Consider the following 72,089-nt stretch of genomic DNA (forward strand, 5'->3'; position numbering starts at 1 on the left):
TCAGCAAGTCCTCTATGAACATTCTAGTCTCTAGTGATGCTTCCCATCTCTGGTATACCCTTTTGCACCTTCTCTCTATGTGAGTCTTACTCTGTTTTAAGGCCTCAGAAAAGCCTTTCCCAATGGCCCCCATCTCTTGGTCATCACCCCTACCTCTAAACATTCATTTCACATTAACTATTTAACATTAACACATTTAACACATTTAACATTAACTATTTAGTGCTGGTTGTTTATTGAAACTTTTATATATAAAGGAAAGTTCATTTTTCCAACCTGCTTCTTAGACCCTTGCAAACAGGATTAATCTTATACCCTACAACTTATTACCATGCTCTGTGTCTAACAAAATCTTAATTAGAATTTCCCATTTAGCTTTTTAATCCCTTCCGTTCTTTGAACTAGGAATGGATGTATTTATCACTACCTATAAACATGCAATTACACCCATACATTTATCTTAGATTCTTAATTGGCAGAATTACTTGAAATCCTTGAAATAAACTTAGATAGGAGAACTTAATATGGGGTGATTAGCTTGCATATACATGTAGATTAAATTCAGGGCTGTTTATTTTTTAAACTGGAATTATAAGTTTTCAACATCAGATGAGTCATAGGAAAGTTAATAGCCACTATAGAACAGATACACATTACCATTTGGGCTCTTTTGTAACTCTGTCATCTCATTTTTCATAATGACTAAAACCCCACAATACTTATTAAAAAATCCTTTCATAAAGTATCATACCAATGTGGGGTATGTGACTAGCTGTTTCCTAACTGCCAAAAACTATCAAAGGGTCTTGGTCCAGAGAGACCTGACGATATTGGAACCACCGTAGCTGATGTCAGAATGCATTAGACAACTTTCAAATTTGAGATTCTATGGTACTGGTTAAGAGAAAGATTAAAATATAGATGGAACAGAAGAGCATATCTACCTACCTACCTATATACACACATGCACACATTAATATATGGTTTATAAAAGCTTCTTTATATATGATAAGACTCACAGGAAAAGAATTTTCAAAGAAAGAATCAAAGTGAATATGGTGTTAGCAAAAAAAAAAAAAAGAAAAAAAAAAGCTTGATTTTTTTTTTTGAGTGTTTTTTTTTTTCCCCAAGGTAGTGACAGCCCAGCATAAACCACAAACTTAAAAGAGATCATTTACAGGATGATAATAATCTCTTCAAAGATATACTTATCCTTAGTTTCTTGATTAAAATCAGACATCCCTTCACTTGACACTTGACTGGGACCCCTACTTCCTGTTTTTTTTAGCACTCCCTGGTTTACTCTGAGGGCCTTGGGAAAATGGCCTTCACTTAACTGTTTCCTTGTGCTGAACTGAGCTACCTGGCTAAACTAGGAAGCCTGCATTTCTAAATCCGCAGTTCAGATAATGAGGCGTTTTGTTTTTCCCTTCTTTTGAATCCTAAGGTTGTTAGAGCAAACACATAAAGATGACGCATCTCTCCTTTACCACCCATGTGCTTTGGATTCTCAAAGTTCTGTAGTATAATTATTCCATAACAACCAGCTGAGGAAGTGACTTCACAGCACCAGGATTCAAAAGGAAAACCTGCTGTGACAGGTTTAGAGCTCAGCCATAGAGCTGTATCCCCTCTGGTTTCCAGTGTTAAAACACTGCAGCCCCGGAAGGAAGCACTCGCTGTGGTCTTTCCCTCTCCCGGGCTCCCATTACTGAAGCATGACTGGCAATTTCCCCGAACATGCTGTTTCTTCATTTCAGTGTTTTTCTTTAATTTGACAGAGAGAGAGATTACAAGTAGGCAGAGAGGGAGGGGGAAGCAGTCTCCCTGCTGAGGAGAGAGCCTGATGTGGGGCTCGATCCCAGGAGTCTGGGATCATGACCTGAGCTGAAGGCAGAGGCTTTAACCTACTGAACCACCCAGGCGCCCATCAGTGTTTTTCATAGAGTCACTTATGGTATTCCCTCCTTTTCTGTTTTGTTGTTGTTGTTGTTTGTTTGTTTTTAAATGACAAAGAGTCTTCTGATAATATAAACATTTTGCTTGTTCTGAATGGCAACCTATCATCACAACTGGGAGAACAACTAACAACAGTTCACTTATTTTCTTTCCAGTTCTTAAGATCCCTTCTACTCTCTTTTCCTGAAGGGCCAAACTCCTGTGTCTTTAACAGCAGAGAAGTTCCGAGAACATCGAAGATGTACATAAAGTGAATCTACTCCCCAACATAACTTCATTTTCACTATGAAAAAAAAATGCAAATATGGTAAAATAACCATTTCTGAATGAAAATGTTTACTTGTCCCATTTCAAAGCTATATAAATCATTTTCCTTAATATGGTCTAATTAGGAAACAGTTTTGTTCTTATTTTTACAATGTAGTCTTTAGTCCATTTGATGTGAGGAAACAAAAATGAATCTTCACTGAAAAATGTGTATGTATCAGAAACTACGTTAAACTTTCTACACAGATTTCTACACAGATTTTCTCCTATCGTCCACGAACTATATGGAATACTAACTGCTATGTATAGTTTATAGACAGCAAGCTAAGGCACAGAGAGATAACAGAACTTGTCGAAAGTTAGCTAGTAAGTAACACATTAGATTGTTGTCCAACAACTGGATTCCAGAATCTCTGCTGTTAGCTCTTAGCTCCTATTTAGCCTCATCAGCTCATCATTCTTAAAACATAAATCATCATTTCCTTTTCTTCTTCTTCTTTTTTTATCAGCATACGATGTATTATTAGCCCCAGGGATACAGGTCTGTGAATCGCTAAATCATCATTTTCTACATCATTTACGCAGACACAAAAAAGTAAGTGACACCATCTCTGTTTCATAGATGAGGGAACTTGGTTGTAAAGTCACTTGTCTAAGGACCTCTATAATAAATGGCTAAAAAAACAAAAACAAAAACAAAAACAAACCCACTGTGTGTGCGTGTGTTTGAAACATATAGTTTTACTGCCCCGGTTTAATATATTTTCTCAAAAATTTTAAAAGCTCTTTCTCCCTCTCCCACTCCCCCTATGTCTGTTCCCTTTCTCACTGTGTCTCTCTGTGTCAAATAAATAAATAAAATCTTAAAAAAAATAAATTGCATTCACACTCAAATTCTATAAGAAAGAAGCTTGCTCTTGGATAGTTTATGCCATAGTTTTTCAAAGCCTGGTCTTTAGGAAATAATCGCCCAGTTAAGTTCTAATTCTTCCATTTAGGGACCATGGAACTTTCAGCAAATTATTTAACCAACCAATGTGAGGCCTCCTGCCGGTAAGGATAATAGTGGAATCCAGTTTGCAGATTGTGAGGAGGATTACCTCCAGGAATGCATGTTACAAACTTTCTGCATAATGCTGGGCAGTGGGTATGTAAGCAGTCAATGTTATCTTTTGTCCTTATTACTTAAGGTAGGCCTGAAGCAAAATTGGAAGACAGAAAATATGGAAGCTGATTTTGAATGAATGACAGGATTTCTCGTTCTACATCAGGTTCTACATCAGAAAGGGTGGGCACTGGGGGGCCTCAGTCAGTTAAGCTTCTGACTCTTGGTTTTGGTTCAGGTCACAATCTCAGGGTCCTGAGATCTGGCTCTGTGCTCAGCAGGGAGAATGCTTGAGATTCTCCCTCTCCCCCTCTCTCTGCCCCTCCCCCCTTGATCACTCTCTCTCAGATAAACACATAAATCTTAAAAAAAAAAAAAAAAAGTGTGCCTAGTTTCCAAAATCTATAAAGAACTTATCAAACTCAACACCCCAAGATCAAATAATCCAATCAAGAAATGGGCAGAGGACATGAACAGACATTTGTGCAAAGAAGACATCCGGACGGCCAACAGACACATGAAAAAGTGTTCAAAATCACTCGGCATCAGGGAAATACAAATCAAAACCACAGTGAGATACCACCTCACACCAGTCAGAATGGCTAATAACAAGTCTGGAAATGATAGATGCTGGCGAGGATGTGGAGAAAGGGGAACCCTCCTACACTGTTGGTGGGAACGCAAGCTGGTACAATCACTCTGGAAAGCAGCATAGAGGTTCCTCCAAAAGTCGAAAATAGAACTACCCTACAACCCAACAACTGCACTACTGGATATTTACCCTAAAGATACAAATGTAGTGATCTGAAGGGGCATGTGAACCCGAATGTTTGTTTATTGCAGCAATGTCCGCAGTAGCCAAACTATGAAAAGAACCTACATGTCCATCAACAGATGAATGGATAAAGAAGAGGTGATATATATATATATATATATATATATATATATATATATATATTGGAATACTATGCAGCCATCAAAAGAAATGAAATCTTGCCATTTGCAATGATGTGGATGGAACTAGAGGGTATTATGCTGAGTGAAATAAGTCAATCAGAGAAAGACAATTATCATATGATCTCCCTGATATGAGGAAGGGGAGATGCAACATGGGGGCTTAAGTGGGTAGGAAAAGAATAAATGAAACAAGATGGGATCGGGAGGGAGACAAACCATAAAAGACTTGTAACCTCACAAAACAAACTGAGAGTTGCCGGGGGGAGGTGGGTAGGAAGAGGGTGGTGGGATTATGGACCTTGGGGAGGGTATGTGCTATAGTGATTGCTGTGAAGTGTGTAAACCTGGTAATTCACAGACCTGTAACCCTGCTGCTAATAATACATTATATGTTAATAAAAAATTAAAAAATTGAGAAAAAATATGGGAAATATGAGAAATAAGTATATTTTGGAAGCAGTTTGATTCATTTTAGCTTTAAACCTTCACCTAATGCCATTGCTTTATTCTGTAACTTATCGATTCACTTTGATTGAGTCTGTAAAACTGGATTATGAATTCTATTTTCGTTCAGTTCTTTTCATTTTTCTTGCTAGTTCTAGTTTTCATCTAACATTTTATATTGTAGCTTCAATAAAAATAATTAAATAAAAATACTTCATAATTAAGGGTTTCATTAAACATTGGTAAAGTTCAGGTAAATTCACTCCTAACTATGAGTTTTTCTTTGTGTCCAGTCCCATAATCAAAATATTAAAGGAGCATAACCACCTTTACAACCATAACTCTGTTGGTAATATTTAAGAGCCTGTAATGTCGGGGCGCCTGGGTGGCTCAGTGGGTTAAGCCGCTGCCTTCGGCTCAGGTCATGGTCTCGGGGTCCTGGGATCGAGTCCCGCATCGGGCTCTCTGCTCGGCAGGGAGCCTGCTTCCTTCTCTCTCTCTCTGCCTGCCTCTCCATCTGCTTGTGATTTCTCTCTGTCAAATAAATAAATAAAATCTTTAAAAAAAAAAAAAGAGCCTGTAATGTCCGGAAGGATCAATCACCCTGATGAACATTTGTGATTCACACTGTATGCTCTATAGTGAATGAAGAGGTTGATTTCTTAATAACATTATTAAGGACTCTATTCTGGACTCTGGCCAAAAACTGGCATGGTAACTGCATCTGGTGTGTGATGTGGCTCCTGACTGGGGTGACTACTACGGCCCCACCCTGACCAGTCAGTTGCAACAGCCCAGCATTTGTACTCACTCATCAGAGCAGCTTTCTGTGTTGGTGACACCTGAGGAAACCGTCTACAACCCAGATACTTTCAAGAACTCCTGGTAGACTGATACTCCCTGCCTTTCCGCATATGTCCTGCCATACGCTCAGAGAGGAGTTATGCCATCCTCACACCAGCTGTGTATCACGTGAAAGAGGACAGCCTATTTCCTGGAATGTTTCTCAGTTACATGGTTTCTCTATCAGAAGTTGTGCTACGTGAGCGATCACACTCTTAGGCAAAGAAATCTACCAGTGACCCACCAGAAGTTTCGAAATCTCTTCTCTTCTCAAAGTGATAAACTCATGGTAGATCGGGTTGCTTCTTTTTCTTTCCTAAGTTTTTCTCCTTAAGAAGAAATCCATGGTTTCCTAAAGTTTATTTCTTAAAAGTCATTACTACATTTTAATCTGAGAATCTATAGAATTTTCAGGTTTTTTCTTTTGGTATCATCATCTTGATAATTCTTTTTTAAACTTAAGATCAGTAGCTTGAAAAAGATGAAAATCAAATGATTTGCTTTTTGCTCTTTAACAATTATTAAGACTTTCAGATGGAATTTTTAGTATTTCTGCCAAATTATGTCATTCATGTCATCAATGCAAGCAAAGTATTTTATATCATAAAATTTTCTAAATTTCAGGAAATATGAATAGACATGAATTCTAGTCAGTAGTATCATCAGTAATTTAAATACATCTCAGATACAGAGCAGTTGAGTATCCAGAAATTCATTTAATCAGAGATCAAAGTAAACCATCTATCTCTTTGACTCAGTTTATGCTTTGGTATTCTTCTGGTTGGTTTGTTTTGAAGTGGGAATACTGGCATTTTTTATTACATTTGCTGCAATTGATAAAACTTATTCTTGGCAATTTTGTAGGGGTTATAACTTACTTGAAACCAAAAATAAAAAAAAGCTGTCTGGAGAGTCAGCTTATTTATTTATGTTTCTGAAACACTCTAAGATAATCGGAAATTAAGCATCTATTTATAGTCAATGATTTTAGGGAATGGTAGCAAAGAAATAATGAAAGAACATTTCAACATAAGAACTGAAGAATAAAAGGTAATTCAACGAGGAAGAATTTCAGAGAAAAAGTCGAAAAAAAATCATGAAAAACAATAGCGCTCTGGAACAATCAACCCAGAGAAAAGAACTCAGATGGACAAAAACTAAGCACGCACAATGCTTTTACATTGCATTCCCTTCATTATAATGACAATGAATAAGTCAAACTGTCTCATTATTTCATCATCTTGCTTTGTTTCAACTGTCAGTTATGAAAAATTACTGAGAACAAAATTTCAAAAAGAAAGAAAACTTTGAACAGTATGAACACACTCTGAGTGCTAACTCCAGGAGAGCTGGTTTTTCAAGAATCATGCCAGAAATTAAATAATGATGTAGCACTTAGAAACATACGTGTCCTTTTGAGGTTCCCACACCCTCCTACAGAGGGGAAACAAAGTGGATGCCTGTAGTTCTACCTACTCTGAGCATGGGACTTTAGAGAGGAGAGTTTACCGGCTTTTTAGCGTTCAATGGTAGCATATATGGGTTCATTGTCACTAAAGTCCTCAAATTACTGGCTCATTTTTGGCTTTTACTGTCAATCTATAATTTTGCATCCTGTAATGTTTTATCAATCTATATTTAGAATTTATGTAATTTTATGCTTCCAAATATCTAAGCTAAGGTAGGCACCATGGTCTGCTCTCAAAGACGGAAGATATAAATTCAAGTCCTGACTCCTCTAGTTACTAATCATTGATTTTAGCTAACTCTCAACTTCACCAGGCTTCAGTTTTGAAATGTGTACAATGGCAGTATCACCCCCCCCTTATTTTTCCCACAGTATAATTGTGAGGATGGAATAAATATATGTAAAAAAGTTTTGTAACTGCTGACGTAGTAAACTAATTAGGAGTTCTTCTGACAGATGTAGCAGATAGGATTTCACTTCTATCTCTTTGGTTTAAAAGACTTGGGGCACCTGGGTGGCTCAGTGGGTTAAAGCCTCTGCCTTCGGCTCAGGTCATGATTCCAGGGTCCTGGGATTGAGCCCCGCATGTCTGTTCCATGGGGAGCCTGCTTCCCTCTCTCTCTCTCTCTGCCTGTCTCTTTGCCTACCTGTGATCTCGGTCTGTCAAATAAATAAATAAAATCTTAAAAAATATAAAATAAAAGGCTTTATAGTTATATATTTGGGACCAAAATGCTAGGTTTGTTTGTTTGTTTGTTTGTTTATTTATTTATTTATGAGACAAGACACATGTGAGAGCATGTGCAGGAGAGGGGCTGAGAGAAAGGGAGAGAGAGAATTCTCAAGCAGACTTCCCACTGATGTGGGGATCAGTCCCAGGACCTTGAGATCATGACCTGAGCTGAAATCAAGAGTCAGCCACTTGAGAGCCACCCAGCTGTCCACAGGCCCTTAGGGTGGTATTATCCCAGTTTAAGAATCAGGTAGTCAGAAGATAAAGTTCTAGAAAACCAATGCTATACTTAATTGGCATAGTGACATAATCCTTGGCATGAAACAACGTTATCATCTACACTCAAAAATAAGTGGAGATATATGTATATATGTGTGTGTGTGTGTGTGTGTGTGTGTGTGTTGCATTTGGAAAAGTTTAAACACATTGGGACAGAAGACTCAGCTACTAGATCTGGATCACAAAGGGACTACAATTATCGCATTATGTTCATTTTACTCTGACTTCTTCATACAATATACAATATTGTATATGTGTGTGTGTATATATATATACACACACACTCATATGTATTTCATTCAAGGAAGTAGTCTGAAGCCTTTTTTGAGATGTCTAATAAATGCAGCAAATTATTAATAAATAACTGTTCCTGGTTTTAGTGAGTATAGTTCTAATGTATTTTCTAAATAAAACAGCCTTAAATCGAATAATGATCATGATTAGACCTACCTTTCTGAATAATCATTTGCCATATTATTCTTGAAAAAATCTATACAGTATTATATGTTGTATGCAGAAGGCAGAGTAAAATGAACATAATGTGATAATTGTAGCCCCTTTTAATCCAGATCTAGTAGCTGAGTCTACTGTCCCAATGTGTTTAAACTTTTCCAAATGCAATGCTGTTGATTACCATTTGGTTAAAAATAGTAAGAAAATGTAAGTTACTGGGGCGCCAGAGTGGCTCAGTAGGTTAAGTGTCTGCCTTTGGCTTAGGTCATGATCTCAGAGTCCTGGAATAGAGCCCCACATTGGGCTCTCCACTCAGTGGGGAGCCTGCTTCTTCCTTGCCCTCTGCCTGCAGTTCTGCCTGTTTGTGTGCACTCTCTCTGCCAAATAAATAAATAAATAAATAAACTCTTAAAAAAATAAAGACTCATTAAAAAAAGAAAATGTAACTTAACTGCTATTTAGGATCCTTGGCATCGAGTAAATGTTTATACACACACACACACACACACACACTGCTATCTGTATAGCAGCAGAACAGAACTAACTCCGTTTAAAAACTTAAATGATCAAACCTTGTTATAGAAGGTAAGACATTTTTACTCCAGCAGCGTGGAGTTCAGTGTAAGAACTTTCAGGGAACAAGAGCTGCTTCTTCTCTGGAAGTTGTCAGAGACAGGCATGAGGCTGCTAACATCCCTTTCTATCTTCCTTGGTTTCCATCTGCCCTTTTGAGGAAAGTTCGAGAAGGCCTCAGAAATCTGTTTGTTCCAAGTGTACCCTAGAGGGTGGAATCTGTTGAGTTTCAGTCTTCAGCCACAAGGAGTCAGCTAGTCAGCCCTATAAATAAAAATAATCATGCCATTACGTTCCACCAGCCCACCTAGGCAGATGCTCAGCAAGATGTATGTTTCAGAGTTTCATAGTCATGGGTAGATTAAAAAACACCGACTGCAGATGTCCTTTATATCATCAGTAACCCAGAGCATTAAAAAAAACAAAGAGGATTAATTCAGGTTTATAATGATAGATTAAATTTCCTCCTTACTCATTCAATTTCAAATATCTTTGTACTGGCCCCATGTGAAGTATTTATTTACTCACCAACCTATTCAAGTCAGACAGGTATTAACAGTGCTTCTTTTATCTTTTATTTTCTTTGTTAGCTTCACCCTCAGTGTGTTCCTCTCCACCCTCCCCTACCTCCTAGTGCTGGGGTTTTTAGTTTGTTTTTATATACCTAAATATCTATTTTCCCTTGCAATGAAATTATTCTTTTTTTTAAAAGATCTTATTTATTTATTCAAGAGAGAGGAAGAGCAGGGGGAGGGACTGAGGGACAGAGGGAGATGTAGCAGCAGATTTCCCCAACAAGCAAGGAAACTAAAGCGATACAGGGCTTGATCCCAGGACCCTGGGATCATGACCTGAGCTGAAGGCAGATGCTTAACCCACTGAGCCACTAGGCGCCCCTCGCGATGAAATCATTCTAACTCCTATTCTGATCACTAGAAACTGTGTTAGCTAACAGCAGGTCTCCAGTGGGTTATTAAACAAGAAAGCCATTCTTCCTTACTGTCATCATATCACTAATACGGAAGGATTTCATTTTAAGATGAGAAAGGGAGACATATGTTAGAATGCAGAAACTGAAACTAGAATTGATTTCAAGGGACCAACTTTCCATATCTGTTGTTCAGTCATAGAACTGCCATTGTATTATGTTGCAGACAGTACTGGCTCACCTTTATCCTGTATAAGCACTCCCAGGAGATCTCCTCTGAGCTACTGCCGAGAACATTATCAGCTTCCCAATCATGGAGAGTAAACCAGATTTTCCTAACTACTTACTACTAAAGAATTCTTTGGACAAATGAATTCATTCTAATATAGAGGCAACTCATGGGTCATTACTCATTTAAGAAGTATTTATTAAGTGCCTACTATGTGCCAAGCATTGTGCTAATAAATGAAGCTAGTAAGAAATAAATCAAGGAACTTAATGTCTGTTGGGGGAGATTGATATCAAACATGTAATTACATAGATAACCACACAAGTAACTATATATTCACATCAAATTCATTAAAAAGAAATTCAGAGATTCCTTAAGAAATTAAAAATAGAGCTTCCTTATGACCCTGCAATTGCACTACTGGGTATTTACCCCAAAGATACTGATGTAGTGAAAAGAAGGGCCATCTGTACCCCAATGTTCGTAGCAGCAATGGCCACAGTCGCCAAACTGTGGAAAGAACCAAGATGCCCTTCAATGGATGAATGGATAAAGAAGATGTGGTCCATATACACTATGGAGTATTATGCCTCCATCAGAAAAAATGAAGACCCAACTTTTGTATCAATATGGACAGGACTACAGGAGATTATGCTGAGTGAAGTAAGTTAAGCAGAGAGAGTCAATTATCATATGGTTTCACTTATTTGTGGAGCATAAGGAATAACATGGAGGACATGGGGAGATGGAGAGGAGAAGTGAGTTGGGGGAAATTGGAGGGGGAGACAAACCATGAGATAATGTGGACTCTGAGAAACAAACTGAGGATTTTGGAGGGGAGGGGTGTGGGGGTATGAGCCTGGTGGTGGGTATTAAGGAGGGCACGTATTGCATAGAGCACTGGGTGTGGTGCATAAACAATGAATTCTGGAACACTAAAAAAAATTTAAAAAAAATAAAAATTAAAACAAAAACAAAAAAACCCCAAAACATTAAAAAAAAAAAAGAAGTTCAGTACGGTATTTTGTTTGTTTGTTTGTTTGTTTGTTTGAGAGGGAGAGGGGGGTGGTGGGCAGTGGCAGAGGGAGAGAGAATTCCAAGCAGGCTCCACACCCAGTGCAGAGCCCGACATGGGAATTGATTTCAGGATCCCGAAATCATGATCTGAGCTGAAATCAAGACTTGGACGCTTAACTGACTGAGCCACCCAGGTGGCCCAGTACAATCTTCTTCCTAGGCCTTAATTATAGTTTTCTAATTTTTTCCTTATTTTTTTAAAATTAAATATATATAAATTTTATTTATTTCATTTTTTCAGTGTTCCAAAATTCAGTGTTTACATACCACACCCAGTGCTCCATGCAATGTTTCCTCCGTAATACCCACCACCAGACTCACCCATCCCCCTACCCCCCGCCCCTCTAAAACCCTCAGTTCATTTCTCAGAGTCCACAGTCTCTGTGTGTATAACAATGAACTCAAACATCTGCTTTATTTTGAGCCTAGTTCTATGTGGTAGGTGGATATGCATTTGTAGTCCTAAACGATTATCACTTAATTCACTTTTCCTTTAGAGAAAATAATGTCTGAAATTCTGTGAGCCTCATCTCATTGTTATAAGCAGAAAAATGGAGATGGTCATGATTTCCAGCAGGATTTTTTTTTAAGGTTTAAATTAAAGGGGTCTTAAAAGGGTAGTGGATGCTCTAAAGAAGTTTCCAAAATTATGGAACTGCTAAGTACTAATATAAACAAAAATGTGATTGATTACTCCAAGGACTGAATTATAAAGTTAAGGAGTATATTGTGCACTTGTATATTAGTATATTATATAGTATAATGTACAGTATATTGCAGCTGGACTTGAAAGAATATAGAAACATATGTGGTGGGGAAGAGGAAGCATCTTTACTAGGAACATGATGAGCAAATATGCACAAGGGGGACTCGAGATTATTTGAAAAATGGTAGGGAATCCGGTCTTGTCAGGATCAGGATGCATGTGGTCCTGAGCACGCAGAATGGGTGACGGAGAGGCAAATCCTCAGGGTCTTAGCTCTTAACTATGGCATGAGAAAAACAAAATAAAATAAAACAAACAAAAATAATATTTAATCATTGCATTTGCTTCCTGTTTTAGGTCTTTTTGTCAGGTCAGGCAACAGATGAAACTCTTATTTTTTTACTTTCTAAAAATGCGTTCTGTGTTTTTCCTCAGAAAGGACAGCGAGGGAAAGAGTTTCTTCCTGAAACTGCAAAATTTGAAGGTTAGGTCAGAATCAGGACAATAGGCTTTGAATGAACAGAGAGGTTGCTTAAGAGGGTCAATTAGAAATAGGAATGATTTCATTATTTCACTTTATGTATACATGTATGTATGTCTGTATGTCTGTATATATATATATATATATATATATATATATATATATATACATATTCTTGACATATTTATTTATATACCTACCTTCACCAGTTTTCTTCTATGGACTTCTACCTGAAACCATCATTTTCCTTTATAAGTGAAATCACCATTTATGAATATGTGTGAAAGAGGGTCATTACTTTAGGCATCAACAGAACAACATGAGAAGATCAACCATTGAGAGAGAAAGAAAGTTTTAAGATAAGGGATGTTGGTTAATAATCTCAGTGCTGATCTCCATATAAAGATTGCTTTCTTTTTTAACAGAAGAATATTTAATATCTTAAAACAAAATAAATATTTTGAGTTAGATTTTGTTTTTCTTTTAAAGGAGGTCTAAACGTAATATTGCACAGGAAGCTTCCAAGGCTTTGGGCAATTGTTTTCTAGTTCCCAGAACCTGGATCAAACCTTCTTCTGGAGCTATCAATGACATATATATTATTTAGAGTTATAACTACAAAATGACTTGAATCGGTACCTTTGGTAAATACACTATTTTTTTTTTTAAAGCATTTCTTTTTAAGTAAACTCTACACCCAATGTGGGGCTCCAACTTAGAGCAAGAGTTGCAGGCTCTACTGACTGAGCCAATTAGGTGCCCCTGGTAAATGCACCATTGACTTAAGTGTGAATTCCAAGAACCCATCTGAACATAAATCCTAGATTCCAAATGAAAAGTGGTGGTTTTCCTAAGTATAAAATGATGGGCATTCTATGTGTCTGTTATTAGGATGGATTGTTCAGATTTGGGATAGATTATAAACCTTACATGAATACTTCTCCCCTCTGACTACAAATGGTCCAGCAAGCTAAGCAGTAAACTGGCAGAGACTAAAGGCATTACAGACCAGCCATGAAACAAAAACATGCTTTTAATAATCTCTAATTATCTCAAATTTGGTAGCTTTGAGGGCTCTCCACCTGAATGTGCAGCTGAATGTACATGAAAACTCAGTTTTAACCTTTTGATCTTTGTCTATGCCTATACGATAAGGCATACCTTATTCCAAGTCAGTCCATCTCTAACCCAAAAGCTGGGTTATGTTAGACCAAGCTGAACTAAAAAAGTACACGGCAGTCAACCTGGTAACATGATGGGACTCTGCGAACAGTGCTCTGCTATAAAATGGAAAGGATTGTGATCAGAGTAACAAATTCTAAGAACAACAAAAGGATCAGGTCAGTGGTTGTGCAGGGATACGAACCGTATTTGCTCCATCTTCACAATATTTCACTAAGCCAAAAAATAAAGGAGTGAGATTCTATGACAATTGTAAAAAGAAAAAAAAAAAAGGCCTTCATTATATAAGTTTTCAAATTTTGTCATATTATAGCTGTTCGTGACAACTGGGTACAGAACCACTTTTGCAAAAATATCAAATGCATACACATTAAACCAATTAACCTGGATGCTCAAATAATAATGAGATGATATTTATACTGTAAGTGGGATTTGATTTTTTTTTTTTTTTTTTCAGATTAAGTCAGTACCAGAGGAAGAATTTGTTCTGTGCTCTGATGGGAGCAATGTAGAAAAAGTTTACTTATTTTAAAATTCCTAATTATCCACAAATCACTATAGAGACTTCAGAAGACTTTTTCTCAGCTATACTAAGGGGAAAATAAAGGCAATTAAGTTTGGACTGAAGCTTACAGATTTTAAGCCTTTCCACACAATAAAAGAAGTACTGAGGACGAGACGGTGGGTTCCAATGCTGAAAGAACGTTGTGGACATTTGTTATTTTGTCTAAGAAGCGTTCCTCCTCATGTTAAGAACAGCTGTATCTTCTTTTTTTTTTTTTTTTTTTTAAGATTTTATTTATTTATTTGACAGAGAGAGATCACAAGTAGGCAGAGAGGCAGGCAGAGAGAGAGAGAGAGGAGGAAGCAGGCTCCCTGCTGAGCAGAGAGCCCAATGAGGGACTCGATCCCAGGATCTTGAGATCATGACCTGAGCCGAAGGCAGCGGCTTAACCCACTGAGCCACCCAGGCGCCCCAGCTGTATCTTCTTTTGGATAAAACCAACCAACAAGCTCTAGCAGGGCTTTCCAGTCACAGTACATCAGCTCTCTGTCCACAGCGGGCAATTTACATATAGGCTACTCATCCAAGTTACGCCAATCAGAACACTTTTCCAGGATTTTCCTTCCTAAACAGAAGAAACAATGCTTCTCTGGCATTCAGAAGTGTGAACAACAAAAGCGTTGGCTGTCAAGTTTCCTTCTGTTAGGGGAAGAGCTACTCTGATTAATACAGATATAAGAGAAAGAAAGAAACTTCTAATTGCATCCTAATTCCTACTTCTAAGAGTCTGAGGGCCAGATCTATGAATGAGTTGCCAAGACCCCCTAGTATCTTTCTCGTACACATTCCTCTTTCTGACTAACCTTGCCAGGGGTTCAGCTTCTAAGCTAGCAATCCTAACTAATCCCAAAACACAAATTGACAATATTAGTTATATTAAGGTGAGGTTATTATATATTAAGAATTGTTATTCATATTTAAGGAGAGGTTCATTAAATAGTAACATGATACAAGCTAGCTGAAAAGTGTCCCTTGCTCCTAATGCTATTTTCCCTTGTGGGTTGCTAAGGATCCCACAGTGCTTACCTTGCTAAGATCTTCCCTCTGTGTCTTGAACTCTCCTCCCTACTAAAGCCTACGTGCCATTACTGCAAGAGCTCAATACGTATTAGTAATTCCTTATTCCTATCTCTCTGGCCCTTTACACGGGATTGGAACAGTCTGGCCTCTTGCCCCTCTGCTATGAAGAACTGCTACAGCTGGCTTTCATTGATTTGTCTTCCGATCCCTTCTCTTGTAATTGCTCCTCCTTAAAGATTTTTGATTGAGAGCAAGTGAGCGGGGGAAGGGACAGACGGAGAGGGAGAAGCAGACTCCCTACCGAGAAGGGAGCCCGATGTGGTTCTTGAACCAAGGGCTCTGGGATCACGACTTGAGCTGAAGGGACACGATGCTTAACTGACTGAGCCAAAGGGGCAGAGAATTGAATTTTGATGCCTTCATAGGTTAACTATTATTGCCTTAGGTTATCAAACTTCTCGTTTTTTTTTTTGTTGTTTGTTTGTTTTTTGTTTTTTTTTTGCTTGTTCGTCTATGGAAGATATTGGCTATGCTTAAAAGAGTATAATCTGCTGACTGAAATCACCTTATGAGGTCAAAGTACAATGTCAAAATCTGCACTATTTGTAAGTAGAAATTTGTAATTCAGAAATTCCACACAGCAAAGAACAGTAAGCGCCCTTCCCAGGACAGATTCTCTAACATAGGGCAACTTGTGTGTTTAGCTTTAAGTCCTGTGAGGGTGGTAAATTTTTGTGGTGTTTTTAACCAAATTCCCCATGCCTGAAAGAGCAGCTAATACATGTGATAGCTAACTTTTTTTTTTTTTTTTTGAGACCTAACCTGTGACTGGTTAGATTTGAATCATTTTGCCAAATAACTGAGTATATGTTTTAAATTTTGTGTGTGTACTCCTAAAATGCGCAAAGCCCTCTGGACAATTATGGTATGAGTCAGAATTCATCTTGAAGAAACTTAGTCTAGGAGAGGAGAGAGATGATATTAAAAACAGGCATACTGAAAATTCAAATGAAATGATTCTGTATTCAAGATCCAGCCAACGTACTACTGTTTGCTTTCCAGAGAAGCTACCACTCCTTTCTACAGAGACTTAAAGTTTCGCTGTAGAGGACTGGCTGTTAAGTTGGGTCTGAAAATCTGACTAGGATTCCAACAGAGAGAAGCTCCAAGCCAGAGAATGACTAGCCCCCCACATCAGTCTTAATGTCTTTTCTAAGTCTCTACGAAGCCAGCAGAAATAAAACATAATGTGTTCAGATAGCTGAGATAACTTTACTGTACTTCATGAAGCACTTTGGTTTCTTTAAGACATAAGTGCTTTAAGCTGTTTGGAGTGCCCTCCCAAGGGGAAAAATGTGACTTTTCTACCACTTCTCCTTGAAGAGACATGAGTCATTTGAAAAAAATTTTTTCTTAAAAAAAAAGTTCAGGTTTCCGTTTTAAGCCTCTGCCACATTACCACTGAACTACCTATTAGTGAAAAATACAGTTATTCCAAGCAAAGGAATGATATTAGCTTGATATTACTTACCTTCTGACAGGACTATGTTCTCCCCTGACAAATCTCCCTCCCCTTCTTCAACACTTTGGGGAAAATTTTAAAGTCGTGACTCATCAAACCGCAGTTACACATGCTGAACTTTGGTAACTCCTTCAGCAAAACAGGTTTGTTCACAAAATGGACTCCTCACTCATTTTCTAAGAAAGTCTCTCTTAGGGTAGTGACATTCGCCACACAACAGCTCCCTTCAAAGCAGTACTTGTTTTCACAAAACCCCATCTATAGAGTTAAAAAAAAAAAAAATCTCATGGTGATATGAAACTCAGTACACTCAAGCTACATGTAACTTAGATGTTTTGGTGTAAAGGAAGTTGAGGAGATACTAAATTTTAAGAAGTCCATGAGGCAGTTTTTCTGATCTTCATTTCATTTCCATATTGCAAATATCAAGTGCTGTAAAGAGTATTTGCCTAACCCATCATTTCTAATCCTGGTGAGTTTTTTTGTGCTCTCTCTTCACCCAACTAAGCCCTTATTCTCTTGACACTTAGAGTACTTTAAACAAATTTACCTGTGTTCACAGCAAATATGCCTCAGCCCCAGGCAGCTGACTTCTTGTTCACCCAGATGGAAATTAAACCTCAATGTGCATATTGCAAGCACCTGCCACAGCCTCTTAAAAATGCAAGACCTTAACCAGGCAACAGGGATATAGTTTCAGAGAGGAAGAAGAACTACATTGGTGCCCTTCATCGGAAGGGTAAGGATCTTTAATTCTCTCAGATTGTGCACTGTACACTCATTAGATGCATTTAAATTTCTTGGGGTTCTTCTGAATCTGGCTATCACATGAGGAATTTAGAATTGTTTTTTTTCACATTTTGCTTATTTTTAGTCTTTCCAAAAGACTCCTGGTTATGTAGCAGATTTAGGGAAAATGTTAGAATTTGCATGTTTGGCTTTGAGCTTAAAGATGATCTTGGTTATAAAATGTGTGCAGCGTTCCCCCCCCCCTTTTAGCTTATATTTTGATGCTTATTTTATGACAGTTTCATGATCTTCCATATTTACATGGATGTATAAAAAATATAAAATATCTAAAAAAATTCAAAGATGGTTTTTATATACTAGCTAGCTACACAGAAGTCACTTCCCATAGTTTTTTTATTTTTCTTTTTTACAATTATGGCATTGCAAGACATCTCAAATCATTCCATAATGAAAATTGGTCTTAAATTCCATGCCATCATTATGCATGGAGAAAAAAGGTGGTGTGTTGTTGTAAAACCCAAGCATTATCTGTTACCATTAAACTAAGTTACATCTGTCTTGCAATAAGGAAGTGAAAGAGGTTGTTTAGGACTTTGTCAAAATTAGAGATAGCCATTTACTGTAGACAAAATATTTTTAATTTTTATAATATCAATACTTCAAGACACCAGGAGATAAAGATCAGTCAAAAGTTTATCTTACTGTCCAGTTATTTTTTTTTTATCTAAAAGAGTACAAACAAAATTTATCTTCACTTTTCATCAGTGAGATAAATTTCTTTTCAACTGTAAGAAGTTTCTGGACCTCACATTCTTGGGGATGCACACTAAAGGATTTGTTGATCTTTAGCTATAATTCTATAGGCATGACGAGGCAATGGCGTCATGAGGGAGGCACTCTGACCCATCCGTTGTCTTCCTTAAGACCACAGGACTCTCTAGTCTCAACTCTGCTACATCAAGGAGGGAGGGTCACTGGAAAGGATTAAGTAAGAGGCAAGTAGCAATATTTTCCAAACAAAGAGAAATTTCTCACAGAAATCCATTAAACATTACATTTTATCTCCATTATAATATATGTATAATTTATCTCTGGACACTGGGCTCATAGATTTAGCAGGAATTACAAAAAACAATACCGAACACTCACAATTTGCTAATTCACTGAATTTTCTACAAGGAAAAAAATTATTAATCATATGCTAGTGGGGCTTTAAGTCTATATAATCAAGCAGGTACTTGGTTAAGTGAGTCTGTAATAGAAATTTATAGACTTAACAGAAATTTAATTTCTCACAGTTTTGGAGGCTAGAAGTTCGAAGATCAAGGTATTGGCAGGGTTGGTTTTTTCTGAGGGCCGTGAGGCATGGACTTGTTCCAAAATGCTCTTTCTTTGTAGATGGCTGTCCTCTCCCTGTGTCTTTGTATTGTCTTCCCTTTGAACATAGGTGAGGTTTCTTGCCACTACTTCTCTGTCGCTGCCCCTCAGCAGGACTACATTTGTTCTACCCAAGGACTCAGTGTTCCTCTTTTTTCTCCCATCAAATGATCAAAAAAGGAGACTATGAGGAGTTTCTCTGTGGAAGAGATATCCCTCATCCCAAAGGGCAGTAACTCTTGTTCCGTACCAGATCTCTGTCTCCGCAAAAGCTTCTGGAAGCTTGTTCTTTCAGTATCCTGTTTCCCCTGTTACTTCAATTCTCTTCCTTTAATGATTTTATAGATTTTCAATTAAAAATACATTACGATTTTCTAATTCTACATCACAATCAAGATCTTGTCGCTCCCCATTTTCCCACATGTTATGCAAGTTTATGCAAATATCTAAGAGTTGCCTACACTTTCCCCCACATTCTCAGCTCCTAGGTTCTTCTCAAGCCACTTTCTCTCCAAGATGCTTCCAAAACTCTTATCCATATAATGTCATGTTTAGAGAAATTTGAGATTTACAGAATAATGGAAAGTACAGAGAGTTCTATTCCCTCTACCACTGGCCTTGGTGTCCTCTATTATTTTACTTTTTTAGAAGTTTTAAAAATTTATTTATTAGAGAGAGTGAGCACACACACAAGCTGGGGGAGGGGCGGAGGGAGAGGGAGGAGCAGGCTCCCAGCTGAGAGGGGAGCCCAGTGCAGGGCTCGATCCCAGGGCCTCGGGATCATGACCTGAGCCGAAGGTGGAGACTTAACTGGCTGAGCCACCTAGGTGCCCCTCAGTGTCCTCTACTACGAATATCTTGTGTTTGTCTGGTGCATTTGTTATAACTGGTGAACCAATATTGATACATTATTATTGACTAATGCCCTACTTTTACATTAGGGCTTACTTTCCATGCTGTATAGTTCTGTAGATTTTGCTAATAATGTCATATAATAATAATGTCATGCATGTAACATTACAGTATCACACAAAAGAATTTCCCTGCCCTAAAAATCCACCTACTCATTCCCTCTCCCCTTCTCCTTACCCCTGGCAGTTATGAGACTCTCTGCGGTCTCTACAGTTTGCGTTTCGAGAAACTCATGTAGTCGGAATCGTATAGTATAGAGCCTTCTCAAACCCCTCATGTCATTTAGCAATATGTATTTAAGATTTTTTCATGTCTTCTCCAGGATTAACACCTGGTTTTATCATTGAATAAAATTCCATTGTGTGGACAGACAAGGGTTTGTTCATCTGTTCACCTGCTGAAGGACGTCTCAGTTGCTTCCAGTGTTTGGCATTTGTAAATAAAACTGCTAGAATCATTTTTGTGCAGGTTTCTGTGTGGACATGAATTTCCCAAGTCATTTGAGTACATATCTAGGAGTGCAATTGCTGGGTTATAAAAGATTTTGGTTAATTTTGTAAGAAACTGACAGGCTATCTCCTAAAAAGCTGTGCTGTTTTGTATTTCTAGCAGCAATGAATGAGTGTCTTGTCAGTTGGGCTTTTGAGTTAAGAAGTATCTATTGCTCATACAAATATTATTATGCAATGAGTTCCTACTTTTTTCTTTTGCCACTAAAAGGTTTTGCTCCAAGTGTGTTGACACAGAAGGGAAAATCACTGTGATGGCACAAAATACTAAGAGTTGTAGAAGGATCTGTGTACAAAAATGTGTGGTAGTTAAACTGGCGTTAGGAAACCTGAAATTTCCTAACTTTGGCTTTAAATAACTCCATTGCTTTCCTTGAGCCTAGAAAACAGAGTTTGACCTCCTGATCTTAACACACATCTTAATTTTCCTCCTCCAAAACTTCTTGAAAATTTATTGGAATAAAATTAGTTACAACAGCCAATGTGACAGTGTTATACTCTCTCTCTCTCTCTCTTTTATCTCTTAGGATAAAAAGAGAGGAAGAAGGATTCCATATGCAAAGATAAGACAGATTTCTGCAACATCAAGTCACTAATTCTAGCATGATCCTGTGGACGGAAGTGTCAGAAATGACTCACCAAATCATCTACTGACTTTTCCTCAGTCACACAGGAATAGATACTAAGCCACCACTGAATCTGAGTTTCTGTCTTCTCTAAGATTTCTCAACTACAGAAGAAAATATAGAAAGGCAGAGAGACCCAAGCCTAAGTATGTTAGCTGTTTTTGTTTGGTGGACATTGGAATTAAACAGAAAAAAAATGTAGCATTCATCTAAGTTATAAATAAAATTAGCCTTTACCTCCAAACTCACACCAGGAGCATAGCAGTAAGCCCAACATAAATGAGTTTTCAGTACCTTTTCTTTTATCCTTAGATAGTACCAGAATACGAAGTTTCAGAAAATCTAGTGAAATGGGAAATGGGACCACCTTCGTCTTTTCCCCAGTGATCTCAACTGCTAACGACCAGCTTAGTAGTGGAACCTGAATTAATGCCCCAACGTCAACCGTTGCTGTGGTCATGCTAACACAAATGTATATGAGCAGATTCAAGTCGACTATCTGCTTTAGAGAAGTCGAAACCCATGTTTCTCCCATGACTAAGAATCTTTCAATTACTCCCTTAGATCAGACCAATTATTTTGTGCACATCATGTGTGTGTAAGTAAATTTATTTAAATTTAAAATATTAAAAAATTGAAGTAGAAAGTTTTGCCTGTTTGTGAACATTGTACAGAGAATGAAAAAAAAATAATTTCTACAAGTCAATAAGGAATAGGTGGATGGTCCATTAGAAGAATGGGCCAAAAACTTGAACGGGCAGTCCAAAAAAAGAATATCCAATAACCAACATATAAGTTGGTTATTGGATACATATAAGTTGGTTATTGGATATATATATATATAACATATAACCAATATATATACCATATAACCAACATTAAAAAATGTTCAATTTCATTAGTCACGGAGAATGGTAAATTAAAACTCTAAAGTAATACTACTTCATAACACCAGAGTTGCTGAAATGAATAAAGACAATCTTGAATACTGAGAAGGCTAAAGAACAACTAGATTTCTCCTTTACTGCTGTGTTGGTACGTTGGCACAACTTTGGGAAACTATGTGGCAGTCCTGACTAACGCTAAATGTATGCATATCCTATGAAACTAGCAAAAGGATCGGAAGATACACACAAAATACTTACAGCCACAAGTTTGTAGTAGCCAGAAATTAGAAACATCCAATATTTGACTAGAAAAAAAGATTAAAAAATCGTGATATAGTTATACAACAGGATACTATAGGACAATGAAAATAATGAAAAGCCATATATATATGTGTGTGTGTGTATCTATATACACACACACAAACAATAATGATTATCTGCGATAACATGGTTGGATCTCACAAATAGGACATTGGATGAAACATTCGACACAATGTCCGATTACTTTAAGCATACAATTTTGAAATTTTTAAGCATTATAGAAAGTAACAAAGTAACCGCCTTTGTATCCAACACTTAAGTTTAACAAATGCTACTTATTTCAGAATGCTTTAAAAAAAAAAGAGAGAGAGATGTACGTATGTTGAACAAACCCTTACTCTTTGGCTTTCACCTTCCTTTCTTCTCGGGGTTAACCTGTACCCAGAGTCTGTAATTGTCCTTCTCAATCACGCTATTGTAATGTCTCATATGTGAGCATTTCTAAAATATATACTATTGTTTTGATGTTTAAATCATTTTCTTCAGAAGATACTGCTCTTTTTGATTAACATTATATTTTCAGCATGGATTCAAGTTTATTAATAATCTAGTTTGTTCCTCTTACATCATTTTTTGGGCTAATTTCTCTACTGATAGATAACTGGGTTGTTTTCATTTTTTGGATAATACAAGTGATATTTCAATCTTCATATGTATACATAACTCCTTATGATATAATTGTATTCTCTCGATTATATAACTAGGAAGACACATATTTTCTACTTTTTTTGGGTATGTGTACTTCACTTCTCATCTTCAATCTTTTTCAAGCTTTTTAAAACACAACATAACATTCAGTCGGAATACATTTATATCTTTACATCGGGCACTCATAAATATATATACATATCACCATAAGCTAAGTGTTCATAAAATAGTATTTACTTTATAATATATGGCACACTCTGATAGTTTCCATGATTTTCCTTTTCATCTAGTTTCTCCTATTTTTTTTTTTTTTTTTAAATCTTGGTCAGTCAGTACATAGTAAATCGACTTCGTACTCTACTAATGATTTTGACCTAAACATTGAAACACACTGCTACAGATGTGCCTGGATATCCAAAACCCAAAACATTGTCTTGCTGGGACCTGACCTACTGAGAAACTTCTTTTTCTTTCCAAAGCCCATCGGGATAAGGAAATTCCAATCTCAGGAATTCCAATCATGGTTTACTTTGGGGGGGGGGAGGCAGGGTGATTCCTTTCATTTTTTCTTGCTGAATCCTTAGCAAGATAAACTTATCAAATATTAATCCATCACATTCTCAGCCTCCCACACTGATGTTAAGAAAACAAAGCTCCCTCCACTTGTTCTATACAGCTAACTTTGTCTGTTTTTCCTTAAGTGAGGTCCAATAAAGATGCACTCATATGAACTTCACTATCCATGTGACGACCTCATTACCTTGAGCAGGTAAAATTTAAAAAGTGTATATATTTTTTCTGTTGGGAATAACTGAGTATTAACCATCGTCATCACCCTAGTAACTCAGTCTGTGTGTGCACGTACGATAATTGACTATTGACATATCCAGAGGTAAAGGGAAAACCCATTTAGAACATTTTAAATGCCAACTAAAGCAATGTTTCCATGGACTGTGGACAGCAGGAGTGAAGAAGTCTGGATGTGGATAAAGTTTGGGATGAGTGAAATGCTGTTCTTGGTGATTCTGAATATATGTCTTTCTCCATACGAGAAGTAATGCATCCAACAGAGCCTAACATAAAGGGGTGCGAGGAAATCCCTTAGTAAACCAGATCTTTTGCTGGATGGAGTCTTAGGCATATACTTTTGCTCTGTTAACACATAATGTGTGTGAGAGACACCGTATGTTGTCTCATTGTTTTGCTTCCTCTTCCCTATCAGGCCTACACTAAAGGAGTAAAAATAAATAGGCTTTGAAAATGTAACACATAGTGGTTGCTTTCTGCGATCTTTTTTTCTCTTTTCTTCTCTTCCTTTACTTTTTGGTGTCTCTCTCAGTAAAGTGAGCTGGAGCTGGTGACTCATCTTATAAAAGCAGCAGGAGTAGTGAGTCATGTCTCCAAGGCTGCAGTATGTGGCATTTCAAATGCAGAAAACATTTAACTCCTGATTATCCCTCAGCTGTTAATGAGAGCATATGCTATGCTTTCTTTTATTTCCACAAATCCACTTGATTGTGTGGGTGGAGGAAGTTTCCAACAGATTACTAACAACAATATTCCTATATGATTACTGACTTTCGTTATTTTTTATATTTGGGAATTTCACTATCTTTTAGAGTTACAGCTGAAAGTTAACTTTGAAAAAAAATTTCTTCTTTTTGTTCTCAATTCTTCCACAAGGGCCACATCTATTGTTGCTATAAAGGTCAGCCAGTACCTTACAAATCCAGGGAGATAAAGCAATTCCTCTGGACTTATGCTACTGGTAACCACAAAAACAAAACAAAATGAACCTATATGTTCCTCTTACGTTGTTGTATTTTAAAAAAAGGCACATAGACTTTTTTCTTCCTTTCACAAGAGTGTCTCTGTTCAGAATTGTTCCAACTCTTCCATTACCAGAATTAGGACTACAAATATACATACACAAATTTCATCAGTTATCTTTTCCCCTTTGCACCTGACTAAATAAATGTATTATTAGAAAGCTGGTGTGTCTTCTGTCAAAATGTAACGCAATAATATGAAACAACTAATTAGGTAGTAGCTAATTAATTCATTCAACACATACTTACGCTGGGTGCCGAAGATATAAATTGGCATTTTCTCAAATATTTAGATTAGCTGATCATCCTACGTCAGGATATGTTGACTTCATTGCAATTAGCATTGAGAATTTAAAAACTGATAATATTAAGAAAGTATTTTCATTGATTTTTGTAAAGCTTACACACACACACACACACACACACACACACATATAGTAACATATATATAATGACCTGAAATGTCTCTGAGGAAAAGAGGGAAAAGAACAAACCACTAAAATGTCCCATAAACGGAACCACACACTATGAAAGAGTTTATACCTCTACATAGTGCAATGGAAATACATAAAATTTTGTTAGGTTTTGTGAAGAATAAAATTGAATCACCTTTGAGGCTACCAAAACAAATTTCCCTTCTTTGTGTCAAGTAGGAAATTTCTTAAGGCACCCGTTTTGTAATAGCTTTATTAATCCTTTCACTTTACAGTTCTAATGCTCTGGTTTATGTTCAACTACTCTAGAATGTCAAGGGTGTATGCATGTCTATCTGTAACACTCATTCTATATAAAGAAATTACTATAAATAGGCCTTCTTCAAAGGCCAATACCTTTTTTGAATGTCATAATGATCATATTTCTAGCATTGATTTTATTCACAATTTTGGGATGATCTGGAGCTTTATTTCTTTTACATTTCTAATTTATATCTACAAGCTATATGCAAGCACAATAAGTATTAATTTAATTTAATTTTGTTTTGTTTTGTTTTTAAGTAGGCTCTATGCCCAGTGAGGAGCCCAATGGAGAGCTTAAACTCACAATCCTGAGATCAAGAACTGAGCTGAGGTCAAGAATTAGATGCTCAATCAACTGAGCCACCCAGATGCTCCAAGAAATCTTTTATTTTAAGGCAGGAAAATGCTGGTAAAATATAGATAAAATGGGGTTGTCTATGTGGCTCAGTGGGTTAAAGCCTCTGCCTTCGGCTCAGGTCATGATCCCCAGGTCCTGGGATCGAGTCCCGCATCGGGCTCTCTGCTCAGCCAGGAGGCTGCTTCCTCCTCTCTCTCTCTCTGCCTGCCTCTCCGCCTGCTTGTGATCTCTGTCTGTCAAATAAATAAATAACATCTTTAAAAAATATATGTAAATAAAAGGTAATCAGCACTGCAAGATGTTAAAATTTACAAAAAAAATATATTATTTCTCAATTGTCACAAGAATTCTACTGTTTAGACAGCCTGGATAATATTACCCCTATTTTACAAAAAGTAGAAACAGATTCAGGGAAATTAACTATGTCCCCAAGATCACATAGTAATAAGTGATGGAGCTGGGGATTCAAGCTGAAAGGGTTTTCTTGGGTTTATATTGAAGTTTATACATTTTTCATTTCACAATCTGTTTAAAGAAGGGTGCCAATCATTGGTAACAGGATTGGGGTAGACAGTCCTGTGTTCTTGAAAACATACTGCATTCTATTTTTTCTGGAAAAAGTAGTGCAAACTAAAGAGGAAAAAGAAAAAAAAAATCTGTCCTTCCGTTTTTTTTTTTTTTTTTTCCCCCTTTGTGCTGTCAGCTAGGAGTTGGTTTAGTGAATAGTTTTGCAAGACTTGTTTCACTTTGTTTCAGAGGAGGCTGAGCCACACATTTCAAACAAAGGGCAACCAATTACTAACTTCTGGTTGCTAGGTGTGGTCCCCTTTCAAACTCCATAAAATCAGAAGCACAAGGCTTCACTTCTAGTAGGAAACATTCACAGTTGAATCTCTCTTCAGTGCTTTGGAAGAAGTTGGGGAAAAAGGGTAAGTCTTAGCTTTCTTTTTAGTTAGTTTTGATTGTTTGGAAAACTTTTTCCATCCTGACGTTACATGTTACTGCTTCTCCAGGGTTTATGGCTGCCTGCATTTCGTTATGTTTTGATAAGTCTTTCTGTAAAATCACATTGGGTATTTATATTTTGGAAACCACAAAATCGTAATGTTTCGTTTTACTTAAGAAATACAGCTTTACAAATATGGACCGTTTGCTTAGTACTGGATTATTGTAGTGTTGAGGAGTTAGCATGGAAAAAAAAGGAAAGAATGTGTTTTCCTCCCCCGAGTTATACATTTCCAAGAGCTGTGTGGGTCTTACATGGAAATCATGATGGAGGTTGGATACTTAAGGGCAGTTAGCACAGAAGAGCAGAAATGCCAGAGGTGGGTTTCAGGAAACTGTTTCAAAATAGCAGGATTTCTTAATTTTCTTTTTTGGTAAGAATCAAACAGACTCCGACCTCAGAGTGATAATCATGCCCTTTGTAATTAACATTTGAAATTACGTTATGTTTATTCTTGCAACATAAATAAATAAGAGGATCCGCTTATTAATCATTTCATTTAAAGAGGGTGTGGCCACATTCTTATTCCTGTAGTCTGTGTCACAGACAGGCTTTTCCAGTGCTGCTCTGAAAACCTAAGGGGAAGGGAAATATTTTCTGGGTGGCATCAGATTAAGTTCTTCCTGTGAATGCCAGCTGGGTCCTCCAAAAATTATTCTGTTTAGTAGTATCTAGATTGTGAATGAGAACTTATGGCCATAAAACTCCCCAGAAAAGGACAAAGCAGATCTAAAGCAGAGTTTTTAACTGCTGTTGGATATATTTGCAGAAGTGAGAGAATTTGAATCATAATATAGCCAGCTAGTGTTCATTACAAGATTTCCTCCAAGACTTTTTCTCTTAGCCCATTTCAAATGTTAAATTAAATGTCCTGAAGTCTGACTTTTTAAACCTAGCTTGATTAGGAAAGGTGTGCTTTTTCTTGCCTTGTTTATATCTAAAATTACACATGGACTTTGAAAAAAGAACATTCTCCTCTGCACCCCGGAATGTTATTTTGGTAGCTGGAAGAGAAGGCACATTGTAAGATGATTCAGATGTGGTAAAGTGCTGGTTTCCTGATTCTGAAAGGGCCTCCTCTCCAGAAGTTACGATACCATCCTGGCCTCAGGCCCAACCACAGGAGGTAGCCAGCCAACACCAGACTGATGTGGACAAAACAGTTTATAATAACATTATTCAGAGTTTCATGCTTCTTAAGTACCATCTCAATAAGAAGATCTGCAAAGGTTAATTTCTGTGTATGACCTTAGTTTGCTGAGTTGGTTGTTCTTAATCCTCTCTAGACCCTAGAGTTGTATTTGAAATCAGAGCTAAACAGCTAAACCAATGGAACTATTATTTTTCCGTGATTAAACCCAAAGTGGTTTTTAGAGTAAATGAGTTCATTTCTCTTTAAAATGGGATAAGATTTTATCTGAAAGATCAGAACAGATATAATTTATATAATATCTTCCTTAATTATGCTAATTTTCTTCACCTCCATCCACTTGAGGTGAAATTTAAGTAGACACTTCAGAGATCTCAAGCATTTTAGATACTGTTTGTTCCAACACGCTTACTTTTACAAATGAAGACCCCTAGAGAAGTTTAATGTTTTCTTGAGGCCATACAGTCCGTTAAAGAGAATCGAAATAGGGTTCAGCACTCCTCAATACTTATTTTTATATCCTATAGTTATGGGAAAACATTTGTTAAATGTATAGATATGTTTCCTAAGTAATTAGCACTGGTACACTGCTGATTGATTCAATAACACTTATTACCATAGTGAAATCCAGGGATTGGAGGAACCTAGTGAAGAGTGGGTTAGCTCTGCTCTCATGGTAATCCTACTGGGGAATACAGATAGGTCAATAGAAGGTAATTAACCAGAATGGTAGGGGCTCGTGCAGTAAAGGAAGAAGCCTTGGGAGAACACAGAAGCTCATCCAGTTGAGTGCTGAACCAAGGAAAGATTTCTGGAGGATGTGAGGACATCTATGCTGAGTCCTTTTAGAAGCAACATTTTGGCATAGGAGAGAGAATATGGAGGAAGAAATGGTATTCCAGATAAAGGAAACACCCTGTCCAAAGACCCAGAAACAAAATATTCATGAGACTACGTTTTGTAAAGTGGTTCTTCATAAGTCATGCTGTTGTATAGTCTAATTCCTTCTCTCACACAGGTAGGTGTGGAAAAGATGTGTGAAATGTACATTCAAGGGAAAAATGGAGTACAAGCCAAATCATTGAAAAAAATAAACACCCGAGGGCTAGGGCGAACCCTGCCCCAGTCTCCATGGTTTCACTCTTAATGAATTTGATTCTCAAGTGTGAGCTACTTAAAAATAACATTGCTGCCACTGTCTTTTGGTCATTAGTTTAAAAGAATATGCAATCAGAAGGCATGGATTTATGTATGACTTAATACTTGCCACTTCCGTCTAAAACACTGCCAGGAAATCACACCATTTTTCCCAGGTAGAAAATGGGAAGAAGGGAGTTGTCTGATGCAAGGATTAGTTGCTGTGTAACTGATCATTCTAGATCATACTAGGAAGGCGTGAGAGGCCACAAAACTCAGCTTCTGTCAGATCTTGGAAGTGGTCTTTCATGAGGTCAAGAGAGATAGAAATTGTGATTAACAACAACAAACAAACACTTTTTGTAATCATTTTAATCATTCAGAAGAGCTGCAAGAATATTGCACAGAATTACCATATCCTTTATACCCAGATCCCCCCGTGGCTAATATGCCTCATTTGTTTTAGCCTCTTCCCCCTTCCACCCTCTCAATGTATTTTTTTCTGGAACATTTGAGAGAACATGACAGATATGATGTCCCTATGCCTCTAAATGACTTCTGTCTCTATATAGTAAAAAAACAAGGACACAACAATAGTGCAGTTTTAAAAAATCAGGAAACTAACTTTGATACAAGCCTTAGTTTCTCAAATTTCGAGTTGGTGCAATTACTAATGTACCCATTTCTGGAATGCCTTTATCTTCTAGTTTAGCAAGCATGGATCCTGCATTCTGCCTATTATATTTTTATGTGTCTTACCCTCTTTAATTCCTTGCTGAATGAGGAAGATCTCTCTTCTGAAACATAAATATACAAAAAAAGACCCATCTCTAGAAAGTTACACATTTATGCACAGATAAATGAGATCGGTTGGCAGTGCACATTCACAAACACATTTAGAAGAAACTCTGAAATATTAATGTCCATATAGGTCAACCTATCTGTAAATGACCAATTTCATCTTCAAATTAGATGCTGTTAAGATCTGAGATAAACTTGGTTTCAGAGCTCATTAGTAGCCAGATTTTATATATATACATATATATATATATATATGTGTATATATATATATACATAGAGCCAAGGTATATTAATAAAATAAGCTCTTAATTATCTACTATAAACACTGCAACTAAAAAAAACAGAAAAAAGAAGATCTTTTGTGAAGTCATAGAATTATCTAGTTTACTTTTTGAACTGTACAGTTCTATTTTCTACGTCAAATTATTCTCTGAATAGTAATCGTATCTGATATTTGTATAACATGTAGCAGTCTATAAAGTATGTTTGTATATATTATTTATCTATAGTTAAGCCAAGTGTTATCTTTCTGTTATTGAATAGGTTAATGCTGGTTTTTATGCAGAGGGTAATTACTGAAGAGACCGAATGGTTTAGCAATTCAATTTGGCCAAAAAATTTTTTGTTTTTAGGGAGTGTGTGTGCTGAGGTGGGTAGAAATAGAGGTGTATGGGGGCAGACTGGGGGAGGGGCAAAGGGAGAGAGAGAGAGAATCTTTAGCAGGTTCCACACCCAATGTGGAGCCTGATGGGGGCTCCATCCAACCCTTCTGTGGAGATCTCCACAGAAGCAGAAATCAAGAGTTGAAGGCTTAATCGATTAAGCCACCAAGGTGCCCCACTCCCTGCCTTTTTTTTTTTGCCAAAATACTTCTGCTGTGGTATTTGTAAGGCTATGTTGCAACTGTTAAAGATTTCTACTAATATATGCAGTTGGCATTAAGCAATTAACTATTAGTACATGATAAAATCTCTTTCCTTCAGGGCAATTTCTTATATCCTACCACTATTCCTATGTTTTTAAGCTAAGATCTAGGAGCTATTATTTGGCTAGATTGAGATTCTATTTTCCTCTCATTGCCTTTCTGAGATGGTCTCTTCAGACTGCTTTTCTTCTCTAGGCCATGATTTTAAACTATCCAAATTGTTTCAGATGACAAGTTCTAGGAACTCAGAAGATATGTTACAAAGCTGTCTCCTCTGTAGACTGTTTTGTCATACAAATTATTCAGTCCCCTTATTTTTGTTGTTCTGTGTCATGTAAAGAAACTGATGGATAATGTGAGCATTTTTTAGAAGTGAAAAAATGAAGGAGAGGAAAGCTTTCATAAAAATTATTTTGAAGTTGTGAGATTCATTTTTAAAATTATATTTGACAGTATTCTTAGTCTCTGGTCTCTTCTGAAGTTTTTGTTTTGTTTGGTTTTCTAACTGAAAAGAGTGGAAATACTGGAATGCTTATTTTGCTGATGGGAAAATACTTTTCTAAGTGACCAATCGCATCAGTCATTTTGAGGCTTCTACTTTACGAAGGTCATAGATGAGATTATAAAAATGGGAATTTCAACTACCAGAAATTGCTAGACGTTCTGGATGCGCCAACTAAATAACTGGAAAATGAAACTCCACGTGCCAACAGCAATTGCACCAGATTACGACTGTAATGGGAACTAAAGCCTTGTGCAAAATTGTATATCATGACTTTACCTCAGGAAATAACTTCAAATTTATCAGTTGCGGGGGTGGGGTGGGGAGGAGATTACTTTAAATGAATGCACAATATATTGGTTCTTCTCACAGATGACAGAATAGTAATTTGAACAATCCCCTGATAATTAAGTGGAGATAGTTTCTGCTTTAGATACGATTTCCCTCACGTATTTAATCTCATTACTTGAAACTGAGGTTATTTTTCAGCAGGTGTGGCTGAAATACTTTGTCTGAACATGCTGTTCAGGGATCAGGTTATGAGTCTTACTCCTCATGATTCATTGACCTTCATATCAAGAATTTAAAACTACTGAGATTACCCTTCCAAACTCTTTTCAGATGTATTCACAGTCATAGTCTCTAGAGGGATAAACAAAAGGGTATGGAGAGATACATCGACCTTAAACATGGACTCCTAAAAACACATCCCCGGACAAAAAGGATCACTGGTAGCTTCTTTTGTGGATAAACCAGGGAACACGTTAGGTTTCAAACATGCTTCAGATCTTAAAAATATACGTGATCGATTAAATAAAAATGCTGCTGAGCCATGATAGCAATTCAAAAAATTTCAAGATAGAGTTTGCCAAAAGGGGGCATCTATGTTGCAACCTTTACCCTGGTGCTTCCTGTGAGAACAAAGAACCCGTTACAAAATCCGAGTTTTTTTGTGTGTTGGGTGGGAAAATATGAACTAGTATTTAGGACGGCTCAACTAGGAAGCAATGTGAGTATAGCAATTACTCCAAGTACTGAAATAATCTTATATCAAGGAATGGAAAAGGAAACTGAATTATTTGAGGGAGAAATACCATATTCAGATGGTATTTCTGAATCTTTATCAAACTTCTTTAACATTTTGAGTCTGAATCTGAATTTTGAGACAGACAGCAGACTGCCACAGATGGTTTTTACCTCATAAATGTAAAACTTTATGCTCTTTCTCTAGCCATTACTTTTCTTTAAGCCCTCACCAATCCTACACAGATTCTCTAAAGGTCTACAAGCAGTCTCCAATCTTTCATCCTGTCCATCTCTTAGCCATTCTCTATGATACAGGATAAGTGATCTTTCTGAAATATAAAAGGAATCATGCTGCTGTCTTTTTAGAAATCCATTCATGTTTTCCTAAAGCTTTGGAGATACATTTAGACTTCTTTGATTGGGCTTCTGTCAATATTTCTTGCTTTGGTAGATTTCTTTCCGTGTCCCAAATATGACAACCTCCTCTCTGTTTTGTTCTCTTTAACTTTTCTGTCAGGTTAATCTTGACTCATTTCAAGAGAGGCTCAGATCAGCCAGCACAGCCTCTTAGCTTTTGTCTTTTCACACAGGAAGCACACACTTGCTGAGACAAGGATGCTGTTTCAATATTTTCTGGCCCCTCAGTGCTCGGTGGATGGTCTATAAATTTAGATCAGTGAAGTAAATTACCAACCCCTCTCTTCAGCCTCTATGTTTACTTGTAGAACCATATGACCCCTAAAGGCTAGGACTGAATATGCCAAGAAAGAGCCAAGTGTCTGAGTGGAGGCTATGGGTTTCTGTTCCAGGGCAGGACCCTCCTTATAAAAAGCTTACATCTAGCATTTTGTTATGCTCCTAAAGTAATCCATAAGTAAGGTCAAGGCTACTCTGCGTCTTGTGTATGTGAGAGAGTAGGGTGATACAGATATATAGTCAGTTTGTGTTTTGTTATAGCATCTACCTGTTTTCTTTCCAGATCCTTCTTTCAAAATGGCAATGGTATCAGAATTCCTCAAACAGGCCTGGTTTATTGAAAATGAAGAGCAGGAATACATTGTAAGTCAAGTGACCATAAAATAACTTCGTTAAAGATCAGAATAGAAACTAATGAGAATGAGTGGACCTGACTCCATTTCTCTCTCATCCACAGAAAACTGTGAAAGGATCCAAAGGTGGTCCTGGGTCAGCAGTGAGCCCCTATCCTAGCTTCAATCCATCCTCGGATGTTGCTGCCTTGCATAACGCGATAACGGTTAAAGGTAAGTATGTCTTCCCCAAACAGTCCCCTCCTGGACGTTTCACAATGGCCATTTGAATGGCTATCAAAAAAGGGACATAGGCGGTGGAAAAAGTATGTTTCATTTTGAAGATAAAAAAGATTTCTTTGTCAAACAAAGATGTATTTCTTTTCTCAGCATTTAGGAAATTTGGCCAAATCAGTACAATCTCTGTTGCAACGACTGATATTTTTACCAGCTCACTGCTAGCAGAAACTCACTGTGGAAATCAACTCTGCTCACATTTAGGGTTTCATTTGGGATCAAACAATGCAGCACAGAGGGCCAGGAATAATTTCCTCTTTCTTTCTCCTTCAAATGGCTGGAGTGCCATCTGAAATGCTTCCCTTTAATACTGCCTCTATGTCCTTGGGTTCTGTCACTTATGTTTTTTAGTTTTCTAGAACTTCATTTGGACCATCTTGGTAATGAATTATTTTATGTCAGTTATGGATGATGACGAAAATTGCTTTTAAAGCTTCATGGCCTTTTATTTCCAGGTGTGGATGAAGCAACCATCATTGACATTCTAACTAAGAGGAACAATGCACAGCGTCAGCAGATTAAAGCAGCGTATCTCCAGGAAAAAGGAAAGGTAGGCTGGAGTGGGAAAATTCGATATTCAATTTCAATTACATTTATGTCTAAGCATGAATTTTGAAGCTAGTTTTTTCAGTCTCTAACTCTGTGCTCCCTTTACAACTAAGACTAGGATTACAGTATTTACCCATTTAATTGTAATCAATACTAGCAAATTTCTGGTTTCAGACATTAGCTGTCTTGGTTCTTTGCAGATGACTCCTCTAATGGAGACCAGTCTTTAACTTGAATATAACAAATATCAAGAGCACTGTTGGCAATAAGGACTGTGCTCGGACTGACGTGTGTTTTTTGCTGAAACTTAAAACAGCAATTTCATGTCTAAATGTATATCCTTATAATTCTACTTTAAAAGTAAGCTTTGTATTTTTTATACCAAAAATGGGTCATTTTTTTTTTTTTTTAAGGAGTGCAGTTAGAAAATGATCTAAAGCCAATGTCTGATGTGAGCTTATTTGAGCAGTGCAAACTCCAAAGTCTGGAAAATCACTAATGCATTATTTTTAAGGCATTCTTACTTCTGTTTCTATCCATACACAAACCCCTATGTTTTGAGCTTTGTGATTTCCTCCTCCTGTAAAAGATCAAGGGAAACCTTAAAAAAATCCTTTTCAAGTTAACAATGAAGCCAGTACATTGCATTGTAATCACTCCATAGCTTAAAAAAAAAAAAAAAAAATGAAGGTAACATTCTAAATACCATATTTTGTATCTAAAAGTTGGCTGGATTTAGAAATCTTGATCCTAAAGGTTAGGTAACCCTATATGGCTATATCGCCCAGCATGTCCGTTATTAGAAGCCCTGACTCTAATCTTTTTGTTTTAGCCCCTGGATGAAGCTCTGAAGAAAGCCCTTTCTGGTCACCTCGAGGAAGTTGTCTTGGCGCTATTGAAAACTCCAGCCCAGTTTGACGCTGATGAACTTCGTGCTGCCATGAAGGTAAATAATCTGGGTGAAGCAAAATTCCTTTCCTCGGCAGAATGGACAGGTCAAGTCTCCTTATATGTCCTTGTTATATCCTTCTACCTAGTGCTGGCACACCGGTCAGCAGGAATAAAATAAGTGAGTAGCATGAATCACATGTTGATGTCGGCAGCTGTATGACTTGCATTCTCCTCGTGTTGTCTGTCACTGTACGGATTTCTATACATCCTTTTAGGTGTCTTTGTGCAAAGTAATGGCTTTAAACCCATTTTGTTTTTAGAGCAATATAATAGAGTTGATTGTGATTATTAAACATTGTGGATTTTTACTAAATACTATGGGAAATTTACTAAATGCTAGGTTCAAATGAATTCTGGGACCCATAAACTAGCAGACGCTTTTGAGCAAAGTTTTTCTTGCATTTCTTTTTTTTAATTCAGGGCCTTGGAACTGATGAAGACACTCTGGATGAAATTTTGGCATCAAGAACTAACAAAGAGATCAGAGAAATTAACAGAGTCTATAGAGAAGGTACATTTCAATGCCCAACCATCCAAGTTACCTCAGTTGGAAACTAAATCTGATAATGCACTTCTTAAAATTGAATGTGGATGTTAATGATGGGGCTTTGGGGATTCTGCAGTGTATAATATTTCTTCATTGTTGGGCACGGGTCTGGCGCAGGCACGCTGTTACCGGACAGTATTCAAGTTGCTAGGGTGCTGATTTATCTCTAGTTTACTGCAAAATACGGTCTTCTCATTTCTCAGAACTGAAGAGAGATCTGGCTAAAGATATCACCTCAGACACATCTGGAGATTATCGGAATGCTCTGCTTTCTCTGGCTAAGGTATACCTCCTCTGGGTCAGGACATACCTCTTCCTTTATGAAGAGTAAAATGAGATTCTCTCTCCCTTGAAATAAGCACTTGAGTCTCTTTTTCTCAAAAAATATTATTTATCTGATTTTAAGGGAATTAAGCAAATCCTGTGATTACATGCTAGAAAACAACTTACCAGAGAATGGGATTTTTTTCAGGGTGACCGATCTGAGGATTTGGGCTGGAATGATGACTTGGCTGATACAGATGCTAGGGTAAGCAAGTGCCGCAAATACTCCTGGAGCCAACTTTCCTATGTTGGATGCGTCCTGAGCTAGCTGGGGTCACCACTTGATGCCTCTACGTGAAAGCTACGTGAAAGCAAATCTGAGGTCCTCTGGAGACCGATGGCCCCTAGCGTTTATTCCCTGAACGGTGCACACCGTGTGTCTCCTGTTCTTGGAGAGCTCAAGAGAGAAAAATGTGGTCTTTATGCTTTTAAAAGATTTCATTGTCCACAAAGTAGGCAAGGATGGAAAGAAAAGAATGAGAATTTGATTTGTCATTCGTAAGGATCATTTTTTTGAGAAAACTCTGAATTTTTATCTTACCATGTATAAGAAAAGTGAGAACAATTTTTTAAGTTAAGTAGAAAGAGTAGGCAAGCACATCGACCATTCTTTTACCAGTGAACAATGGACTGGTTTATAGACGTTCAGTGTATATTGTAAAGGCATTCAGTGTATAAAAAAATTATAGTAAAGATAGTATAATTATAAAAATTGTGATAATGTATTTATATACTTTCAAGTATATTGACACACATAGTTTTGGTGAGGTTGTTGGTTATTTATACACCAATCCATTGGCAATATTAGATAAACTGTGCCATTTTAGGGCCTGGATTTTCTGTTAAAGGTTAAAAAAAAAAAAAAAGGAAGGAAACAAACAAAATACCCAACTATTACTTGCATATGCTTCCCTCTTGGGATAGTACTGTATAAATCCCTCACAGTGAGGCAGTAGGATAGAAACCCATGTGTCCATCCGCCGTCACAGTGCCAGTACGCTACCTTTCACATAAAAGACATTCATTAACTTTCTGTTGAGTAAATGCATGCATTCCAGACGTTTGCTTAAAAAGTCCAAAATACCTTATGTCCATCAGAAGTTGGGCCATTTTAACAGAAACTGTGTAAGCATATAAAAAAAATACAAAAGTCAGTATTTGAATAATTGCCCATAATAAAAAAATGATTTTTATTTGCCTGTGACATTTCCGAAAGACGAACAGGGCTGCTAGATGTAGACTTAGGGAAGCTACGTGGATTAGTGTGGCCCAGGAGGGTGACGGCAATTAACATTTCAAAGTTAACAGAGCATGCTTGTGGTCATAAGGCGAGGATTATCTTTTCCAATTACAAAAGAGGAAAGTCTGCAGTTTCATAAGGTTAAATTATTTATCTAAAAGTATAGAGCAACTAAGTTGCAGAGTCAGAATCTGAATCCAGAAATTTTAATATCAAAATTCAAGATCTAGGTTATGGTTGTATTACTGATGTATTAGTTACTTTGAACAATTAAAAACAATTTTTTTTTAGAGGATCCCATGGAGTTCTCTTGATATAAAGCATCATCTGAAAGCAAGTTAATACAGCAAATACTTATTCTGCAAAAATATATTCAGTTTCTACTGTTTGCAAGGTTGCCTTAAGACATACTGTGGAAGATACTTGAAAACGAACTAAGGTCCCTATCTTTAAGGAACCTGCATTCTTGGCATTGCCTACTGTCATTGAACTAGACACACATGAAGCAGCTGCCTAGAAAATCTCTGAGGAGATCTGACATTCCTGTGCAGATATCAAGTCAGCAGACAGTCCGATGTTTGTTTGTGTTTCTTTTTTCTTTTTTAAGATTTCATTTATTTATTTATTTGAGAGAGAAAGAAAGCAGAAGCACAGGGAGTGGCCGAGGTGGGGGAGAGAAGCAGCCCGCGGGCAGGGAGCCGGATGAGCAGGGAGTCCTAGGAGCCAGGGGATGGACGGACCGCTCGATCCATCCCAGGACCCTAGATTCATGACCCGAGCCAAAGGCAGACGCTCAAGCGACTGAGCCACTCAGGTGCCCCTATGTTTGTATTTCTTGGTAGGCTTTGTATGAAGCAGGAGAAAGGAGAAAGGGGACGGATGTGAACGTGTTCGTGACCATCCTTACCACCAGAGCCTATCCCCATCTTCGCCAAGGTAAGAAGAAAAATTCCTGAAAACCGTTTAGAGTAGATGCAGTTTTCTTGAGGGCAAATCAAAGAAAGGAGAGAGACAAGCCTTCTTCAGTGTCACTCGTACCAAGTGGATGTAGTGCTCCTGACTCTTTACTGCTGTTTGTGCATTTGTCCAACTTTGTACAGCCACCATTCTGTAAGGGTTGAAACACGCTTTGTGACTTTGGCAGGCAGAACACTATTTAATTATCCTGATTATTTCTAATCCTCCCAAATATTTGGACTAGGTGTGACAAATATACACATACAACAGAATGAAATGACAATGAAGAAAAACATTAAACTCCGGACTACGTGGGAAACAAAACAAAACAAAACAAAACAAAAAAACAAAAAATAACAAAAGACAGAGATGCTCCCAAATCAAAAAGCATAAGAGTTCTGTCTTTCAAGCACTAGATTTGGAACCTTTCGGAAGCCAAGGCAAAGGGGACATCCTACTGATTACTTGAAGTTCATTATCTCATAATGCACACTGATTTTTAAGGATAAAAGTAAGAGACATTTCCTGCACAGATCTTTCTATAAGGGAAGACCCATTTGGTACGGCATGTAGCTCTGAAGTAGTAAGTGTCATGCTTGTCAGTCACATGGCAGTTCTAATAAATGTCAGAACTTGCGAAAACTTCCCCGCAATATACAGGAGCACCTAAAATGGCCACATGAGTTACATTCCTAGGAGGAGATGACGTATCCAAAATATGCCCGGTTAAACGATTAGCTTTAAAATGTGTATTTTGAAATTCAGTCATCCAAAGGAATGCTTTGCGTCAGTCACCCTGATTTTGCTAGTTTGCTAGAGAACAGGATCCTTTGTACCTCTCTTAGTTTAAATGTCATATTCAGTGTTCCAGAAGTACCGCAAGTACAGTAAGCACGACATGAACAAAGTCCTGGACCTGGAGATGAAAGGCGACATTGAGAAATGCCTCACGGCTATCGGTATGTAGTCACGGAGTGGGGAGGCTTTTCTAACTTGAAACGGTCAATGCCGTCCCACAGTTAACAACAACAACAAACACAGGTGCCTGGGTGGCTCAGCTGGTTAAGCCTCTGACTCTTCATCTCACCTCAGGTCTTAGTCTGCCTGTCATGAGTTCAAGCCCCAGGTTGGGCTCTATGCTGGGGGTGGAGCCTCTTTAAAAATAAATGAATACACAAATAAAATTAAATTAAAAATTAAAAAAGCAAAAAACTAAGATATAATGAACTTGTGTTTTATATAGAGGGAATGTAGAAGATAACGACTATAAATATTTAGCTAAAGCTATATAATGCCTTCTTAATATTACATTAAAATGTTATATTAAAGTAATATGTTTAATATAATATTTGAATATGTAATGTAATATTTATAATATTATAATAAAATAATAATTTTTCCAAAAGGTGGACAAGTGGGAAATACTTTCTGAGCATTTATGTATGCCAGGTGATCCACCAGGCTGGGCATGGCTCGGGGAAAAGTTAGAGTGGTCATTAAGAACATGCGGTTTGGAAATAAATAAATGCAGATTCAAATCCTGGTCTGTCACTTGCTGCTTGGGTCATCTTGGACAAATCCAGAGGGATTAGCTCAGTAGGTGTTCAGAATAAAAAGGCTTTATAGGGGTCCCATGCTCCCCCCATGACCTGGGAACCGATGTTCTAAAGCAGTGCTTTTCAAACAGGAAAGTGCACGTCAATCTCCTGGAAATCATCTGAAAATGCAGATTCTGAGTTAGCAGGTCCATAGTGGGGCCTTCAGATTCTGCATTTCTAACAAGCTCCCAGTTTGTATCAGTATGTTTGGTCCATGGGTCACACTTTGAGTAGCATGCCAGAGAATATTACTAATGGCTGTCTGTTCGTGTTTTATCTGTGAAGGAAAATCCTATTTCCCTTAAAAAAAATTCTTATTATGACATGAAGAAAGTATTTACTCTATGCCCACATGACTTTTAAAACCTGCCAGTTTCCCCACTTCCAAGGGGAGTTGCCATTGAGTGGATTTAAGATAGAGGAGATAGCGATGTTGTCAGTGAAAAGATTCCTCAAGACCACCGTCTGGAGAAAGCTTGTTATAGGCCCAATAGCCCCTATTAAGTGGGGGATGAGGAACTTCGAGAAGTGGAAAATGGAGTCTGGCTGGTAAAACTTTCACACGCATCTTTCTTCTTGTGTGGTGACTGTGTCCACTAAAGTGTGCTTGTCTTGCAGTGAAGTGTGCCACAAGCAAACCGATGTTCTTTGCCGAGAAGCTTCATCAGGCCATGAAGGTATAACATTCTATTTTCATGCTTCGCTGAGGGGTGAAATTATTGTTTATGGAGAGAAAAAGAGAAAACTTCGTATTGTTTGTAAACCACACTTATTTTCATATCTTCCTATTAAAAAGAATCACTGTTCCATTGAATGCAAGAGGCAATACACAGTTATTGGAATAAAATTCTGTCAGATTTGTTGTATTTTTTTTACAGTTAAGGTAATCAGGTGAGCCTGTCAATAATTTGTGGTTTTCTCGGTGTTTGCATAAAACCTGAGTCAGCAGAGAAAGTTCTGTACCTTTTCTTTGATTGCATGATTTTAGTAACCTACTTCCGCTAAGGTTGTGGGTTTTATAATTTCCTCCTTTCTAAGTTTCACTTGCCTTTTTTATTATTCTGTCATCCATGCCCTAGATTCATATTTCATTCTAAGATTTTAAAATGTCATTTTAATACAGAAGTGGAAGGTGTTATTGAGATAGATTTGCAATCCCACTTCAGCGACTTTTCCTTTTTTTTTTTTTTAAAGATTTTATTTATTTATTTGACAGAGAGAGATCACAAGTAGACAGAGAGGCAGGCAGAGAGAGAGAGGGAAGCAGGCTCCCTGCTGAGCAGAGAGCCCAATGCGGGACTTGATCCCAGAGCCCTGAGATCATGACCTGAGCCGAAGGCAGCGGTTTAACCCACTGAGCCAACCATGCCCCCCCCTGCCCCACTTCAGCCACTTTTCATTTGAACTTTATTCTCTAGCATGCATCAGGGTGCCACCTGTATGCAGGTATTGTGAAAAGTTATTAGGTAGTCTTTTTTTTTTCCCTTTGCAACTCCAAAATAAGGAAGCATCAAGAGAAAAAGTGGGGGTGGAGAAGGAGAGAGAGCTAACCATTCAGTTAACGGAAAGAGTCCTTCTGAAATGATACACGATAGGCATCGTGTCCCCATGTGGTAGGCAGTGGAGTCCCAGACCTCATGCCTGCTGCTATCTAGGCAGGTAATTATCTAGGTGGGTAAGGACGAACACCTAGTATGACAGAAGAGCAGGAGGAATCAATGTCGACTTGCTGTCTGCTAAACGAAGACCTGAAACTTGAATAGGAGTTAACTAGATGAGAGCAGCTGTGGAAGAGCTGGAGGGAAAAGCTGGTCCAGGGGAGGAGTTAGCATGACTCTTCAAGATAATGAATGTAATGAGGCCGTCGGTGCAGAGTCGAGGAGGTTGTGGAATTAGGCAGGCATTGTAAACCCAGATAAAATGATTCCTTTTCAGCCTAAAACCAGCCAAAGACCATGGGGGGTTTTAAACAGATGGATTCAATGGTCAGATTACAATTTAGAAGGTTCACATTATTGGTAATTTTTGAATAGTTTAGACCAAAAAAAGCCTGGATGATGGAGGACAGTGAGGAGGTTATAAAAGTTCTTACATACAGCTGATGCAGCAGTTGGTTTCCTGTTATTTTATTTCCACCTGTGTCGTGTGTGTGTCGGGGGGGGGGTGGTGTTTTAATGAATGAACAAAAGAGCTTCACATTCAGACCTGCCCCCACTTTATGAAGAGTATGCTCTGAATATGGCATTTACCAACACTGCTTTTAAACAGGGTTCTGGAACTCGTCATAAGACCTTGATCAGAATCATGGTTTCCCGTTCTGAAATCGACATGAATGATATCAAAGCATGCTACCAGAAGCTGTATGGTATCTCTCTCTGCCAAGCCATCCTGGTAGGTTGTGATTTTCATAATGCGGCCTCCACAAATGGCAGTCCTCTTTGCAACTTTTCCAGAGAAAAAGTCTGACTTACGTATCTGTGGATTTTATATGTAAAATTAATTCATAATATTAGGATATGTAATTTATAAGTAAATTGAACTTTGATTGGACCAGTGAAAAACTACACAGATTTTTCAATAGCCATGGAAATACTTAGTTTCCCGTATATAAATTTAGCAACCAAAATATTTTAGTAGGGAGATATAGTGATTTATTTTGCAATGAATATCGATCAGAGATTAGAAACTTAATTTTCTAAGTTTTCCTTTATTTTGTCACACATAATGTGTTAAAACATGCATGTTTAAATTTTCATTATGATGTTAAGAATAAAGAGAAAGACAAGTCAAGGTTTTTAAACTTATTGAAAGATTGAAAGATGACTATTTCAAGTTAAGTTGTCACTTACACTGGATAACTAAATCTACCAAGGAAAGGTGAGAAAATCACAGACTTATCACTTTCTCCCTGCTGAGTGAGTCAGATAGCCTTTACTATGATATGAAATTATGCTGTGTTAAGCTCACTCAATTCTGTGTGATAGTTCATACTTGGAAAATAATGGCTCTAATATACAGCATGTCAACATAATCTGAATCTTGAAAGGTACTGCTTTTTATATAATCATTGATTAACAAATATCAGTTATCTGCTATATTAATTATATTACTTAAATGATATTATAAAAGATCCTGGAGTTTGCATATTGTGATATATGTTCTATACCTGTTAATCTATAAATACACAATTCTTCTATAATTAAAAATACCTTATGTTGAATATGGTTTCAGATGGTATTAAGTATACTCTATTTCTTAACCAACAGGATGAAACCAAGGGAGATTACGAAAAAATCCTGGTGGCTCTCTGTGGAGACTAACATTCCTTTGATGATCGCAAGCTTCTTGATCAGAAGACTTTTAATCCTATCTTTTCATTCCATATCATAGACTTAAATGGAAAGTTTTCTCAGCGGGATTACATTCTAGCTAAATGCTTTCTGAAAAATATAGCCTATAAATCATTTTTATATCACAACTCCATATAATAGAAGTTTTTTTTAAAAAAAAAACAACAACTATATTTATCCCAAGCTATAAAAACCTCGTAAGCAGGTTGTTCTAGTAACATTACCTGAGAAAGATGTTTGTGCAGTAGAAAATAAAATGATTTTGCAGGACAATTGTGAATCATTGGTTCTCTATGTGTGTGTGTGTGTGTGTGTGTGTGTGTGTAAGGCAGTTGTTTCACTTTGTATCAAGGAAAGGAGCTTGAATCCTAAATTACAATAATTTAATGAAATTGATTTTGCATACTAAAATTACTAAGAAATTTTAAAATATTCACAGAGTTGGAAGATGGACTCCTTACATTGTATCACCTGGGTGCAGATAATTGAGAGCATGCCTATGTCATAATGGATTTATGGCATTGGCATTTTAACAATCGAACATTCTGCTGTTTCACAAACCAGTGTGAAGACAAAATGATAAGAGCAATGAAAATTTCTCTTTTTAAAAAATGGTAGTTGCATGCTGAGTTTTCAAAGAAACTGTCAAGCTATTTCCAGAGTAGCTATACCGCTTCACTTTTCCATAATAAATGAATAGTTTCTCCAAAACCTTGCCAGCATTTGAAATTGCCACTATTTTGCACTTGATACTGTTTATTTTTTATTGTTAAGTTTTAGAGAATTCTTTTTATATTCTAGATAGTAGTCCTTTGTCAAATACATGGTTCACAAATGTTTCCTCTTAGTCTGCAGCTCGTCTTACTTGGTCTCTCTCAGAGCAAACACTTTAAATTTTAATGTGGTTCAGATTTTCAATTTTTTCTTTTTCATTGACTGTGCTTTTGGTGTCCCATTTACAGACTTTTTACAGACCTTAATCTCTGAGAATTTTCTCCACTGTTTTCTCCTAAGTTTTATAGTTTTCCATTTAACATTTAAAGTTTGTGATCCATATTGAAGTAATTTCTGTGTGAAGTGTGAAACTTAGGTCAAAGCTCCTGTGGAACAATCATGATCACTTGGGTCCTAATATATCAGCCAAATTGAAGCTGGCAGATATGCTGATTATTACAGCCTCTGAATTTTTTAGTTCTTTTGTTATTACATAAGGTACCTCCTTTGTGTGCTTGTTTGGTTGGAGAAGTACCTGTGTGGGAAATCAGAGGGCACCTGGGGCTGCTACATCGAGGCAGGATGAAATTATCAAGGTATTTTTATTAGCACTCTTCTAAAAAATAGGGTCAAGGTGGTATGAATATTTCTGCTAGCCAGGACTGCAACACACCTCTTCCTCTTTCTAATTAACTTGGGAGAAGCTGCCTAAGTGAGTTACTATCTTTTTGGCTGCCTTTCACTCCTGTCCATTGACTGCTCCTTTCTGCTCTCCTCTAGATGATTCCGAAGACTTTATCATGCAGGTTCTCTTGCCTTCCAACTTATGGATGAAGTTAGTGGTAGAAGATGGGAGATGAGGAGAAGGTGCTAAATTATTTTATTATCAAAAACTAATAGGGGGTTCCTGACTATATTCCATACACTAGGATAGGTAAGCAGATACACAATTGCATAGTAGAGTAGTAAGTAGTGATATAAAGATAATTCTTAGAAGATAAAAATAAATAGCTCTCCATGATCCATGCAAGGACAAAAAAAAAAGGTTCATCTTCATTAAAAGGGAGCACTGCTCTGCAAAAGACACTGCTAAGGGAATGAGAAGACAAGCCCAGGAGAAGGAGGAAATCTTTGCAAAATAAGTATCTGATAGAGGATTGATTTCCAAAGAACTCTAAAAACTCAATAGTAAGAAAACAGTCTAATTTTAAAATGAGCAAAAGATCTGAATAGGCACCTCCTCAAAGAAGATATAAAGATGGCAGATAATCATACAATGATACTTAACCTATCATTAGGGAATTGCAAATTAAAACAACAATGAGATACTAGTACACACCTATTAGAATAACCAAAATCCATTTCATGTGCAGCAGTGGGAACTTTGATTCATTGCTAATAGGAATGCAAAATAGAATAGCCGTTTTGGAAGACAATTTGGCAGTTTCTTACAAAATTAAAAGACAGTGTTATTGTAAAATTCAGCAATGACCTTGCTAGGTATTTATTCAAATGAGTTAAAAACTTATGTCCATACACGAACTTGCACGCAAGTGAATACAGTACTTTTGTTCATAATTTTCTAAACATGGAAGCAATCAAGCTATCTTCTAATGATTAAAAAAACCTGTAGTACATTCATACACCAAAATATTAGTCACCCATCAAAAAAATTACCAGCGAGACATGGAGGAAAAGACATGGATGAATCTTAAGCACATATTGTTCAGTGAAAGAAGCCAGTTGGAAAAGGCTGCACACTATATGACTCCATCTATAAGATGTGATGAAAAAGGCAAAAGTATAGGGACAGTAAAAGATGAGTGGTTGCATAAGGGATTAGGGTGAGGAAGGAAGCGATGAACAGGAGAATCACAGGACATTTTTAGGGTAATTAAAATATTCTGTATGATACGGTAATGGTGGATCTATTATGCATCTGACAAAACCCAGAGAACTTTACAACCTACAGAAATGTTCAACATACCACAGACCACTAAATCTTGGATTTTGGTTAGTAACAATGTATCAGTATTGGTTCATCAATTGTAACAATGAGCCCCAGTTAGTAGGAGCTAAGACAAGATGTTATAAAGAAAACTAAGATAGAGATAGGGTGTTTGGAACTCTGCATAATTCTTCTGTAAACCTGAAAGTGTCCTAAAAAACAAAGTTTATGAAAAACCAGTTCTCAACTTTTGAAGCTTAAAATAAGTCCAGAGGCAAAGAACTGTGCATAAGATGACAGCATAATGTAATGATTATTAATACAGACACATATGAAATATTTTAGCAAAATAGGAAATAGGCAACAGAACTGGGGTAAAAGCTAGAAAATAGGGAATGCCTGAAGAACAAGTGGTATTTCATTTTGTTGAAAGATTAAATGAATACATTTGCTTATCAAGAATCTTTCATCGTTAAAAACTATTTTTAGTGTTTAATTTTCTTTTACTTAGTCCTCAGGCAAATCTGTGAGGGGGGTGTTATCTGCTTTTTATGGATGAGAAATCAAAAGTTCCCAAAGGTCATCTGACTTGCCCAGGTTCACAGAGTAGGTGAATGAATGAATGTAAATTTGAGCACAGATCTCCTGACCCCAGATCCATCTTACTGAAGTTATCTGTGGGAAGAAAGGCCAAAGAACGAGCGAGACTGAATGAGAAACTACTTTGGAAGCTATGTTTTTTGACAAAGATGTTATTTTAATAATAAGTAAAGATAAGAACATCTTCTTCTGCTTACAGTGATATTTGTGTGTGTGTGTATGTGTGTGTGTGTGTGCGAATCTACTTCACAAGGCCATGAAAAGCAATTTATTCACTGTCAATTTTTTTTTTGATAGCTCACTTCCCTTCAATGGTTAGGTTTAAAGGAAAAAAACGATTGGAGATATAAATGTCAACTATTAGTTATAAGTGTATTTATTGTCAGGATTTGATTGACAAAGAGAAAGAAAAAAATGACAAAACATCTCAGGCTCCATGACCAGATACTGAAATTAAACACGATGCTAAGAAATCAGTTTTTCCATGTGGATAAGATAGTCCTCTTGGTAAACCATGGTATAGGTTAAACCCCTGACAATATTATATAAAATGGTTAAACTCTAGGAAAACTCCTCATTCCCTCCATTTGTGTTTCTAACTCACACTAAGACTTCAGCTCTGTGTCAGGACAGCAGTTCTTCCAAACTTTCCTTGAAACTCGAAATCGTGATCTGGCCTTCGGCCTCAGTGCTTCTGTAATACTGTATTACAGTTGCTAGCTCAGTTGTCCTTTCCCTCTCTAAGCTTCTGAAGGAGAGGGGCTGTGTTTGTTTTATTCACTTCCGTTTTTCTCGAACCCTACCCAGTCCCTAGTAGATAGCATACACTTAAATATTTAAATTTGTAAATAAGTAAACAAACACATAAAACAGGTAGCCAGCATTTTGCATTTGCCAAAAAACCTTCCATTATCCCTTGTTGTCTGATAACATGAATTTTTGTAAAGCTATAGTGATTTTGTTCACACACACACACACACACACACACACACAACACTTGCTGAGTCTGGCATGGATGAGTAGAAACTATATACTACTAGCGATAACTTTCTCAAAGAAAATAGTGATATTATTTTCAACAATCTACATAAATATAGGCACAATACAAAAGACAGACTATTTAACATTGGAAACCATCCACACCCCATATACTACTCATTGGTCTTTTATCCCTTTCTATCTGCGCTCCACACACATATGCTCCGCACACTTCATCTATGGCTAAAATGTCCCCTAAGGTAGTTGGTCCTTGCTTCTATGTTAGTTTTATCTACCCTAATTGGTTTGTTTGTTTTCTTAGGATTACAAAGTCACCCTCCTCTGCTCTTTATATCCTATGGAGCACCTCAGGTGACACCTCTGTCACCAGAATGCCGAGGTTAAGTACTCTGAACAGGACTCCCTTTTGACTTTTCTTCTTCCTCTTCTGTCCTTGTTCCTACACACCTCATATGGAATGCGCAGGGATATTTTCAGTGTACATATCACTTAATTTTGTGGTCCTCTGTAATTAACAGAAAAAGATGACTAATAGTGGCTAAATAAACATTTTTCCCCCCACAGGAAATCTAGGGAAGACTACTGCTTGCATTGAGGCAATATCAGGAAATCTCAGGCTTATTTGGCATTTGCCTTATGTTGGTTATCTCTTGGACTCAATGAGGCTGCCTAGAGCTTCAGACCTCATGTCTGGGTTCATATGTCTGGGAACTACTCTGGTTCCCTAAACTCATCCTTTTACTTAAACATGGATCTGGATCAGTATATGTATGTGCTGATATGAAGCCATAGGCATCTATAAGCTTAAATATCAGGAGAATCCGTTTGGTCTTTGGTTGCAAGAAACAGAAACAGATTGGCTAACTTACAAAGGAGGGATTTACAGATATGAGTGTGTTGGGGTAAGGGACTAGGAATGAGTAGAAGACCAAGAGTCCAGGTTTAGAAATAGGCAAGAACCTGGGAGCTATGAAGGGATGGGAAGCAGGAGGGAAAAAGCACAGCAATCGGCTTAGGGCTCCCGTACCCTCATCATTCTGCTGTTACCAAGACCTCTGTGGGGAATCACCACCAATGCTCTCTCCTCCTGGTGAGGCAGTTCTGGCGAGAGGAATCTCCTACAATCATAGTTCACTGGAGCTAGAAAAATAAGGGCCGGCCAGGCATCTCTCTCTTTATATGATAATACATATAAGTCTTCTCCCAGTAGACTAGATTGAGCTTCCTTACAGCATGGTGTCCTCGGGAAGTAAGCCCCCTAAGAGCAATTTGCCACTCCAGCGCAAGTGTTCTGTCTACCAATGCAGAAGCTACATCACCTCCTACAACCTAGCCTCAGAGGTCCCACCGTTACTTCTGACACATCATTTTAGGTTTAAGCAAGTCACAATCCTGCCTACGTCCAAGGGGAGGGTAATTACATTTCAGCTTTAAAAGGGAAGTCGCAGGGTCCTGGATGACTTGGGGAAGACCAGCGATATGATGACACCCATTGTTGTAAAGTTGACAGGCCATGCATAAGGTACCAGAACGTCTTTCCTTTCCTTCTACCATTGCTTGCAATATTGTCCATGGAGCGGCTGTGCAAGTTCACAAACTGGCAGTGCTTTTAAAAAGTCGGGAGTCTCCTATTCTGGTCATTGTGATACAAGAATTAAATAATCATCTTGGGAAAAATATTTAGTGGGGATGCTGATAAGGTATGTTCAATTTCCTGGCATAACTATAGTTCAAAAGATGACATTTAGCAAATGAAGGTTGAGATTAATTATGCTTTTTTAAAAATGAAAATCATAGAGCGTTGCTAGCACAGAGATGGGAGAAGAAAAGACATCTGTGGATACCTGTTAAAGGTTCACGGTCACATGGGAGTGGAGTAGTACACAGAGCAGTGACTTGGGGGCAGGGAGATCTGAGTTCTAATCAAACTTCTAGTGCTTTTTCATTGACTGTGGGGATAATAATGACCTTTTCTAACATATTCTTCTTCATCAGTAAGATACCATTACTACTACTACTTCTAGTACTATTGTTACTAATACCTACCTTACAGAGTTGCTATAAGGATTGACCTAATGAAATTAAAGTAACATTTAATACGTGCGTAAGAAATTGGAGGGACAGCTGGCATTAAACCACCTGAGAGAAAGTGAAAAGAAAAATAACACTAAGATGATTAGCAACGATAGGCCGAATAGTCAACACGATTGAATGAATTTTTATTTTCCCTCCAGCTCTTGGTACGATATAAATCTTATGGTGATTAAATTGGACAAAGCTCATTCTCAGCTCCAAATTAAAATGACTTAAAAAAAATATTGGAGCACCTGAAAAGAAATCCTTGTCCTGGAGTTTGTGTATCTCCTTCAGGCTGAGCCAGAAATACAGGAAAAGAAAGAGCTTGTTGGTGTCTGGAAACCCAAAACGCAGTCATGTGGAAACTTGGATATTGACTCAGTGACCAAAGGGACACCTTCCAAATCCTTTCTTTAACACTGATGTGTAAACAACACGCCTTCCTACAGTTGTCACCACTGTTTACTTTTTGACTCAAAAGTCAGTGTCTTCACAACGGACTCTGCGGCTTGGCCAAGTTTCTTACCTTCTCTGTGCTTCAGTTTACTCATCTGTAGTGATGAGTGGTGATGAAAATTAAGTAAGATAATCAGCTTGTAGCACCAATTAAAAAACTAAGGAAATATTAACATGAAGTAGGAGCTGCTACTGCGAGGGGTTATCCAACGCATGTCTACCAATAAGACCTTCCTTTATTATGGTCGTTTGTTATAATATGTCTTACAGTATCAAAAATGTCAGACCATTCCTAGCTACTACAAAGATAAATGGCTTCATGTAGTAAACTAAGTCGTGGATTATAGTCTTTATATTCTTATCTCAATCTAGATTATTACATTCGATAGTGTCAGCTTTTAAAGGAGTGGAAAACTTATCTTTTTCTTTGAATATGGAACCACGCATGGATCCAATGTAAAAGTAGGGGAAGTATCTGTGAAAAGGGGCAGAGCAGAATGCAAAAAATAGATATGAGGGAAAAGGAAATGAAAATGACTTGAATATATCTGTGCATGAAGAATTTCACTGTGTGTGTGTGTGTGTGTGTGTGTGTGTGTGTGTGTGTGTGTGTGTTAGGCCCTGCTGCAGGAATCCACAGAAACTCAAGCTTAGTCCCAGGCTGAGTCATCTACCACATAACCCATCTGGAAAGAAGGCTGTTTTGTTTGGACCTGTCTAATGGAAATAGTCTCTTGCTTCTAACTGGAAACAATTACTGCCATTCCATTTTCACAAAGATTGTTAACAACTGGAAATTCTGTGTTGTCAAAAAGGAAACCAATTATTGAGTTCAAATGTCTCAATTTTTATACTTTAAAAATCTTTACCCCGTGCATCTTCCTTTTAACTCCTCCAGGTTCAGTCCTCTACTTTCTAAATCTACTACCATAGAAGTAAAACATCAGAGAAGAACACACAAAATTTCTCCATATAGTCCTAGAAAGACCAACTGCTATAGTAATCCTCAAAAGGAAAAGGAAAAAAAAATTAAAAAAGCAAATTTAGTTGTTTATCTCTAGTGGGATTAAAAAAGAAGAAGAAGAAGAAGAAGAAGAAGTCATAGCATAATATAAAGAAAATATAGCCAAGCATGGCTGCACAGCAAAATAAAAATGTAAGGGTCCTTACCCAAAACTTAACAATTTAAAGATGGTGGGAGCAGACCATTAAACCAAATGTGGGGCCATTCTGAATGGACAATTTCTGAACCTAGGCAACTGCACAGGTTTTATACTCATGAAGCTGACCCAGAATGTAAACTCTTTAAAAAGATAACTTTATGTTATCTAAAAATAATCTATTCATCAGAAACCTTCATACTCAGTTTAAGGAGGGGAAACATGAACTTTTAGTGCCATCTGGTGTGAATTTTAGTCTGATTTAATCATTGTTTAGATACCCTCTACCTGTCCAGAAAAAAAAGAGCTTAGTTTCTGTTTTTCCTCCATTTTTTCCCTTGGCTAGTCTCAAGGATGTTTTGGAGTGTGCTTAGTGGAAGGAGGTCATTGCAGAGGAAAGGTTGAGGTCCCTGGCTCAGTGTTCCCTGGCCTTTCTGTTTGCTGGCTAACATCTCTTTTCTACTTGGAGGACACTTGACACTGGAGGTGAACTGGTCATTTGTTCCCAGAGGCACTGGCTTTAACAAATTTTAAACAAGACAGGATTCAAAGATCATCCTTTCTTCCAGTGTTTGGAACTTGGGGGAAAGACCTGATTAATCAAAGAAAAAATAAACGTTCATACATTGACTCTACATCCGAGCTATGACTCCTGTGAAATTTAGGACGTGTAAAATTTCAGACCTAGTTATGTGTGACAGTTCTGTAAGATGTAAAAAATAAAGAAAATAATTTACAAGTAGATATTGATATTTTCTTTTGGGTGAGTTTTATACCTTTTTCCTGAAACAAAATATCAAACAAGAAAATCCTCACTTTGATATAAAATCACAAATTTTACTTCTTATTTAAAGGAACAGAGAAGTAAAATGATTCACTATATGGTTTTGTTTTTGTTTTTGTTTTTGTTTTTGTTTTTAAGTAGATACAACTAATCCACTGTATCTCCTTGTTTCTATGTGTTTGGGTGGATTATGTGAAACAAATACATAAATACGACTCATAGGGAAACATTTATACCTCATGGGACTCATTACTGCTTTTTGTTATTTTGAATCTCTTCCTTCATGGGCTCTTTCCCATCTTCATTTAAAAGAGTCAAGGATTCTCCATCTCAAAAGACGATACAAAATAAAAACAGAAATAGTGTCCTGTTCAGTATATGCCCCTGGGGTCTGGTACCACTGGAAGCATAAGCTGCCCATTTCACAATTAATTAATGAGTGAATCGTCGCAGGGGCTGTTTAGGGAAAAATTACATCAAAACGGACTGAGGGCAGGAACATCGGATCCACCAGGCTATTTTCACTAAACCATCATGTTTTTGTGATTCTTTTTTTTTTTTTTTAAGATTTTATTTATTTATTTGAGATAGATAGAGAGCATAAGTAGGCAGAGCAGCAGGCAGAGGGAGATGGAGAAGCAGACTCTCTGCTGAGCGGGGAGACCAATTCGGGGCTTGATCCCAGGACCCTGGAATCATGACCTGTGCTGAAGGCAGACACTTAACTGACTGAGCCACCCAGGCCCCCCATATTTTTGTGATTCTTTCTAGGAGATAGATCCATTTAGGTGCTAGAGGTCCCTTTCATCTCTGTTCAAAAGTCACAAATGGTGCTGTTTGGAGAGCAAAAGCTATATTACCAAATTGTTCTACTGTAACTATTCACATTATGCAAAGAAGCAAATGATAAACATACTCAAAAACCAGCAAAGAATCCTACGTCTTTTCTAAAATAAAAGGCTGGCAAAAAATTAGAAAGTGTAAAATTATTTTAAATTAAAAACGAATGCCATTAAATCCGGTGAGAACTATTATACACTATCCTGATGTTATTTTCTATTTTTTGCATTAGCCAATTATTCCTGAAAACAGACACGAGGCTAGAATGAGGAACGGTAAAATACTAAGTGAAGAAATTGCTCTACTCTACTTGTTGGGAAAATGCATGTTTTCTGACAGAAGGCACAGGATTGGACTTTAATATTTTAGGTATGATTCTCATATTGTCTAAAAAGCTGGTGAGTGTGTCTCTAGGAGTCGTCGTCATACAAACAGGCACATCAATACTAAGTTGCGTTTTTCAACCATTTGGCTTTCATATTTCCATTGCTTTTCCCAAAAGAATCTGCTTTTTTAAGACCCAACAGTGTGCCAGAATTATTTTCAGATATTTTGGCAATAGCATTTGGCAATATAACTTTTCTATTGATTTCAAATGTTTTCCTTCATCATTTATTTCAAAAGTATTACTCGGGGAAGTTTTCTGGCCTGTTTTCATTCAACGTTTGACCTTTACCGCCATCTAGTGATAAACATTAAGAACTTCCTCCTAAGTGTATACAAAGAACTGCTTGAGGAAGGATAAAAGAACTAGAAGGAAGTTCTATTTCCTCCTGTGGTTTACAGTCTAGCCCAAGAGACATAACTGTCGCCAGGAAAAGTAGAGAAAAACCTCTTTCAAAGAATAGAAAGGAGTAAAAATGATCAAGGGGAAAAGCTGTGTGTGCAGTAAAAACAGAGTAATGGTTTTATGTATTATACATTATTTTTATTTGAAGTGAGATATTAGAAAGCCAACTTATCCATTTTCCGTAATTCCATTGTACACCGCATTTGATTAAGGGAGTGCATATTTTAGGAACCAAACAAGTCATTCTTGTCCTCCTTCGAGTCCATACTTCCTAACAGAGCTCAGCTCGGTGACAAGCTCTGCTTCCTCACTTCCCTTTATTAAAGGCGACTCTACTGAAATGACCCCTGGCCAACCCACGGTGGCTTTATCAGTGCAGTAACCACGGTTAGTGCTTATTTTCTTGGGCTCCTTTGGTGGGTTTGATGTGCTATTTGATGCTGTCCCCTCCTCCTGTGACTTCCTGGTTCTCTCCATTCTCCTTTTTAATGGGTTCCTTTTCCTTTGCCTAAGTTTGAGGTGTTAGTGGTTGTTTTAGCTCTTTCAGGCGGCTCTAACCAAATACCACAGATTGTATGGCTTAAACACAACAGAAATTAGTTTCTTACAGTTCTGAGTCTGGGAAGTCCAGAGTCAGTGTCTGGTGAGAACCTTCTTTCTAGTTCATAGACGGCAGGCTGGCTGTCTTTTCCCTGCAACTTTACATGGTGGAGGGGCGAAGGGTCTCTGTGCAGCCTTTTTTTATAAGAGCATTAAACCTCACTTATGAGCACTCTGCCCTTAAAACCTAATAAGCACATCTCAAAGACCTCATCTCCTAATATCATCAACTTGGAAATTAGACGTCAAAACAGGAATTTCAGGGGGACACATTCAGACTCTTTTAACCATGGCTGGGGTACTTGACTCGCCGACGGTGGTATCATTCACAAGTATGTTTTTGTCTTCTAACCACATTTTGATGACTGTCCAATCTAATGTGTAAGCTTTGACGCCCCAGAGTGCTAGCCTGGTTGAACACTAGGATGTCCTGCACGGAACCAAAGCTCATCATGTCTGCACTTTCAATCTAAACGTGAATTTTGGTCCCGTTGAAGTAGTGAATGAATCTGTGAGAGACAGGATCAGGCACAGCAGCCTCTTACAGACTCATTACTGTGCTGGTACAAAACAGAAACATGGCGAGGATCCCGTCTGCCGCCCATGTGAGGGTTGAGACAAACAAACAAACAAACAAACAAAACAAAATCCCAGTTCTGTTGACTAACCAGAAGCATTTTTCTGGCTATTAAGATAGCAAATTATTAATAAGAAAGCATACCTCCATTTAGAACTCAGTAATTTGAAAACTGAAATCTGGCAGAAAGCATCCCTGTGCTTGGATGAATGATTCTTGCTTTTAAATTCTCTTTGCTTCTTGCCCTTGGTACTATGCCAAAGGACCCCTGGGTTTATTGCAGACTGCTCGAAGTCAGGTCACACTCTAAATGGTGATTTTCAAATCGTTAAGACTATTAGCATCAAACTGAGGGTATATACCTGACCCGGTGAGGAGTAATGAAAAGAGAGTACCGAAAATGGAAATATTACAGAAGGAAAAAAGCATGCATTGATGATATATGAAATCAGGTAATATTATATAATCACATCTTCCCAGGGATCTTTAAACTCTGCTCCAAGAACTAAGTAAATTTTCTTTACAATGGAAGCATTTTATTCCTTCTCAGTTGTATAGAAGGAAAAAAAAAAAAAGAAAATTATTTTGATTTTCTTTAGTCCATCTTGAGAACAAACTGCAAAACAGAGACTCAGGAAATAGCTGGGATTTTGGTACGTATTTTTTATTATATTCTTTGATTTGTACAAATAAGTAGCCACATGTTATGTGAATGATATGTCATATTCCATGAGATCTCTTCATATTCTCAAAATATATGATTCGTATTATTTAAAATGTTGGCATTTAAATCATTTACATCATTTCTCCTAATGTGTTCTTGTCTGAGAAAGTGGGTAAATTCATTTGAAAATGTATTTTTAACTTCCTCTGATGTTTTAACCCCAAAATTCTTATTACAAACTTATACATCTATTTCTTAATTCATGAACTTCAGAAAGTTTTAACATCTCTCCTGCAAAAGATGAACATAGCTTTCTTACCCTCCCCAGTCCCACCTGCTCTAACAAATATTCTTTTAATTTTTGCATTATTTTTTGGTTTTTCTCATGATTGCATTTGTACACTTAAATGTTCAATTCGTTTTGGAATTGATTTTGGCTCCAGATATAAGAAAACCTGAAGGATTATGGCTTAAACAAGTCAGGGTTTATTTCCTGCTCATAAGAGGAGGTTTAGAGGTGCATAGCTCTGGGGCTGGACGAGGAGCCAGCGGGACTACAACCCTGAAGTCTCTCAGCCTTCTTTCTTGAGGACACCCTCACTCATTTGCACCCCAAGAGGGAGGGGGAGAAGGATGTCTCCACCTGATTACTTCTGCTTCTGGGTCATTATTTGGGAATATATAGCCCAGCCAGCTGAAACTACAGAAACTCAGCCATTCCATATCCAGCCTTTTACTAGTGACACTGAGGACACCCTCTGACTCCTCACTGTCTCCCATCTTTGCCAATGTTGAGCTTGGCCACTCTGTGGTTCCATAGAGAGAAATTGTTCCCATCTGTTTTCAGCCTTCTCCTGCACAAGGTTTGAGTCATTTTTCTCTATTCTAATTATCCATCAATAGGATTTTGCCAACTTTCTAGATTACAAAAATGTAGGTTTATGTGGCTGGTCGATGGCATATTTTCTTGCTTTTAGCACTGTAAGTAATTTTTTCTTCTTTTGTCTATTTACTATTTTTTTCAGGGAGATTCTAAAAAGGAAAGAAGGAAAAAAATCCTGTGCTCATTTCAGTTTTTTTGAACTAAAAGCTTGTCAGCATCACTTTGAAGTGTCTTTTTTAACCTAAACATAACAATACGGATATTTTATTTTTTATCTTGTGAATTATTAGATGATAAATGACGGAGACATATTACTTTAGTTTCTCATACCCAGTGAGTAATTCACAATGCTCTGTGAAAATCGTGAGTTATAAGCTTGACATTTATGAAAGCTGCATGTCCTTGGATATCTGTTAATAATATTTTCTAGACACTAAACTTCTAATTTTATTTTTTTAAGATTTTATATATTTATTTGAGAGAGAGAGGGCACGAGAGGGGGGACGATCAGAGGGAGAAGCTGACTCCACGCTGAGCAGGGAGCCTGATGCAGGAGTCAATTGTGGGACTCCAGGATCATGACCTGAGCCGAAGGCTGTTGCTTAACCAACTGACCCACCTAGGCACCCTCTATTTTTTTTTTTTCATTTTGAAAAATTTCAGACCTTCAGAAAAGCTTTAAGAATAGTACAAAGAATTTTCATATATCTTTCACTAAGATTCCTCGGTTTTAACTTTTTCCCTCTTTTCTGTCCTGTGTCTTTCAACACACACACACACACACACACACACACACACACACACACACTTTTTTCTAATTCATTTGAAAGTAACTTTTAGTCTTTACTATTAAATATCTCATCAGGTGTCTCCTGGGGAAAGGAATATTTTCTTACAAAACCAAAATTTAATTCTCAAAATCAGGAAAGTAACTTCAATACAATACTTCTATCTAATCTATAGACCTACTTTATGTTTTGCAGTTCCTTATTCTGGAATAATTCCTCAGTTTATCTCTGACATTTATAAGTCTGACATCTTAATATCATAATTTATTTTGATGTGCATTATTTTCCAAAATTAAACGCTGGGAGAGTCTTTGGGCTGGTCTCTGTGTCATTTTGATACGCCCCAATTGTTTTGAGAACCTCCATATTTTCTGGGCAAAAATATGCTACAAGGTCATCTTGTACTTCTTATAGGAGCTCTGGAATCATTTATTTCTTCATAGAGCCCTACCTCCATTAAGGGAGAATGATTTTCAGAACCAGGATCTCGTCCCTAGGTCTGCCTAGCTACTGCAGTGTGATTCCCTTTAGGGCTGCTCAGTGCACAGAACGGGGAGACGGATACATGTATATGCCCACACATCTGTATATATTTCCATACCTACTCGCTCCGATTTCTCTTTGTATATTCTGACATTACAATCTCAGGAAAGGGATATCCTCAATTTTACATTAATAGGTTGGCATTCTGGTTTGGAAGACCTCACTCTTTTGCACTGGGTTATTGACTCAGGCCTTCTGGAGAGACTAAATTCTTGTGGCACACCAAATGAGTGGAGATTTCAGTACTCTTAAGTCCAAGGACCAGGATTTCAAACATGCCCACAGGAGTGTTGCTACCTGGTGGGGCTTTGCGGCAAGTTTGGTGTCTGTCTTCATTGCCATCTTGGTTTTCTGCCTGACCACTATGTATTTAAACCGAGGAAAATAAATTTGTTACTTACAAGTTATATAACTTGGTATGAGTTGGAAGATTAATTAGAAACAATCATGAGTTTGCACTAACAAATAACAAGAACATAATAGAGAGCATTTGTGAAAGACAGCCTTTCGTTACTGGTTTTACATTGCAAGGACTTTTGGTTTCAGACTGCAGTAATCAGCAGAATAGGAAAAACTCCACATTCTTCTCTAGCCTTTATTCCTTCAAGGGAAAAAATGCAATTTACTGCATATATGTGTATAAGTTATAATAGTTCACTGGGGTATAAACACTATAAAATTATTTAAAGGTAGTTTATGGGAAATGAGAAATTTCTTGGGAAATTTACTTCTCAGGCAAATACAAAAGTCCAAATGAAATTAATTCAACTTGTTATTTCACTATACTTGATAACTATCTCCTTTCCAATGTCTCGTAACAAAACCATAAAAGAGATTATTGACAAATCTTGCACACCTGAGCATTGAGGGGCAGTCATTTCGGGAAGCCAAACTTTCTTTGACGTAAATGGACTTATGTTTTCCTTGCAAAGCCTGCAGGAAGGGATACAGTTTGGCTATGTGAATAACTACTCTTCCTAGGAAAATTTTTATATTCTGTAGGTAAAATACAGATTCTGTTTTGAGACATATTCATAAATGCCTCTTTCCTCATCAGGGAAGGTAATAGGATTATTATGCTCATTTTCACCACTAGATGGAGATATTGTCATTTACAGGAGACTAATGTCTGCGTTGCAGTTTTCTGCCTTCAGAATCTGAGAAATTATATATGTCCTCTGTGATCCACAGCATGCATTTTCCATCACCCACCCCCCAACACACACACACACACACACACACACACACACACTTGAGCTAGTATTGAAAGGCACAGAGCAAAACTAAAAGACAACACACCATCTCATGAGTTAATAATGGATTGGCCACAACGGAGCTACAGAGTAAATTCAGAGAGAAATATCCAGCGATGAGTCTGACATTGTAATTACGGGAGTGGAGTGCAGGTTCCTCTTGAAGCATCAATGCATTTTACATGGGTAGGATATAGCTGTAATCCGATCAGCTGCAACTGCCACAGTAACAGAAGGGTCCTAAAAATAGAACCCCTATGGTGATCTGTCTGGATTACTAAATTCAGTGACAGCTTGGCAACAAATCAGGGAAATGTTTGCGGAAAAGGATTTAAATATATCATGAAGTTTTATCTGCATTATGGAGAAATCCACATCAGGCCCCCAATTCAGAGCTTCTGCCTTGGGGGCCGCTTCCAAACAACCAAGCTCATTTTGTCAAAACATCACCTTTCTGTCCTGCCTTTTGCAATTTAAGGATGTTAAATCCTTTCCTGGAAGGGAGGGGGGGTGGTGGCGGAAGGAGAAGCTTCCGAAAAAGGCCTACCTCTACCACTCTGGTGCCTAAATTTCACACCACGAAGTCTGTATAGGTACAACTGTACTTTCCATTCATGGTGGTAGAGAAGTTGATGAGGAGGCAATGTGGATTCTTGTGAAAACATCATTTGAAATAAAGGTAAGGGGTTTTTGTTTTTGTTTCTAAATGTACGAAGAAGTGTGCAACACATTCATAGCTGTACGAACAGAAAGGGGTTAAATGTTGTAGCTGTGTGCTAAGTGTTAGGGACAGAAGAGAAAGACGCTCCTGTGGACCGTGAACTCGGAATCAGAATCTAGAACAAAGCAACGACACATATTGCCGGTGTGCCTGTTTTTCAGCATTTAGGACTAATTATTCTGTGGGCTCTCACTGAAGTTTCTGCCACATGTCAGGGGGCTGCGTGCAAGCCTTTGGCTTCTCATGCCGTATTCCCTTTTCAGGTCCTGAGAAGCTCCCCCACGGTTTCCTTTGCTCAGCCGTCTGAATTTCAGAATATGTTCAGCTTCTTTCCATCGCTGGGTCTAATAACTCTCTTTCCCTTTCTTCAGGATCCTCTTCTTCTCTCTCCCAAGATGCTCTGCCCTCCCCCTCCCCCCCACATCCTGTCCTCCCCAAACAATCCTCCACTCTTCTCTCTGACACTGAAAAGCACTTCAAGGAATCAGAGAGTGACTAAATAAGTATAGGAAAACTTCAGAGAATGCAGGCAAGATTTCTTTTTTAAATCTTCTAGCTGCCCCTGAGATTACTGTATCAAATTTTAGAACTCTTAAAAATCTTCATCTCTCTTTTCTTTGCTATGCTATTTTCTAAACCATCCAGCTGCCGTATGCCAATGTTAGTTTCCCTTGGATGATAGTCTGTAGAAATTTATAAAATACAGTGAGCCCTGGACTCACGTTACCATTTTTTTGTGTGCTCTTTATATGTGTCAAATAAGTATACTTATTTTTAAGTATTATGATTATTATTATTTTTGGAGCAGAGAGGTGAGCGGTCCCTTTTATTAATCACTTGTCAGGTGGTCTGTGATTATTACTACTCTTGCCTTAGCAAGCTGACCTAACTTCAGAATCTTATCAATACTGGAAATTGTAGCACTAGCCAGTAAGAGTAGATTTGTCATCAATATGAAATGATACAAGTGTGAAATAAGATAATGGAAGACTGTCAAGCAGGACAAATTATAACCAACAAGCAGCAAACCCTATGATTTTCAACATATAAATGGAGTATGTGTAATCTGACACCATTGTAGGTAATAATGTTAAAGGAAACTGGTGGGTGCCTATAGCCTGGAGGTTTTGTGGACAGTAACAGCAAAGTTTTTGAGCTATGTTTGTTTTTGTTTTAAATAATATCTTTTACGTGTATGGCTGCTATGCCTTTAGTCATCACTAATATATACAATGAAACCGCCTTTTGACACAAACCCCCCAGACTGAGAAATAACCAGGTTAACAGTAATCTTAGAAATAGACCATGTTGCAACCTCATCCTTTCCATGTAGAAAAAAATCATTATCCTGACTTTTACAATAAATAATTTCTTTGCTTTTCTATATGATTTTATAATTCATGTAAATAACACAATTTCATTTTGCCTATTATTGTATCTTTTCTTGAATGGAGTAATACTAAGTGTATCATTTGGTGACTTACTTCATTTACCTAATATATTCATAATGCTGCAGAGAGCAATAGCTCTTCCCTTTTCCTTGCAACAGAACACACCATTGATTTTACTTACACATTATATTTCCGATGAACATTTGGGTTGTTTCCATATTTTGGTGGTTATGAACTATGTTGCCATAAGCTTACAAAACCTGTTCAGAGGTGTTTAAAAATGGGAAAACGTAAATAAATGTAGCAATACATCACGCTCATAGACATGTTCTTCTAACATGCTCCTGTTAGAAGACTCATATTTTAAAATGTCAATTTTTCTAGATTGATTTATAAATTCAGTACAATCTCAAGAGAACTACTTATTTTCCACCTAACTCTCCTAAACACTGCTGCCAAATTAACTTGCCTAAAATATGGTTTTTATCTTGTCATTCCCTGCTTAAAACCTACAGTGATTCCCTACTCCCCAGAGCTGTGCTGTTTAACACTGACACCGCTAGCCTCATGTGGCTACTTAAATTTAAATTTTAATTAATTAGAATTAAATAAAATTAAAATTCAGTTTCTCAGTTGCACTAGCCAGACTTCAAATGCCCCATAGCCACATATGCCTACGATATTGGGCAGTGCAAATATCAGGCAGTTCCTCATCACAGAAAGTTCTATGGGGCAGCCCTGTTCTAGAGGATAATGTCATTTTCAGCGAGGCAGTCAAGATGTTCACAGTCCAGAACCTAATGCTGCAGTCCAGTCTAATTACTCACAATCCCTTTGAAAGAGTGATCATTTCTAGCTACACCTACACCTTACAACTCACACCTATACCTTACAACTTAAACACACTTCTATCCTTTTCTATGTGAAATTCAACTGACCAGCTCTTACTGTAATTCCTCCAATAGCCTTTCTTGACTCCTCTCTTTTTAAAGCGAAATATCTTCTAAATGATCATTATCTTCAGTACATCATTTCTGGTAACTGTATCTGTGTGTATTCTTAGGGACTCTTGTTTGTGGATGTCTCAGGTAGAGTTCAGGCTTCTGGATGAAAGGACTGTAATTGTTACTCCTAGCATCCCCTCCACAGCTGGGCTGTTGCCCCCTGATGAGAACCAGTTCCAGTAGATGCCATTATTCCCCGTATGTTGCGGTATCCACTGTTGGCTTGCTTTTCCAACGAAAATACATCTTCCTGGCTACCACGGTCTTTGTTCCTAGGTAACCTTGACATGTATGCCAGAAGGCTCTTTTCAATATCGAGTCTCTGGGAACATTCAAAAACTACACCTTCATCTCCTCTGCTCCTGTAAAATCCTACATGGCACCCTTGATGGTGACAGCGCTGGTGGTCAAAACTCTCCACTGACTGTGTCATGCCTAATTACTTGTGTATTGTCTCCAGAGTTCAATAATACAAGTTATTAATGAGTTAGTATGCCTTTCATATCTAATTTCCCAAGTTAAGTTTACATCTGTTGTTATTGGCCACATGTCATAAGTTGATATGTGCCATATGTAATATTTTCAGAAAGCTTTGTTAAATGTTGGTTTAAAAAGAACTGGTAGACTCAGTCCACTTCTCCACATCTGAAGTCCCCATGTCCCCAGCAATTTGATCAGACTTGACATTAATGAAGCCTGACTCTCCTTTACCATCCTAGCAGAGAAGCCAAGGACTAACTACACTGAGAGTCATTAAAATACACTTTCTTCAGACTCTCCTCATTTTAGTAAAAAGACTAATCGTGTTGATTATTGCCATGCTGTTTGTACCAGGACACTTAATCGCTGATGATTCTGTGACACTGATGAGGAAAAAAAAAAAAAAAAAAGGAAATGTGAGCTGCTTTGTCTTTCTCGGTTATTGTTCTATCTTTGTACCAAAGAAACACTCAGTCCCCTCAGCTGGCTTAGAGATACAGTCAGGATAGCCCATTCTAGCTGAAGTCTGGTCTCCAAATATTTAGGAGACCGAGGAAATCATTTTACCTCTTGCATCTTTGATGTTGGCTTAGATGGTTTATAGGAGCCTCCGAAATTCAAATTAAAATGATGAAGAGACCAGTGGAGGAAATGTAATTGTTTTCTTAATAAGAAAAACAAGTCATGTCTTTTCCTTATTGATAAGTGACGAACAGTATCTGACTGAAGCTGAAACAAAGAACGGTTGTTTTTTGTTGTGATTTTTGAAGAGTATCCTTTACAGAATTGGTGGTTAATTATCCTGAATCAATCCAGCAGCAGTGTTTGCTATCCCTGCCTATCAAGGAAAAGTCTTCATTGCAAACTCCAAATGCACTGTGTTCTTTGACTGGGCACTGCTATCTCCCACATTTTAAAAATTACATTGCTCTTTAACACAAATGTCCTGGAAAGGGCAGACATCAGACCCTTATTTCTTGGCATTTGCCTGCTGTCTGGCCTCCTCCTTTGATTAAGAGAATCATGTTTCTAAAGGTGCCGTCTTAATTCTCTTCTCATTTCTACTCTACCCTGCATCGATGCATCAGCATTTGACCATAACTATAATTGCAACAGTTGTTTGTTCGTTTGATTTCTGGTATCATGAGTTTTGCATCCTAAAAACAAAGATGTAATTAAAATTATTTCCCGGGAGATTAAAAAGACTATTTTTGTTGTTCGTATTTTGCTTTGTTTAGTTCCAGAACAAAATTATTCTTGATTATTGGTGATCAGTATCCTGATTTCTTTTTTTTTTTTTTTTCTTCAGATGTTCTACTTTTCACCCTTTAAGGTATTCTTACAGGCCCCAGATAGCAGGAGCAAAACAGGCATGAGGTTTTCATTTCCTCTGTGCTAAACACCAACAAAGGATGGGTGCATTATCTGTTTATGGAGAATCGTCAGCGCTTTTTGTCCAATGTAAGTAAAATGGGTGAGTATCAGAATTGTGGATGAGCGGTATCATGCAACACTTGAAGCCAGCTTGCTATGTAAATGTCTACAAACTTTTGAACTATTAGTTTTCTAGTTGTAGGAGCCCATGGCTTGATTTTATCATGTAAATAAGTTCGTTGGGGTTGCCTTTAATTGGTTTATGTAAATGGTGCTTTGGAATATTCCCTTAAAACAATTGATACACTACAAATTGTGACTTGTTCTTATTTACATTCTTATTTAGTAAAGTAGTTTCTCTAATGACTGCTTCTAGGCAACATTTTATTAGCCTGGTGTGAGGTACTGAACATACTCAGGAGGGAAAAAGATGGTACTGACTCCAAAGTAGTCATTAATTCCGGCGGTTTCCCTTTTAGTTAGTTAAAAATAGGGGAGTTTGCTAAACCGATTATTTATTTCCCCTTGCTTCAACACACATATTTAAAATCCCTTAAATAATACAAAGATACAAAAACCTAAGCCTCTTTCCTTTTAGAAATACAACCAGAAAATACTACAAAATGGAAATTCATAGTGTTTGTGAGTTCCTTATATTGAATCTAACAAGAACAGTTACTCTGTTACTATTTTCCAAAAGGTCATTACAAGTAATAAAGGAAAAAAAAAAAAAGAAGTGTACTTTTCTAAAGTGATTCCTGTTCCTTTGTCCCTGGCAGCGATGCACAGGAGTTGAATATATTATAATACAAATTTAATATTCACTTATTGATTCCCTGTGTTTAACCAGTGGCTGTCTGCAGAAATTTTCAGGGACATAGTTACCATGTCTGACTTTGTATGGGGATTTAAATTATTCCTGCCTCTGTGTGTGTGTGTGTGCGTGTGTTTGTGTTGGGGTGTGTGTGTATATGTGCACGCACATATGCATCCATGCACACAGGTGTGGATAACTCAGTTTTCTTGTTGTCTGAAAATGAATGAAATGGAGAGCAATGAAGAGTTTTGTTTTTCATGTCGCTCCTTTCGAGAGGGCTGTCCCAGCAACATGGCGACCATAACATGTAAACACAGTATCTCCTTGTCTGTGATTCATTTGAAGAACCACCCACTCCCCCAAGTTTTAAATCTCTTTTCCTTCAACACTTAACCCCAGGGGCATACACCGTAGGTGCTAGCTGACCAACAGAGGACTAACTCTTCAGGGGAAATATGGCATTCCCTTGCACCCGACAGATGTGTAGCCACTGTGGCTGCAAACTTCCACTAGCTCCCGAGAGCTAACATCTTTGCACTGTGGTTACCAGCGGTGGTGGTGCTCACATCATAAATCGCTTGATGACATCATGTATGAAAAGTAGAATTATTTTCTTTCTACTCTGCTAATAAGACTGGCTGTGAACCTTTGATGAAAATATACTTAAATTGGAAATAACTTCTAATTATTTTAAAGTAATTTTATTTACATTTTGTTGTTGTGGGGCAGGGAGCAAGGCATTATGAGCTCATTATATCCCTCAACAGATATCTCTATGTGTATCTAGCTCTCCAGGCATTTAACTTAATTCTGTATGGAAAGTGATGGCTCATCTCACAGAGGACTACTGAATTTAATCTGTACGGACGAGATAGCACTCTCCTGATCCCGGGCCGCCGAGGAAGACCTTCCCAATGGACCTTTATTATTAACAAGCTGGGTAAAGGGGATGATTTCCACATGATTCTTTTCACAAATCTATCTCCTTTACTAATAAGCGTGATGCTATTATCCCACCATGAGTGATAATTTTAAGCTCTTTCTTTAGGAGTAGTGATGGATTTGTGTTAATTCTTTTCCGCTTTCTTTTCCATATGTCTGCCAAGGTGAGACTTATCGTCTTGGTCTCACGATGCATTATTCTAAACAAATGGACCAAATAGACCCTCCTTTTCCTGCAGAGATGACAATGTGAACTTGTCCTAACATGTGACTTATGACCTCTACCCACTGCTCTTACTTTTTCCTGACATTGTTGTATAAAGAAATAAAGAACACAATGAAAGAAGTAAAGAAAATTATGGGAGCGAGGAGGATGCCTATTTATTCAGGCACACAGGAACTATTTATTGAGGGCTTTCAAGTATTTATTATATATTAATTGTCACCAGTTGATAAATCTTTCTACCTGAGACTATGAACTTTTGAAAGCAAAAATTGTATGTCTTATTTATATTGATTTATATTGGTATTTCCAGCCCTGAGCACAGTGTGTAAAACCTGGGAGCTTGATGCATTTCAGCTGAATGAACAGTAGTGTGATTAGGCACCATAAGAATATAATGATTAGCTCTGTGCCTATCGTAAATAACATCTCAAGTTAGCGTCTGGATGAAGAGCAAAGGAAAGAAGTGAGAAACTTTATAAGAATAGCTAGTACGTGGTGTAAGGCTGATGAATCATTACTTCATTTGTCTTAGCTTGATTTTCTCCAGGAGAGGACCTTGAGAGTTCAAATGCAGTAGTATATTGCTTAAGGAGGTAACTCCTGGCAATACTAGAAGGAGGAAGTAGGAAAGTGAGACAGAGAAGGGAAGGCAGACAATAAAAGGGGTCATTATCGAGCAAACTCCCACTGTGGGTAATGGGAGCTTACTCCAAATGGGGAGCTCTGGGAGATAAACAGATACAAACCCCTTAGAGTTAGGCCCTTAACAGCTAGGGGAGCTGGAGTAGTCCTGCACTGACATTACTACTGGTCAGTTGGGAGTGCTCTTGGGGCATGTTAATTCCCTTGCACTTCTCAAGTGCAGTGAGCTTTACCCAACCTGGGCTCTGAGGCCAGAGATTATTTTCAGCTGAAGAAATGCCAGTGTTGGAAGTTGGAAGTAGGGTTAGCATGCAGACTCCACCAGAAAACACATCCCATCGTCAGTGTTATCAAGAAATAAGTAAACTCTTATATCTTCTTTAAATTTGTGTGTATTATTATTATTACAGTTGACCCTTGAACAACATGGTTTGAACTGTGCAGGCCCACTTATACATATATTTCTTCTCATAAAGACAGTCTAGTACTATAAATTTTATTTTCTCTTCCCTATGGTTTTCTTCATAACATTTTCTTTTATCTGGCTTACTTTATTACAAGAATACAGTACATGAACATATAATTTGCAAATCAGGTGTTAATAGACTATTTATGGTATTGGTAAGGCTTCTGGTCAACAGCAGGCTATTAGTAATTAAGTTTTGGGGAGTCAAAAGTTATACACAGATTTTCGACTGTGAGGGGGTCAGTGTCCCTAACCCCCGCGTTGTTCAAGGGTCAACTGTATTTTCAATGGTTATTTTATTGCTAGGACATAAATACTTTCTCAATTTCTTGGACCTAACTCTTAACTACTTAATAAATGGAACTGTGAGGTATTAATTCTAACTTTGGTGACCACAGAAGTATTGCTAAACATTAGAGTGTCATGCACCAGAGTTTGAGAAGCACTAACCTACCTCTTCTTGCTATGGGCTGGGGGGGGGGGGGTGGGTCCGTAAGAACAGACCTGCCCTCTGCACGCTCAAGTTATTTGGGATTTCAGAAGCAGGAGGAACCTCACATGACTACACACACACTCTATCTCTGTATAAATGGCAAATACATATTATATATTGGTGGGTTCTATATTCCTGGTAACAGAATATAAGTTTTATGGAAAATGTGGCCAAAATTTTCCCCGTGTTCTCTTTGACTTTCAAATACCCACACCCCTTGAATTCAAAGAGGTTCCCAATTCTTCCATTGGCATTTTTGCTCAAATTAAGTAAGAAGCTAGTTTTGGCTGGCAATCTTGCTGTTTTTACATTGTCTCTTAAATAGCTTGTAAACAAATGTCTAGCCAGTCATTGTGATAGCTGTTTCTCGCCTTCAATGATCCATACTATAATGCTAAATGTCTTTCTCTTTTTCACATTTTAATTTTTTACATTTTATATATTATTGCAAGTCATGAAAGTAACTTTTGGGATAGACAAGGAACACATTAAAAAAATCACAGAAATGAATGATTACCAAGAAAATAAAAATGAATATACAACAAACAGGTAAAATAAATATCACAGTAATCTAAATAATTATAGGTATACCATAATAATGCCCACTGAATACTTACCATACATGGGCCCTACATGATTTACACACATGTATACATTTCATCCTAACGGCATCCTGATTATGGATTCTACTCTTACTCCATTTGGTTGTATCTATCCTCTTGCCAATGATGCTGAAGTTCCATTATATTCTCTAGGGTTTTACCATGGAACCCCTGAAGTCCTTTGCTTCTCTTTGCCCAGTGGCTTTTTTGACAGCTGGAGCTAGGTCTCCCTTCCTGCACAGCAATATGAAGTACAGGAGAATTAACACAACCCACCACTGCTGCGCTTCACTATTATTTCCCTGGGTAATGTTCCAAATATCCTAATTGCTCTCAAATCCTTATTTCAGGGTTGGCTTCTGGAAGAACCCAAATGGAGACACATCTGTAGAGTCACTTGTACATGCATACACACACTTAGAGGCTGCCTTGCACTGGGGAAATAAATGAGATGTGTATATTTGGGACTGGGACAGTCTTACCTCAGCATTGCATGGAATGCCTCAGAAGGGGGACAGGAGAATAGAATGGACTTCAGCTTAAGGAAGGGCACTAACCACACAGACTCAAATTATGACAGGGAGTCAAGTCTATTTCAGTTCTTAGAGAAAACAGAGGAAGGGAGAGGGGCCAGCATTGTAAAATCCATGGCTGCGCAAAAATGCAGTCACAGAGACAGGAATGGTAAAAAGAATCAGCTCCGTACTGACACTGGGTCTTCGCCCATCAGTGGGCAAAATGATGTGGGGAGACCTTTAGTAAATTATTTAAGTCTGATGGGCTCAGATTTGGGGCGCCTGGGTGGCTCAGTGGGTTAAAGCCTCTGCCTACAAAAAAAAAAAAAAAAAAAAGTCTGATGGGCTCAGATCTGAAATGTTGGCAACTCTGTTACTGTGGGCGGACTCGGGCAGGGGCTGCATGGAGCAGTCTCTTCACACCCACATAAAACAGACCCACACTTCAGCCTCTCTATGTTGAGGGCAGAAGCCGTATGGGTCTAGGCAAAGCGTGAAGGCGATTGCCCTGTGTCTAATGGGACTGCAGTTTTCTTCATTGATGCTACGCCTCTCAGGCTCTAGCATTTCTTTCTTTCTTTCTTTCTTTTTTAAAGATTTTATTTATTTGACAGAGAGATCACAAGCAGGCAGAGAGGCAGGTGGAGAGAGGGGGGGGGGAAGCAGACTCCCTGCTGAGCAGAGAGCCTGATGCGGGGCTCCATCCCAGGACCCTGAGATCATGACCCAAGCTGAAGGCAGAGGCTTAACCCACTGAGCCGCCCAGGCGCCCCTGTTCTAGCATTTCTAAGAACCATGAGTGACAGTAAGCTCGGGTGAGCATAAAGTTTCCGTCAGATCCCTAATTTATTTGTTTGGTTTAACCTTTAAAAAGGCTTAATTTTTTGGCCCAATTTCACTGTTCGCTCTAAAGATTTCTTTTCCTCTCTGATTCCATTTCTTTACTATAGTAATTTAAAATGTTATTTTTTTTAAGTGGTGGTGGTGGTGATGGTGTGTCTATTAGAGTAAGCTACAGATATTATTTAATCTGTGATTGCTTGAAACTAGGTATGATCTCATTTGGCAGCCTGTCCCGAACCGAACGGAGGCTGCGAGCTCCTCCACCAGAGTCATTACAGCGCATGCTGTGAGTGTGAACGTTCATTAGCATATTATGGATCTATAATTTCTGCTTAAAAAAAAAACAACCCAGAACTATGAAGAGCAATTACCCAGCACGATAAGAGCTCTGTTTTAAACCTCAGTGTCTTCTCCAGTTGCCTTCTTTTTAGTCTACCTTCACCATACCTCTGGGTATTTGTTTTTAACTAAATAGAGAAATTGGATAGTCCAAGATTTCTGACAGGGGGTCATTTGTACAGAGCTGGCTCACTGTGACCAGCAGGCAAGGTGGGTCAGGTGAAGCCGAGGCTACTGAAGGTTATCTGATGTCTCATTAAATAGCTAAAAGGAGGGGCGCCTGAGTGGCTCAGTGGGTTAAAGCCCCCAGAGTCCTGGGACTGAGCCCCCCATCGGGCTCTCTGCGCAGCGGGGAGTCCGCTTCCCATCCCCCCAACCTCCCGCCTGCCTCTCTGCCTACTTGTAATCTCCATCTGTCAAATAAATAAAATCTTTAAAAACAAAAATAAATATATAAATAAATATAGCTAAAAGGAAATGGAGGTTATGGAAAAGGACTGCTTTTTTTTTTTTTAATTTAGAGAAAGTGAGTGCGTTCCTGCGTGGGTGCAAGGTGTGGGGGAGGGGCGGGGGGAGGTGGAGGGAGAGAGAATCTTAACCAGGCTCCATGCCCAGCGCTGCGAAATCAAGAGTCAGAAGCTTCACCCACTGAGCCACCCAGGCGCCCTGGGAAAAAGACTGCTCTTGAAGGAGGACGGGGCCCCTCTGCCATTTAGTTGCTGTGTGACTTTGAGCTACTCAATTAGCCTCTCAGAACTTCAGCATCTATCAGTAGGATCGGTAAGGTCTATCTTGCAGGGTGACTGTGAATAGGAAAAAGCAGGCGATATATGGCAAAAAAGCTTTATAAAGAAATACAGTCATTGCTATCATGACTTGTTGACTGGGGGCGATCTACAAATCGCTTTCATGTGTATTCTTGAATTTGGTTTTTGGAAATGCCCTGCAGACTAGAAAGAGAAACCCCCTACTGCACAGATGAGAACATGGAGGCTCTGTGATATGAGGTCAGAGATCAATTTTACAACTTAAGAAACCAAACAGAAACTCACTGGTTACTGAGTTGGAGGTTCAAATTAAAATTCTTGTTTAAAGTGAATTATTTGCATGTGATTCATAAATACATATATGCACATATGAAGAGAAACAAGCAGAGACAGGGAGGGATTTCTGTCGTGCACTCAATTTGGGGTCCCAATCTGGCCTTTATGATCTGTTTAGCTTTTCATCTTCAATCCTGACCTACCCAAGACTGCCTCAAGTTCTACTTGATTTCGTGTCTGCACTGATTCCTAAATTACAGCTCCTTTCCCACCCTGAGCACTATATGAATCTCTTTTGATTTTTCCTCCCCTTCACCCCCAAAGGCCTGTGATGATGAGCTCAGACTAGAATGTAGGCTCCATGTGGGGAGGGAGAGTATCTTTCATTTTATCCTCGCATCTCCTTCCTGTCTGAAGAAGCAAGAGTTGGGGTGGAGGTAGCTAAAATGTTGGAGATATATAATAATAATATATATATATATATAATGAATCCCACTAGGCCTTCCCTGAGAGGCATTCTAATACCAATTTTCAAAAAGCAGTATCTATTGTACATATATTTTTTTCACCCCACAACTTTTTAAACTTGATTTAGTAAAATGATAATAGATTCTTAAGCAGACGGTAATGTTTTGCCAAAACCATATTTCAAAGCCATATTTTAAACACATTTCGTACGCCTCGACACCTAATCTTACTTCCCTGAAACAGAGCACTCACTATAAACTCACTGATCTTTTTTTTTTCCCATTGCTTTTGTTTCATTTTTCCTTCGCCCTGGAGACTGCTATAGTGCTGGACGTGGGCATATTCTGAGAACTTCATTTAAAAATTAATAAATGTGTTTAATTGGAAAATAAGGACTGCTATGTCTTTCTGGGCACTGGGCAGATACTTCATTGCTAACCCTTATCCCGAGATTCTTTTTCTCTAATGTCGCTCTCCGTAGAATTGCTTGATCAAGAAAGCGTGTCTCCTGATGAAAACAGACTGTTCCTCAAAGAACAAATTAAGGACTTTCAGTCCTGGAGGTAAAACGCTGTGAGTTCATCGTGCAGTGCTGTAAAACAAATGTGTTATGTGCCTGGCAACTCTGTCACACAATCAACAGGAAGCCTGAGATGCTGGGATGCTGAGATGGGCTGATTTGCACATTTACATCAGGTACTCGCAAATGCAATCAAAATAGGCCAATGGGATTTAAGACTTCTTGCCATGACTCAGCCTCTCGGATTCCACCCCTCCCCCGCTTTTAACAAATCACTTATTTTGCATTAAATGGATGTACTGAATTTTTGAAAGCCATTTCAAATTCCAAGTTCTGTTTGAGGGTACAAGGGTACTTTAATAAGAATGACTTCTCCAAGAGCTGCGTGCTGTAAC

The 72,089-nt window shown here is 37.8% G+C and overlaps 1 protein-coding gene and 1 long non-coding RNA gene across 2 annotated transcripts; both read left to right on the plus strand.

The window, feature by feature from the left end:
* Positions 1-17,398: 17,398 nt before the first annotated feature.
* Positions 17,399-23,590, plus strand: LOC309846946. The gene is made up of 3 exons (XR_014302211.1): positions 17,399-17,530; positions 20,867-21,111; positions 23,523-23,590. It is a non-coding gene; the product is annotated as an uncharacterized lncRNA (long non-coding RNA).
* A 2,829-nt stretch (positions 23,591-26,419) lies between these two features.
* ANXA1 (annexin A1) lies at positions 26,420-43,406 on the plus strand. Its single transcript, XM_082696607.1, has 13 exons — positions 26,420-26,674; positions 33,272-33,351; positions 33,446-33,554; positions 34,073-34,167; positions 34,999-35,112; positions 35,538-35,628; positions 35,868-35,947; positions 36,137-36,193; positions 38,071-38,164; positions 39,049-39,144; positions 40,402-40,460; positions 42,052-42,174; positions 43,050-43,406. Exons 2-13 carry the CDS (start codon positions 33,286-33,288, stop codon positions 43,101-43,103), a joined length of 1,038 nt encoding a protein of 345 aa, XP_082552733.1. The 5' UTR covers positions 26,420-26,674; positions 33,272-33,285; the 3' UTR covers positions 43,104-43,406.
* Positions 43,407-72,089: the final 28,683 nt, after the last annotated feature.

The sequence above is a fragment of the Mustela nivalis genome (assembly GCF_964662115.1).
Source record: "Mustela nivalis genome assembly, chromosome: 13".
Lineage (NCBI taxonomy): Eukaryota > Metazoa > Chordata > Mammalia > Carnivora > Mustelidae > Mustela > Mustela nivalis.

Coding starts and splice junctions, on each gene's coding strand:
- ANXA1 (XM_082696607.1), top strand. CDS start 33,286: ATGGCAATGGTATCAGAATTCCTCAAACAGGCCTGGTTTATTGAAAAT. Junction 34,168..34,998: donor ATCTCCAGGAAAAAGGAAAG/GTAGGCTGGAGT, acceptor TTTTTGTTTTAG/CCCCTGGATGAAGCTCTGAA. Junction 35,629..35,867: donor TAACAGAGTCTATAGAGAAG/GTACATTTCAAT, acceptor CTCATTTCTCAG/AACTGAAGAGAGATCTGGCT.